Raw genomic sequence first — 72,089 nt, forward strand, 5'->3', positions numbered from 1 at the left:
AGTTTACAATTTCATGTAATTCATAACAACATTTTTCTTATTCGAGCTTACCCTAATTAGCCTCATTTCTTTGAGCAACCCTTGATCAAGAATGTCAGAACTCAAGTCCGATTGCATCCATCAGATCATGGTAAGAGTGTTTAGTAGAATCTTCTCATGATTCCTTAAGTATCACTGATAGTGCCTGCAAAGACCTTAAGTTATGGTTAATGTACAGTATGGTCCATTCGACTTATATATCCCGATCGATTCCTTGCATTATTAACTCATTAGATCACGTATGATATCTTCACCCACGGATAAGAAAAGAATCCTAGACTACAATGCATTGACTATTACGTATTTCGAAACTACATCCAATCTCGCCATCTGATAACCCTCAACGAAGTCGATAAACGAATCAAAGTGAATGCTAGTATGTAGAGCCTCTACATTGTCTCGGGTCAAAAGACTAATGTTGTATAATCATAACCGCGGACTATTCCACTCGATAAGTTATACAACTTGGAAAGTCCGAGGGAGAGTTGTTCGGTACATCATCAAATGATCACCCATCTATATGAATGTACATCTTCATTCTCTTACCAATGAAACATGGCGTTTACATCACAGATGTTAGTCTCAAGCTCGAACGACTTTTATTTTTATTTTAGGCGGCTGAATCGACTAAGAACCAGTTTATAATATACAATATGTTTCTTAATTAGTGTCATGATTTTACGTTGAGATGCGGACCTCATGATATATATTGTATATTGAAGAACTTTTTCTACGCAGCTTGGATGAGTATACAGATAAATTAAATGTCATAATTGGATAAACCGTAAAATATTATTAAAATTAAAATTATTTTTACACAAGAGTCAATAAAATTCAAACCATGGTTCGTTGAACACTTACTCTAGACATGTCCACTTGATATACTGGAAAATATCTAGGCCGGCCATCACTGATTGGGTGGCGGAAAAATGTGATTTTCAACTATCTTAAGGAGATAATTTGGTCGTGGATTCAATCTTGGAGTAGCAAATCACTATCGAAAGCAGGTCGTGAAATACTTATTAAGGCAGTGGCACAATCAATACCATCGTATTGTATGAGTGTTTTTCTTTTGCCTGTGTCCATAACAGAGGAATTCCAGATAATGTTAAAATCTTTCTGAAGGGGTTCGAAGAAAAATAACCAACGGTTCATCCACTGGCTTTCATGGGACAAATTGAGTGTAACAAAAGAGAATGGTGTTCTTGGATTCAGAAATTTCCAAGGCTTCAATCTTGCAATCTTAGGGAGACAAGGCTGGTCCTTTATTTCTAGCCCAGATACTCACGCAAGCATGATCTTCAAAGCTAGCTACTTCCCTCCAGAGGACTCTCTCAGCCCAATTGGGCCATAATCCAAGTTTTGTCTGGAAAAGTATCCGGAGTTCTCAATCATTGTTGAGAATTGGTTGTCGCTGGAAGATAGGAAATGGAACCAACATTAATGTTTGGCATGATCCTTGGCTACGAGATGATGACGATTTCAGAATCCAAACGTCTATGATATTCTGAAATGGAATCACTGAAAGTGTCTAACTCGATGATTTCAGGGCTTAAACAAAGGGACATTAGCTTGTTAAATGGTTTGTTTAACAAAAGTACGCGAAATATTGAAAATCTCTCTGCATGAAACTTCTTTTCCAGATACTTGGTATGACATTACAGCAAAAATGAGAAGTATATTGTAAAATCGGGATATCGGGTTACTTATGAGGAGACCATGTCTTCAAGTATGGAAGTTTAGTTGTGTTCTACGTGATGAAGATGGAGAGTTTATAGCCTGCGAAATGCAACATTGTGCTGGAAATCCTATTGTTAAGGAATGTGAAGTTCTTGCCTCACTCAAACCTATTATCTAGATTCATGAATTGAATCTTGCAAATGTGATTTTAGAGCTCGATGCAAAAAACTGTTGTAAATCTCCGACCGAATCATCTATTGTACACCAATGCGAACATCCTCGCTCTCGGTTTATTTTGTTTATTATCAAACACATGTAACAACTCGTTTCTATGCTAGTCCTACTTATTTTGAGATTCCTCGTTATTTGATTGAACATTTGGATTTCTTCGCATGATTTATTAACGTAGCAAACCTCTCACCTTCTGTTTCTTCAACGTTTTTATCTCATTCCACCTTCAACAAAAATTGCTTCTCTTACCCTTTTTTAAAATGGTTTTATCCAAAAAATTTATAATTTCCTGTGTTGTAAGATGAGAGAGAGATTGCTGAGGCTACAATTTAAAAGGGTAAAAATTGATATTTTGAAGTATCATCCTAAGTAATCGAACCGATACCATATCTCCATACATTGTTTTGCAATTCGTTTATTGTCGTTGGTTTGGTAAGTAAAAATCCAAATAAACAAGAGAATATCGTCGTGAATCCGAGAAAATCCACACATGGGTAAGAATACATGCGAATATTGAATCAAGCTAAATCATCCGACTCCTTTATACTGCTGGAAAGTTGATCGATAAACAAATTCTGTTCTCGTAACTATTTACAGATAACTCAGAAGAAAACGGAAAGAAACATGAAAAACTCAACTAGGAAATGGAAAGCTAGAGAAGAGTCACATAAACCATATCAAAATCGCGATAGTTGTCTGATCGACGATCACAAATTACTTATTTGACATCGGACAATTGTTATACCTATTATAGCAAGAAGCAGTAACATTACGAGCACTGAAGACTATATTCCATGTCCCCTGAGACACTCCCAATCAACATATCTATTGCAAATTTGAAAGTCACATACAATGTTACTGATAAAGCATAAAAAAGGAGTGTTTTTAGTTTTTACCAGTAAACATCCAAGAATCTTTTGTGATGGCTAACCATGGATTTCTTCCAAATGAAGAATAAACTCTCCCAATTAAAATTTTCAATATTTGGAAAAATGAAGTAATATCAACTATAATTTAAGTTACCCTTGATAGTAGAATGTTCCCATCCGTGGAGTTCACTTCAATTTCTTCCCACCCTTAGCTTTTCATCTTCGGCGAGCTTAGTTCCCATCCATTACAACAGATTTCTTCGATGCTAGAAAAGGGAAAAAATGCCTATGAACAACTCCATGTATTGCGTAAAACAAAGTGAAATTTACAATTAGAAAACATGAAACAAAGACTAGGAGCATGACATCAATCTACAAAATTAGTAATAAATTTGGAGTGACTCAGAACTATAAAAAGGTCCAGGACTTCTTTTAAGAAACATTAGGGGGATAAACAACAGGTAAGAAAAACAAAAATGGAAATTAATAAGACTTTCTTTTCCAAATTTTGAACTATCTAAAAATAATAAAATTAAACGTTTAACATATAGATATATAGGTTTAAAACCAACACAAATGTAATCACAACAAAAGAATCAGTTATCCAGCGAGATACTATATAAATTTTAGGACAATTAACAAATAAAAGTGAAAACAACCACAGATGATTGACCGACGATTTCGGTTGGGATTAATTCTAGCAAGCGGACTAGGTCAAGTTATAGTAATTGGACAGACGTCCAAGTATCGATCCCACAGAGACTATTATTTAATTACTAAGATTCGATTATTTTATTTAATCTAGGCAAACAATAAAGAGTGATTTGATTTTTAATTCAACTACGTAAATTTTAAACTAAGTTATGCAAATTTAATGGCTAAATCGAATATCAGAGAGGCTTAGAACTTGGGATTTTCAAATTTAAATAGGATGACCGGGAACACACGACGGTAACAAACTTTGATTAAAATCATGCACTGGAATTATTTAACCACAAATTATTCAACATCACGATGCAATTCCCTGATTTAATCATAAATCTATTTCTAGAATTTATAATCCTATTTTTATTTAACAGTTCAATTATTTCTAATTGAATTTAATTAAACAAAAACGCATTTAACAATGAATGAATTACAGCTGTCGCCTAAAATCGCACACTGAAACCGAATACTATTTCTAGTCGGTTTAACCGTGTGTTGATCAATATTTTCGAAGCTAAACTCAATCTGTTCTCTTTCGAGTCAAGATTGAACGACAAACATGCAAATAATTGGCCAGATTAAAAGCACGAAATTTATACGAATATTAATCAATAACAGGGAACAAGTTTATAAATCAAATACTTCAATGAATAAATAGAAATCAAACGTTTGTCCCGTATCGTGGTCCCGATCACAAAAGAAAACTACTCCATAAATTCAAGACTAAAATCAAATTTAAATGTTGAATTCATGTCTGAAAATAAGAAATTAAAAAGAAGAGAGATTCTCAATGATGGCGCGCGGATCTTGCGTGTAAATTGCGTTGTCTTTCGCCCACGTTGTCGCCGTCTTTTCCGGGTCGCAAATCTTCCCTTCTTCTCCAAAAGTCGGCCGCCTCTTCGAATATTCAACCCCCCTTTTGTTTTGTCTTTTTCCTTTTTATTCTTCTTCCAAATCTCGAGCAAATCTTCGCCAAATTCATCATCCGATATCATGGACACGGACCCCGTGCTTGCATCCGGGCAAGGGTCCGTGTAGACTCTGCCTCAAAATTCTTCCGGAATGGTGGACACGGACCCCGTGCCTGGGTCCGTCCAGGGGTCCGTGTAGACTCTGGATTTTTCTTCTCTGGATGATGACAAGCACGGACCCCGGATATAGGTCTGGCAAGGGGTCCGTGTAGACTCTGTTATTTGTCTTCCTTTGGCGTATGAGGCACGGACCCCGTGCAGGGGTCCGTTTACAGGTCCGTCTACACTCTGCTTTTCTCTTCTTTGGAGATTGCTGCACACTGACCCTTACACGGGGTCCGTGTAAGGGTCTGTGTCTGGACTTCATATCTTCTTCCTATTTTTCCGGGTATTTCTGATGTGGCATTGCGGAGTTTGACTTTTCTCTCATTTCGTTGGCTTTCGCCCTCTCTTGGTCAAACCTACAAATAGCCAAAATTAATCGAATTAAGCGCGAAACTCGGAATAAAATTGCCAGATAAGCACGAATGCGACAAAATATAATCCCAAAAACGCTATATAATTCGTGCTTATCAACTCCCCCACACTTAACCTTTGTTCGTCCTCGAACAAATCAGAGAAAAATAAAGATGAGAAATATTTCAGATTCAGAACTCTAGAGACACAATCAAAACTTCTCAATTTGTCAAATTCTTTCACCCCCGGTCAGAAGATCATGCTTCGCATATCACAAGACTCGCTTTCGTTGCAATTTAAGATTCAAACATTTACCCAGTAAGGATCAACAGAACAAGATGTGTGTAGTGTGTAGGTCAGACTCGTACTCATCTTCAGCTACTTGGTTTCATGATCACTTATTTTTTTTTATTTGTTATCGAAACGCCCCATATGCTTGACTTTCATACCCCTCTCTACTAAATGTTGAACGACAGTGACTTGGTTAATAGGTCTTTTTAAGCTTATAACGTAAGGCCAAGGCTCACGGCTACAATAAAAGATAGGGAATCAAAAGTGAGATACAATAAACATTATTCCTGTATCACATTCATTCAACTTTCGACTCGTCAACAGTTATTGTCTTTTCATCAATTCCAGAGCTCTAGCGTCTCCTTTTCTTTCTCATTGTCCATCAACTTTCACCCATAGAATTTTGTTTCGGGTGCTTTCAACACTATACATTTTCCTCCTCTTTTTTTTTTTTTTTTTTTTTTTTTTTTCATGAATAAAAATTCATCGATTCCTTCACACATAATTTTTCAATCCATTGGAGTAAAACATTTCAATGTGCACAGGAGTTTTATTTTTCTCACATGTAGGTAGGAAAAAGTGTATAGGCTATGATTCAGGTAGTTGATGTGGGATATTGAATAACCGACGAATGGGGGCTAACTGTGTGTCATACCATTCGATTTTTTCAGGCTCAAAAAGGGGTTACTAGGGGCAATGAATGATGTATCGGTCAGGCTTGAAAGGCTCAAACGGTTCAAAGATCGCCTAAATCATCCCTAAGTCACCATCGTTCGTATTTTCGCTTCGAGGGCTAATCAGACAAGTTCTAGGGATCGTTGTTCGATTTCTCTTTTTCTTTTTTTTTTTTTTTTTTTTTTTTGATTTTTTTTTTTTTTTTTTTTTTTTTTTTTTTTTCATTTCACCAATTCACTATCAACGAGTAAAAGTTTGACCTCGTGCATTGAACAAAATGTTGATACAAAACTGGTTCATGTCTGGCCCTCTCCTTGAAACTACGACTCATCTCATTCAATACTAGGCACAAAACCATTTTCCGGGTGATCCAAAATCTAACAAATTAATCCGATTATTAAGTGAAACAAGAGTTCTTTGTCTAAAAATAGTCTCCTCCTACGTTAAAAGTGATGTTCAGTGTTGTGCAACGATGTGTAACAAGACTGACCCACCCCCACACTTTGAACTTGACACTGCCCTCAGTGTAAAACAATATAAAATGAACTATCTAATATGTGAAAACAGAAACACTTCCCTGGTCAGATGTCGAGTACGTGGTGAAAAGAGGTAGAGATCGGCAAGTCCTGGTCTGTTCGAGATTTTGAGATCGGTCGCCCTGCTAAATTTTCCCACACCTGATAAATTCCACCGCCAGTAGATAAATTACCTGCACCACCAATCACTGAGATTAACTCATCAACTAAATACATAAAACAAAAATAAAGAAAACGAAAATAAAACAGGAAACGAAAACTAAAAATAAACACTGGGTTGCCTCCCAGTAAGCGCTAAATTCATTGTCTATAGCTTGACTACGGAGAAGCATCCCTCAAATAGCGGCTTCCGCCCATAGTAAATATCATACAATATTACATATGGGTCTTGGTTATATGTGCCCTCAAGCTTGGCATGATATTGACATTGTAGGCTCGTCACTCCAACAACACTCATGTATGAGTTCAGCTCCTTCGACTTGAGTTCTTCTACATCCTCCAACTTCTCTTCTGCCTTATCATCGCATAGGAATTCCTCGAAGAATTTTTCTTTCGTCTTTGAGATCGGTCTGCCTGCTTCCAGGTACTGCATGTATTCCTTAACATCCTCAGTTTCCAACTTTCCTGGACATGAATTAGTCAAGCAAATTCCTAAAGGATCTTCACCTATCAATTCCTGCGAACCACACTCAACAAGTTCGTCAGTAGCATCAATTCTAAAACAGTTAGATGTATCATTAGGATATTTGATGGACTGAAAAACATTAAACACCACACTCTCATCATTCAATCTCAACACCAACTCACCCTTTTGTACATCTATCAGAGCTTTTCCCGTGGCTAAAAACGGTCTTCCTAAAATAAGAGGAATCTCACGATCCTCTTCCATATCTAACACCACAAAGTCCACTGGGAAAATAAACTTATCAACCTTCACCAACACATCCTCCACAACTCCCCTAGGATATTTAATTGACCTATCAGCTAACTGTAGGGAAATTGTAGTTGGTTTCACCTCACCTATTTTCAACTTCTCAAAACATGAATATGGCATCAAGTTAATGCTTGCGCCTAAGTCACACAACGCTTTATTAAAATTCGAAGTTCCAATAGTACAAGGGATAGAGAAACTACCTGGATCCTTAAGCTTCGGAGGGAGTTTATTTTGTAAAATTGCAGAACATTCCTCCGAAAGCTTAACTGTCTCAAAATCTACCAATTTCCTCTTGTTTGATAAAATTTCTTTAAGAAACTTTGCATAGGAAAGCATTTGAGCTAAAGCTTCTGCAAACGGGATATTTATGTGCAGCTTTTTGAAAATCTCAAGAAATTTTGAAAATTGAGTATCCAGTTGCAGTTGCTTTGCTCTTTGGGGAAACGGGAGTGAATTAATATCAATATGAGAGTTCGAGTTTAGAGACTTACCTTTCTCCCTTGCGTTCTCGGACCTTTGCTTTGATGACTCCTTCTCCTTCGCATAGTTATCGACATCAACCACCTCTTGCTTTATGGGAGACGTCACCGTGACTGCATGGACACCTTTAGGATTCTTTTCCGTGTCACTAGGTAGTGAACCCGGAGCTCGTGTGGCCATCTGTGTCGCTAGCTGTCCTAGTTGAGTCTCCACTCTTTGCATCATGGCATCATGGTTTTGCCATCTCATCTCGTTCCCGGCTATGTATTTGGCAAGCATATCCTCGAGATTCGACTTGCTCTCTTGTGGCTTGAAACTGGGTGGCATTGAAGGTCCAGCACCTTGCGGTGGTTGAGGTGGCTGTTGAGGAGGTCTTTGCTGTGTAGGATGTTGTGGCGGATTAAAAACTAGTGGCTCAACAGCAGTTTCAGGTTGCCTCCATCCAAAATTCGGATGATTTCTCCAGCCCGGATTATACGAGAAACTGTATGGGTTATATTGTGGAGGACCTTGGTTTCCCACATAATTCACCGAGTCCCCCCCAAAGCACTGTATTCCCTCACAAGACATATCCGGCATGAATGGCATGTCACAAGATGGACCACCAACTAATTCAGCATTTCCTTGGATCTGATTCACTGACTTGACTGGTATTGACTTCTGCGCTTGTAACTGTGCCATCTGATGTGTCAATCCATCAAGTTTCGCTGTAATTGCTGCCAGAGCATCCATTTCCAAGAATCCTACTTTCTTCTCCCTGCGGTTTTCTTGCCAACCCACATTGCTCTCGGCCATATTGGATATGATTTCAAGTGCTGCAGTCGGCGTTTTTCGATATAAGCTCCCATTTGCTGCCGCATCGAGCATAGATCTCACAGAAGGATCCACCCCATAATAGAATGTCTCCACTTGCTGGCCAGTTGAAAAACCATGTCTCGGGCACATTCTCAACATCTTTTTAAATCTTGCCCATGCTGAATTCAGTGACTCCCCATCTCTCTGCCTGAAGGATGTGATCTCATTCCGCAATTGTGTAATTTTAGTTGGGGGAAAGTACCTATGCAAGAATACCTCAACCAATCCATCCCAAGTAGTGATGGAACCAGCTGGCAGATCACGAAGCCATTCCATAGCGTCTCCCTGCAGGGAGAATGGAAATAATCTGAGTCGAATGGCGTCGGTACTCACCCCATTGCACTTAATCGTATCACAAATCGACAGAAAATTCTCCAGATGTGCATTGGGATCTTCAGAAGGTGCTCCTCCAAATTTGACTTGAAGTTGGATCATCTGGATGATGCCTGGCTTAAGTTCGAATGTATTCGCCTGAATTGTAGGGCAGATGATACTAGAACCATAACCTCCAAATGCTGGTCGATGAAGCTCCATCAATGTACGGTTATCCTCTTCTCCGGCCATTTCCTCAACTTCTGGTTTACGGTCTATTTCGGATTCTGCTTCAGATTCGAATTCCAGAGTCAAGTTGTTGTTCCTTCGGGCTCTGCGGATACTGCGGAGAGTGCTTTCAATCTCAAGATCAAGTGGCACTAGATTCCTGACGTCTTGAGCACGGCTCATATAACACGAGCTAGCCCCTGAAATCAAAAGTTTAAGTGCACGATTTAAGCTCCAAGAGAGAATATAATAAGAAAAACTGAAACAAAATTAATTAAAATACTAAAGAATAGAATAACTGAAAAATTTAAAACTAAGAATAAAAGCCTAGTCTCAAACAAATAATTTATCCTAATATTAAATAAATAGTCCCCGGTAACGGCGCCAAAAACTTGACCGACGATTTCGGTTGGGATTAATTCTAGCAAGCGGACTAGGTCAAGTTATAGTAATTGGACAGACGTCCAAGTATCGATCCCACAGAGACTATTATTTAATTACTAAGATTCGATTATTTTATTTAATCTAGGCAAACAATAAAGAGTGATTTGATTTTTAATTCAACTACGTAAATTTTAAACTAAGTTATGCAAATTTAATGGCTAAATCGAATATCAGAGAGGCTTAGAACTTGGGATTTTCAAATTTAAATAGGATGACCGGGAACACACGACGGTAACAAACTTTGATTAAAATCATGCACTGGAATTATTTAACCACAAATTATTCAACATCACGATGCAATTCCCTGATTTAATCATAAATCTATTTCTAGAATTTATAATCCTATTTTTATTTAACAGTTCAATTATTTCTAATTGAATTTAATTAAACAAAAACGCATTTAACAATGAATGAATTACAGCTGTCGCCTAAAATCGCACACTGAAACCGAATACTATTTCTAGTCGGTTTAACCGTGTGTTGATCAATATTTTCGAAGCTAAACTCAATCTGTTCTCTTTCGAGTCAAGATTGAACGACAAACATGCAAATAATTGGCCAGATTAAAAGCACGAAATTTATACGAATATTAATCAATAACAGGGAACAAGTTTATAAATCAAATACTTCAATGAATAAATAGAAATCAAACGTTTGTCCCGTATCGTGGTCCCGATCACAAAAGAAAACTACTCCATAAATTCAAGACTAAAATCAAATTTAAATGTTGAATTCATGTCTGAAAATAAGAAATTAAAAAGAAGAGAGATTCTCAATGATGGCGCGCGGATCTTGCGTGTAAATTGCGTTGTCTTTCGCCCACGTTGTCGCCGTCTTTTCCGGGTCGCAAATCTTCCCTTCTTCTCCAAAAGTCGGCCGCCTCTTCGAATATTCAACCCCCCTTTTGTTTTGTCTTTTTCCTTTTTATTCTTCTTCCAAATCTCGAGCAAATCTTCGCCAAATTCATCATCCGATATCATGGACACGGACCCCGTGCTTGCATCCGGGCAAGGGTCCGTGTAGACTCTGCCTCAAAATTCTTCCGGAATGGTGGACACGGACCCCGTGCCTGGGTCCGTCCAGGGGTCCGTGTAGACTCTGGATTTTTCTTCTCTGGATGATGACAAGCACGGACCCCGGATATAGGTCTGGCAAGGGGTCCGTGTAGACTCTGTTATTTGTCTTCCTTTGGCGTATGAGGCACGGACCCCGTGCAGGGGTCCGTTTACAGGTCCGTCTACACTCTGCTTTTCTCTTCTTTGGAGATTGCTGCACACTGACCCTTACACGGGGTCCGTGTAAGGGTCTGTGTCTGGACTTCATATCTTCTTCCTATTTTTCCGGGTATTTCTGATGTGGCATTGCAGAGTTTGACTTTTCTCTCATTTCGTTGGCTTTCGCCCTCTCTTGGTCAAACCTACAAATAGCCAAAATTAATCGAATTAAGCGCGAAACTCGGAATAAAATTGCCAGATAAGCACGAATGCGACAAAATATAATCCCAAAAACGCTATATAATTCGTGCTTATCAATGATTCAGAAAAGCCCTCAGATCACAGAAGGTTATGGTAACATCTAATGATTTCAAGAAAGCCAATCCCACGTCATCAACACCACCCATATGGTGTAAATTGCTAACAACAACAACAACAACAACAACAATAATAATAATAACAAGCAGAGTGTTGCTGATAATGATGATGACGACGACGACGACTACTATTGGACTGGTTAAGATGAAGAGGGAGGCAATCAACCAAAATAAGAGCTACACTCAGAACCTTGTAACACACCATCATCGGGCATCACTGAAAGTTAAGTCTTCAGGATGTTTAGGAAAAATATAAAACCGGTAATCAAATACAATTCAAAACCATCACCATCAAAAAAAGAAAAGATTACACATTCACATAAATATGTTTTTCTCCTTAGCCAAATGTGAATAAAAATTATCAACTCCAAGGATTTAAGGGGTAGAAAAGATGCCAATCTAATGCCCTCTGTTCTAATAATTTACGATAAATATTGTGAATGGGAGATAACCGACTCTTCTTTTGGTCTGGATGTCTTGATTTCAAGCCGGATTAGACCCATTACAGCAAAAGGTCAGCTCAAAGTGGCAGATCCAGACATATTGAAAAAAAATTAATTCTATTTCATCTCCAAAACCTTTGAGTTGCCATCATCAGCCCCAACTTATGGGCAGCTGCCGGACTAATGATCAAATTTAAGAAAATAAATCTTGAACAAATTTAAAAATGTAATATTTGAAATATCTATGCAATAATGCTAAAAAGGACTATGTTTGTCAATAAAAACAATAAAATAGACAGTGATGTGAACCTAATGCACACATCCAGACATGTTAACAGCTAATATTTTCAATTCTCAGCAGTGAGGAATTAATTGTTGTGAAGAGAACAACTATGACAACACACAAGTCTTTATCGCAAGTGGGGTTGGCTGTGAAGAGAACTTTTAAGGCAAAATCAATCAAAGCTAAATTTTTACTTACCATAAGGAAAATAAAATTCAAAATAAAATTCAACCATAAAGCCCTCAGATCTCATAGCTTTTATAAGTCACAAGCGGCAAAAAATTGGAGGTTCATCCAACGCCCTGTGCACACCTCTACGAGCAAACAACCAACCATGACATGGAACAAAGAGTAGATTTATGATGGTGGTGGTGGTGGTGGTGGTGGTGGCGGCGGATTACTCAAGTGATGTGCAAAGGTCGCTGATGAATCAAAACCATCATACCACTTCAAGTCGTTAATTGTTTCCATCATTGGGCAAAATAATATGAAACATCGAAACGTGAATAATTTGACAAGAAAAGATCTACATGCACATGAATCTGGATTACAGATATCTATGACCGTGAGCCTCGAAAAAATTAATCTATAGGAGCTCAATTCACATAGGCAGACTCAGCGAAAGTAACCCAACGTACCATTGAAGGAACACAGGCATCAAAGCTCTAGCAATTTTCCTTAGGATGTCTTGGATCGAGTAGCAAAACCATCAATACAAAATTAGATCCTGGAAGCCTGATTATGTTTGACTTAAAGAACCGATCCAACGATTATATGGCAATCGCAAACGGAATATCACTAAGATTGTTATTTATTGAACAATATTATGTCCAGATTCTGAATGCTACAAGAATGAATCTTGATAAATTCGATTTGCTTGCATATCTAGAAAATTTTCACACAATTAGAAAAACTAACAGATTTTAGAATCAATCATTTTTCTTTTTCCATGATTTTGTGCCCTAGCATTTATAAATCCATAGGTAACAAGAGTATATGGGCTTAAAATTCTACCTGAACTGTCCAATAAAAATATTAATTACAAATAATTCGAAAATTACGATAATAACATAAACAGCGCATAGACATTAATTAAGCCCTAATTTATTCATAAATTAAACTTAGTGCTTCATTAAATAATTCACTCAGTTAGCATGATGCCATGATACATCTTGATCTTCGTCTTTCAATTGGATACTTGAAACAATCTTAGTTTAATCCATAATGAGTAGCACAGGATACTCAATTGAGCATATAAATTAAGCAAAACAACTATCTATGTTTGAGTAAATCTGATTCTAGCAAAGAGTAACAAATGCCCTTTTCTACTTAAACTTTCACCGAGATTAACTAGCTATGGCATAGATGCACAACTGCATTGCAGAAACTCAATGCAACACAATTATCAAGGGAATCTGCGTAAACTCTCTGCTCCATATCAGCACTTTTTTACGGTATATTCTAAGACCAAGCAAACAAGACAAAACTCCCCCACTAAGAACTCAAAAGTTGATTTTTGTAGTCATGTAATGATTTTTAACAAATTCAATACAAATAAATTAGTCTTATCAATCAATCTACCCAGTTACTCTCTATAGAATCAAACATGATAATCTTTAAAAAAAAAATTAAAAATGCAACCTTTGAACCATTTACCAAAAGAAATTCTAGAAAGGACTAAATTGTGATTTTTTAAAAAATTAGAAATCACGCTGAAACTTGAACACAAGCATACAGTTTCCAAATCTCAACAAAAGGGAAATAAATGCTTCAAGAGAACAATAAAATATAAAGCCCTCAGATCTCATAGCTTTTCACAAATCACAAGCGGCTAGAATACTGACGGAGAATCATCAAAGGCCTTCCGCGCACCTCCATGAGCAAACAGCCAACCATCACGCGCAAAAACAGTGGTGGAAATTTTTCAAAATAATTGAGGAAAAACCAGAGTTTACTGACGGAGGGGGAGGGGAGGGGAAGGGCACGCGACGGCGGCTGCTTACTCCGGAGATCCGCAAAGGCCAGTGATGAATCAGAACCGTCATACCACTTCAATGTGTTAATTTTCTCCATCATTGAGCTAATTTGTCACAAAAAACACAGTAAAAAGATCAAAAAAATTTTAAAAACAACCCACAAATGGGTAAATTTGGAGCACAGATATTGACCGAGAAGAGGAGGCAGCTAGGGTTCAGCTTTATACAGCGTTGTCGGGAGATGTACAATTTTGTTGGGCCAAACCATGGGCCAATAATCATTACGGTCTGGGCCTTATTTACCTTCTTATTTTTGTGGAGACCAATATTAAGGCCCAAATATGTGGTTAGATGATTGTGCTTCAATAATCTATATTTGCATTTTAATCCTCTAATTGATTAAAATTTGATCTTATTTGCAGTAACTTGGTTTTTCTTTTTTTTTTTTTTACCGAAACGATCATATATGTAATCGAACATGTCAAGAATTCAACAACAAACATCGCAAGCCGTCTAATCCGATGTCGCGTCAGTTTTCGACGAATATAATTACAATAAACAGATTGTATGATCATATGAGACCATATATTAAACTCATTTATTAATGATTTGCTCCAAGTAGCTTAAATTTCTGATCTTTACTAACTCAACATGATATGAAATCGATCCTAATATTTTGCAGCGGCACGCGAAAACGACTAACCGAGATGATCGAATTTAAGAACAAAGCAAGAACTATATAAACCAAGAACAGACAGCCAAGAACTAGTTCAGGTTCACAATTCAAGATGTCCCCTCTTCAACACTAGTGCCTGCTAAAATGTGTTCTAGGTGTAGACCACGGAGTGTCGTCGATATGATCACCACTCATGATCTCTTCACAGCCCTCTGGTAGAACAGATTGGATCCTCACAGTCGGCTTTCTTGATGGCAAAACCGGCAGGGCACTCTCCCCTCTAAGCATTCGGGCGGCTTCCCTCATCGTCGGCCTCCTGTCGCAGTTCGGATTCGCACATGCAAGCCCCACCACAAGTGTTCTTTCCATCTCCACTTTACTGAACTTATTCATCAGTTTAGGATCTGCTGCCTTACTAATCATCCCCTTTTCCCACAAATCCCACACGAAATCGGTAACCACGAGCCTCTCCTCATCCACCGGCCTCCTCCCTGTTGCGACTTCAAGAACCACCACTCCAAAGCTATAGACATCGGTTTTAACACTAGGGAGACCAGAGAAAACATATTCGGGAGCTAGATAACCCATTGTGCCAGCTGGGACAGTCGCATCCCGAGCTCGAAAACTATGCCTATACACCTCAGCTAAACCAAAATCGCCTAACTTGGCGTTAAACGCGGAATCCAGAAGTATGTTACAAGTCTTGATATCTCTGTGGATTATTTGGCTCTCACACTCTTCATGTAGGTATATGACAGCAGAAGCAACCCCAAGAATTATGTTTAAACGTCGTTCCCAAGTTAAGAACTTCGTCAAACTCATTCGATTGTGAAGAATTTTATCTAAGCTTCCATTCGCCATGTACTCGTAAACCAAGACTAGTTCATTCCTCTCACAACACCATCCTTGAAGCTGAACCAAGTTCTTGTGCCTTAAGCACCCCACCATTGTCGAAAATTCGGTGTTAAATGGAATACGAGACATCGAGGAGTCGAATTTATTTTCGTAATTGAATCTTTTCACCGCCACAGAACCATAAGATGGAATGGCGCCTTCATAGACAACAGCCGAGGCTCCTTCGCCGATAATCTTGTCTTGATTGAATCCATTGGTGGCTGATTTTATCTCATTGAGAGACAACATTTTTGGAACCATTCTACCCCCATGAAACCTATGCATATGGCGTTCGCTACGTGCTCGTCTATGTCGTCTCCTTCTCAGATAACACACCAAGAAAATCACAACAGCTGCGGCCACAATGATAGTTACCACCGCCAAACTACCAAAAAGAATTGCAAAATTTAGTACCCTTTTATTCGAAGGATGATATTCAAAGGAACCAATCTGTATATCCGAATCTACCGGAGAACACATCATGCAGTCCCCATCTTCAACTATGTCCATAGGCATTGTCGAAGGGAGAAACCCGAAAAACGTTTTGAATCGCCATCGACCAACTACGTGAGTAGATGACCCTCTTCCATTCGAGGCAGAGAATCCCACGTGCATGAACTCTTTAAACTGCTTGGATAAATCAATCTGCGCCACAAGAACAGGATCCGGAGGCCTAACCGGGCTCAAGTAGCCGAGCCACACTCTGATCACCTTCTCCGAATCCCTATACTCGATCCAAGCCGTCATTTCTCTCCCATTCTTGAGATCAATTCCTTTCGGAACCACATCAACAGAAGCCAATGACATAATATTATTCACATCAATGCCGAGATGGTTACCATTAATATCCTCAAGATATGGTTCGAAACTCGTGTCGAATTCGACTGCCAAATAAGAATCTTGAACTTCGGTTGAGGTCTCCAAGTCCTCGGGAAGCCCCATATAACCGTCAGAAACACTGAAAAGACCCGTGTTCGATGTGATTTGGAAAGCGAATCCATTCCCGAAGGAGCAGGAAGAGTTGCTGGTTATGGTGAAAGAGAAGCTGCAGGAGAAAGAAGCAGTGGCATTGGTCGAAAGATCAAGAAAGCGAACTGGGCTCACAGAGTATGCTCTTCCAACACCAGAAAGAGGAGTGAGAGGAGGCACCACCGCATTCTCCGGCGCCGGCGGAGAACAGTTGGTTTCTTGGGTTAGGACTATGGAGTCATTGCTCAAAAAAGCGCCACCGAAGAAAGTGAGATTGCTTGCAGGAGACGAGAAGGACGGTGTGAAGAAGAAAACCGAAAGTGCCCAGAAGAGATTGAGAGAGAATGGATGCATTCTTCGAATTTGATTCGCTTTTTTTTTAGTGATTTTGGCTCACGGAATTTCAAGAAAGTCGATATTTTTTTACGGATGTTTAACTAGAACTAAAAGAGTGATTTCGAGAGGTTGAGGGATAGGGACACAACTTTCTAAACGGGTTCGGGGTTGTGCCGATAAAATTCGAAACGGGGATATAGATTTTCGATCTTTTCAATTCGAAACTTTTTTAATAATTCGAGATCCATATAAGATTACTATTCTCATTTCTTAAATCGTTCCGAAAATAATATTAATAATAAAATAATAATATTATTAATATAAATAATATTATTATATTATTATTTTTAAAATATGAATATATCAAAATTAATATTATGATTAATAATAATAATTAATAATAAGTTTTGGTTCGAAAAATTGAACTCGTCCTAAAAAAATACAAGTGGTGTGATGTCTCGACCAAATATGTAACAATTTCATATAAAAAAACAACAAAATTGTGTGCTATTCAAACCTAACCCATGTAATTTCATTCGTATTCTTTGTGTATACATTTACAATGTTTAAATTTAAATTCATAATTTTTGTATCTATCTACCAAACTTTTCCACTTTAACCAATAATATATATATATATATATATATATATATATATATATATATATATTTTTAAAAAAAAAGAATAAATTGGTTAGTCAAATTAATAAGGCGTAATGTGAGTCGTTCGAGTCTCGTAGGGAGCCAAAGTCGACTTCCCTTGTTTTCCCATCAAAACTTTGACCAAGTCGCCACACATCTTCCTCGTGTTCAGGGTACAATCGCTCTGCATCACCAGTAGTACCTTAGTCAACCCGTTGACTTTAAGCACCGTCTCCGCCGAGGTGCAATCCCTAACCAAGCAGCACAGGCCCCAGAGCACCGTGACGCCGTGCTCCGTCGCCGCGCCGGAGCACTTCATCAGGCTCCGGACTATCCCCACCACACATCTCTCGTCAGCCCAGATCGCGACTCTCCCTTCGGTACACGTGGCGATCGTCTCTAATACCCCTAAAGCCTTCTCGGTGACTGCACGAACCGCGTGTTCGTCGCCGGAGAGTATCTTCCCTACGGTTCCGACTATGCCCAGCCGGATCAGCTCCTTTTTCACCGGCCTGGTGGTGGAAATCGCGAGGAGAGACGATAGACCGGCTTCTACTGCGGGCACGTCCGTCTCCGCGCTGGAAAAATTGTACAATTCGTGAAGTAATCCCTGCTTTTCTTCGATTCTGCGGCGGGATTCGGGATACGCCGCGAGGAATTCCAAGATTTTCGCGGTTTTGATCTTCGATTCGACGGTTCCTTTCCGTAAAATCGAAATGAATGACGATAAGCAGTCTGTATCATCAACATTTTCGATAATCAGCTCATTCAACAGCTCCTTCACTGCATTCTCCTGAGAAATCGAATCCAAAACCTCGACAATCAGCTCAGAAATCCGGATATCGCTCGACTTCGCCAAAGCATCAACCATTCTCACAACAAAACCCCGCGATTGCGCGACGAGCTTGAGATTATCCTCGGAATCCTTCACACATTCGATAACCATCTCCAGTGAATCGGAGTCAAATTTATCGGCGCCGCTGATGATATCGGACGCCACCTGCTTCGAGACCTCGATCCGCGACTTGCGAGCGGCTTCAGCTTGAGATATCCAGAGTTGGATGAGGCGGCGGAGGGTGAGATTGGGGGTGGTGCTGGTGGAGGGGAGGGTCTGCATGGTGGCGGGGCACGTGTTGTGGCCGAGGGCCAGCCACCGCTCGATGGAGCTGCGGTCGTAGGTGACGCCGGTACAGAGGCTCACCGGCGACCTCATCACGTCCATGGAGATCGGGCAGCGGTACAAGCTGGGAACCGTAAGGTACAACTCGTTGGCCATTCTCCTCTGTTTCCCCATTTTTGATGGATTTCGAATTTCTTCTTTTTTTCTCCGTTGATTTTCGTGTGAAAATGAAAGGGCTTCGTAGCCTTATATACTAGTGGAGAGGTTTGGAGGGACATATCACGTCGTTTTTAGTCAATGGGTTGAACAATTTTAATTTATTTATTATCTATATTATATTAAATTATTTAAAAAATTATGTTTCTTTCTCCTATTAATACTAAATAATTCTCCTCAAAAATATATTTATTAAATCATTATAAAAAAAATCATATTTTATCGTCTTATATTAAATTTAATCAATCAAATCAAACATATTTTCTCTACGTCTTATTCAAATATTTTAATAATAATAACAACATTCTTTATCAACACGATACAACTAGACACAACTTATTTATTACTGAGTAGATCTACAGTCTCACGAATCTTTATATGTGAGACGGGTCAACCCTACCGATATTCATAATAAAAAATAATACTCTTAACATAGAAAGGTAATATTTTCTATTTGTGTCCCTACTGAAAAAATATTATTTTTTATAATATAGATATAATCGATCCCATCTCACGAATAAAAATATATCATACATCCTCAAGAGACAGATTAGATTGGAGTGTGAAAGGTTGAATTATGATTTATTTATTTTATATTTTAATAAAGTGGTTGCATTATTATGGTTTTGTTATGACAAATAGTCTAAACTTGTGGACGTGGGTCCCACGTTTTGCATGAAATTCTTGCATGAATTAGTGTAAAGTCAATGTTTGAGTTACCTAATTTTCTATGCGCATCCTATGGTTTCACAATATCTATTATTCAACAAAAGATGACGTTAGGAGACAAATTGGAGGAAGCATAGAAAAGTTCGATTTCGACAATTACGACAAATTTCATGATCGAATTATATATTATCATGATTTTGAGTCGCTAATACTATTTTATCGAGCCAAGCGTAAACGAATTTCGTGATGTTTACAAGCGGCTGGGGTAAAACTTGATTCAAGTTCAATCGAAAAAGAATTTGAGTAAGATCTCCATCAAGCTCGAGTTGTTACTCTTTTGTATTATTTTAAATGATAATTTTTGTTTGTGATTATTTTAAAAGTAAGCATAAGTGGTTTTTTTTTTTTTTGAACAAGTAAAAAACTAGCATAATTCATATGGATACAAATCTTTTGTAGTGGGAAGAAACACAGTGCCACATGTTGTGTAGGCGAAACGACGTTGTTTCGATTGGATCTTATATGTTTTTGGTTTGAAACGAGATGATCACATGATCATCTAGTCAAAACGGTGTCGTTTCGCCTATACAGTACCACATGTTTTTTTTCCTCCAACTGCAATGATCTGTCCAATCCATATATAATTCAAGTTCAAATTATGTAATGCTCGAATAATGAGTTTTGGCTCAAGATATTTCAAATGTAATCGAGATGAACTTGAGTTCGAATTGGAAAAGTGCTAGAAAAAATATATGCCATTAGATCAAATGTTATAATTATTAGTAGAAATATAAATTCAATTCCTTGTATTCTTTGAGGAAGCATAGGGCTTCACATTAAACAATGAATGTATACATAGGGTTACACCTAATTTGGTGCTTAGTCAGACTTGTTATGTTTTTATACAGTCAGTGACGGAGTTAGAAATATGACTCTACCCGGATTAGAATTTTTAACTCTAAAATATTTTAATATTTTAAATTGATTTACTCGAGCTAATATTATATTAATCAAAATGTACATATAATTTTTAAAAAAAAAAAAATTGGGTCACCCGGATTCTATCAATGTGACTCCGCCATTGTAGACAGTGCAAAACACACCATCTATTCTCTTTTTTTTTTTTAACAAAGCATCAAGCGTTCTATTCACTCTCCTTCTAAACTATTTGTCTATCGTCCCGATTCCATTAAAAAATTTGTGTTAAGTTGGTAAACACATACTTCATGAACGTTTGAAAACATTTAATATTTGGGATGCAACTAATCGTTCATTTGTTATTCTTATTTTCATCAATAGTCTCAATTCCTGAAATAAATTATCTAAATTTACTATATCCTTAAATGTAAAAAAATAAAAAGAAATACATGTTCAATATTGTTCATTGAATTAGTTGTTAATCTTAATTCTTCTTAATCTATGTGTTATTTTCATTTTTATTTTCTATATTTTATCGGTAAAACGACACGCACTCACAAGTAGGGGTGAGCATTAGGTCGGTAACCACCGACTGAACCGAATTAGCCATAACCGAACCGAAATATTTAGCCATAACCGAACCGACCGAATTATTTTTCATAGCCGATGAAAATCGAACTAAATTAAAATCAATTACTTCGGTTGGTTACCGAATTAACCGATTATTTTTTTTAAAAAAAAAATTGTTATTTAACTTTAATTATATATGTAATTTTTCTTGAATGTTACAATCTAAACAAATGCATAAAAACATAAAATCACACATATCACAAATGTATAAGTTTTATTTGAACACAATTAACAAATATTATATCGATTTTAAAATTAAAAATTAAAATATATATATAAATTGATAAATAATAAAAATGTATTAAATAACAGTATTTATTATATCGATTAATTCGATTAACAGATTTTAAAATTTTGAAAATCGTAACCGAACCGAATTAACCGATATTACCGAATTTTTTTAATTTGAAAACCGAATTTTCGAATTGACTCGGTTCGGTTAAATCGAATTAACCGACCGAATTTTCGAATTGACTCGGTTCGATCGGTTAACTCGATTTAACCGAAATATTGCTCACCCGTACACACAACAAACACTCGATCTTCCTATCATCATTTCTTTTGTCGTATTGGAAACCTATGAAATGGTGCTTGAAAAGTAAGCGTGTATGATGCGTGTGCAAAGTTGTTGTTAGTCCATAACTATTGTCGTGTTTGTTTTGAGATGGGAAAAACAAGCAAATCAAAACACGGTTTTTTTGGTCCACTCACTTTTCTAAGCTATCCGTCATTTGTTGACTTTTGTTTTTTTGAGGATTCATTTGTTGACTTTTTATTACATTAAGGCGTGTGGTTCACATTTTAATCACAAATCTCTCAAAACACAATTCATTTGAGTAAAAAACAATAAATCAATATTTCTTTATTTTTGTATTAAATTAAAAAAATGAAAATTATGGGAATAATGCATACTGCCCCTGTTAAAATCAATGTGTATTTTCACATTTTATTGTTTAAAAAATATTTCCCTTGGGCAATATTCATTTCACTACGTCAAATTACAGAAGTTAATTACATTTATGCTTAAAATATAATATAATAAATGATCTTATTTTTTTTTTGAAACGAATCGACGTCATATATTCAACTTCAACTTGAGCATTACATTCGTCCATAATAATAGAGCTAATAGAAAGAGGCATAACATCAAAAATACCAAAACAAGCTTGTTGAAGAGCCGTTTTAACCAATGTATGAGCGGCTCTATTAGCTTATCTCCTAACGTGTTCGACTGTTAACGAACTCTGATTCCTAATGATAGCCCGGCAAGCATTGATAGTGAGGCCAAATTCAGTGAGATCTGGTATGTCAGAGTGGATTGCATCTGCTGATATTTTTGAGTCTGTTTCCACTATGACTTTGTCGTAGCCCAACTCTTTGATCCAGCTTAGAGCTTCATGGATAGCGAGTGCCTCTGCTTCCTTCACCGAGGCTGTACCTTGATGGCGACTGGTTCTACAGGTTTTGAAAGAGCCGTTTGAGTCCCTTATTACCATGCCAACCGCAAATGTTTTTTTGTCGACATTAAAGCCCGCATCCACGTTGCACTTAAAGAAATCTGTTGTGGGTTTCCTCCAGGCCCCTTCGGTGTTGCTGATCGGCTGTTTATTTTGTTGCGGGTCTGCCGTTCTTACTGCGAGCCACTCATTTAGTGTGTCCATGGCATATGTGATCGTCCGATTTGCGGAGAGTGAATTGTTGTTCCAAACTCTTTGATTGCGTGATTGCCAGATGCTCCAAAGAATCATAACATAGATCCGCCTCCTCTCGACATCTAGATTCTCCAGGATGTTAAAAAACCATGCGTCATAAGACTCGATTTCGGGGGGAGTTGAGTTGACTTCGGTCTTCACGGGGGATATCTCCCAGCAATCTTGTGCAAATTGGCAAGTATAGAACAGGTGCCAGGTTTGCTCTATCATGGCATTGCAGTTTGCGCAGGTGGCCGGGACTGAGAGGCGCTTATTCTGAAGATTTATTCTTGTAGGGAGCCAGTTCCGCACCATACGCCACGCAAAGGTTTTAACCTTAGGTGGCATATTTAAGTCCCATAATTTATTCCAAGCACCAGAAGTAATGCTTCCCCTACCTGTGTAGATAACGTTCATGGCTAGATGATACCCCGACTTCACTGAATAATTCCCATCTTTGCTGTAGCGCCAAATTCGAACATCCGGAGCTTGAGTCATGAGGGGAATGCTTGTGATTTCTGAGATGTCTCGTGCACAGAAAATATCTTCAATGAACTCGGTGTCCCATTCTTGTGTGAAGGGTATTAATAAATCAGCAACCTTCAAAGATTCTAGACCTGGGATGATTTGAGATTCAATATGGGGCTTGTCGAGATTTCGAAGCCATGGTTCTGACCATACCGGTATATTGTTGCCCTCTCCCACTCTCCATCGATAACCTTCACGTATTAAGACCTGCGCGCTCCAAATACTCCTCCATATAAAGCTAGGACTAGATCTTAAAGCCGCTTTCAGGAAATCCTTGTCTGGATAATATTTTGCCTTGAGAACTTGAGAAACCAGAGTATTGGGGTTGGAAACTAAATTCCAGCCTTGCTTGCCCAACATCGCAAGGTTAAAGCCATGAAGATTTCGGAAGCCTAATCCACCATTCTTCTTATTCACACAAAGTTGATCCCAATTTGTCCAGCGAATGCCACACGAATTCCCTCTCTTACCCCACCAGTAAGAGTTCATCATCCTTTGGATTTCATCGGCTAGGGATGTTGGGAGGTGGAAGAGTTGCATGCAGTAAGCCGGGATGGCCTGTGAAACTGCTTTGATTAAGACTTCTCGTACGGCCCTTGAGATAGAACGCCCATTCCAATTATGGATACGCTTCCACAATCGGTCTTTGAGGTATGCGAAGATAGCCTTCTTCTTACTGCCTATGAGCGACGGCAAACCTAAGTACTTCCTTGTATTTAGGGGAGTTGTGACTCCCAAAGAAGATGAGATTTCAGTCTGGGTGGCTGTTGGGACGTTTCTACTGAACATTATTCCGGACTTGTGCAGATTAATCATCTGCCCCGAGGCAGCCTCAAAATCTTGGAGAATGTCTGTGATCTGGTGGCACTCCTCAATGGCAGCTCTGAAGAACAAGATGCAATCATCCGCGAACATTAAGTGGGATATAGAAGGCGCCCTTCTACAAACTTTGACTCCGTGAATCCCTCCCCTAGCTTCGGCTTTAGACATCAGTGATGAGAGCCCTTGTGTACAGATGATAAATAGGTACGGGGATAGTGGGCATCCCTGTCTTAACCCTCTTTCCGCGTTGATTGGCCCGACCTTGGTGTTGTTTACTTTGATAGTGTGGGAGACCGATGTGTAGTCCACCCAACGGTTGCAAAAGCCCATCTTTAGCATGACAGCTTTTAGGAATCCCCAATCGATACGATCATATGCTTTGCTAAAGTCGATTTTCAAGGCTACATCCCCTATCTTCCCTTTAGTTTTTCGGTTCATAGAATGAATTGATTCAAAAGCCAAGATCACATTATCAGTGATTGCCCTTCCTTTGGTAAACGCGGATTGTTGAGAGGATATAATGTCTGGTAAGAGTCCTTTCATCCGGTTAGCCAGAACTTTCGCTATTAGCTTGTATAGGACGTTGCAAAGTGATATGGGCCTCAAATCTTTCATAGATGAAGGGGATTCACACTTAGGTATCAGCACAACGTTCGTGTTGTTCAGCTTTGGTGGCAGTTGGAGCTGTGCTAGCCACGTTTTACAATCCCTCGTCACTGAGGAGCCCACCAACTTCCAGAATTTCTGAAAGAAGCATGGGTTGAAGCCGTCTGGCCCGGGTGATTTGTCAGCTTTCATTTGAAATATAGCTTGCTTGAATTCTTCATCGTTGAACGGCGCTGTTAACATGACATTTACCTCATCGGTAACCACTTTATCTATCGCTTGCATGACTGGGTCATAGTTTGCAGCAGCTCCCTCGAAGAGGTTCTCGAAGTATGTCGAGACAATCTTACTAATATATAATAAATGATCTTATTGAAAATCCATTTTACATATGTGACTTTTAGGTATATTTAGGATGATGAAATGAGAAATATACATTATCAGACTCTATTAGAGGGTGTGAATTTGCAACTACAAATCTGATGTCATAAGAACCGTAAGATCGAGTACTTGTCGTTTTATCAAAAGTTATAGTTGATGGTAATGATGCAACTCAAATCTTTTAAATTGTACAACAACACAGGTGCCGCTTTTCGATTTCTCTATCAGGATAGACATTTATTGCACTCAACAATTCACATCTCAATAATTGAACTTCTTACAGTCAATGATGATCGAACCCGTGAACTTGACTCTGATATTGTAAGATCAAAAACTTGCCAGTTTATCAAAATTTATAGCTGATGGTAATTGTGCAACTTAAATCTTGTAAATTGTACAACAGCACAAGCACAATGTCTCGATTGCTCTATCAACAGAGACAATTATTGCACTCAACATGAACTTTTATTTTAAAAACACTTGGAGTTAAACGCCTATTAATATTGTGGGGGGTTTTTACCAAAATTTGACATTCTCTAGGGGTTTGTGTGCAATTTTTCCTAAAACTTAGATTTTATTCAAATTATTTTACTAAAGATAAATTTACACAAATTTATAGAGAAACTACTCCCTCAAAAATAATTTTTTTTAATGGTTAGATATTGCTTCTTCAATTGATATATGCCTATTTTTATATTTTTATAATGTCATAAATGATAAATATACTTTTAATTATATATTTATATTAATATAGCAAGCTATACCATTTACTTAGCTAAAGATTTAACAAATATATTAACGTGTCCTATAATGGTTATCGATTTGAAAGAACTTCAAATAGAATGTGTTGACTAATTAATTTGATCGAATTGATTTTGTAAAAAAAAAAAAAAAAATTAACTTGTAACTGTTTTGTTTATTGTTTTTTATGATTTCATTAATAAAATTAGATATGCTAAAATATAATTGTTTGACAGGTCTCACGAGTCTTACTAGTCTAACCCGCTAAACTTTGAGTACGAGTTTATTCACATTTATCTCGATAATGAGATTCCTTAAATAATAAATTATAAATTATATATATATATATATATATATATATATATATATATATATAGATATATATATATAAAGTTCAATTTCATTTCATTTTGGTTCAAGTTTAAATTTAGAGTTTGAAGGGGAGTTGGAAAATAAGTCTCCAGTTTTAATGATAACTAGTTATTCTACACGCAGTGCGTTTGTATATAATCTTTTTTATAATTATCGAGAAATTAAAATGAAATATGACAACTTCTCGAGAGACTAAAGTGATATTTGAATTGTTAAAATTTAAAAAAATAAAAATAAAAGAGTTTTTTAAAATTTCAAAAAACATAAAAACAAAATTGTATCTCTATTATATAGTATAGAGATATAGACACATATTTGGATTTTCTTTAATTTATATAATTTACGCACATAATACATAAATGAGCCACGACGTAACACGAAAAGATCGATCGACCTCCGAGCCGAAACACGGCTAAAGTGTTATAGCATATATATACACCTAACACCATATTGTAACATCAAAAGCCGGCAATGGTGAAATAGGGAGGAGAATACAAGTACAAAGTAAGAAGAAGCTAAAAAAATGGATAACAGACATATCAAAAAATGGGTGTTTGTTTCATCACAATACTCGGGAAGCTACTAGTGTAGCTCAGAAGGATGATTTTAGCCTAAATTTGTGAAGATGGCGAAAGGGGCCGTTCTGATGTTCGGGCAGCTGACTTGTCGGTTCCACGAACGTTGTACCTATCGTAAACTTTTTCTCGGTTCTCTGACCACCAGGTCTCCGCCTGGTGCTCCCCGAATCTTCTCCGACTACATGGAAAAAGCAATAAAGTTGAGTCTTATGTTTCATAGTATTTTTTGAAAATAGATTGTTCGGCAGACGAAACGTGACGTGTTTCGACTACAAGTCACGGCCGAGTGGAGGGGGCGAGGGCTCCACCACCATACTAGGCCTTCCCACATCACATTCAAGGGGTGGGGAAATATGGAGTGTTACTCTCATGTAGCATAGGGTTGGCTGACTGAATTCTAGAATCTCAATGTTCAGCACCATTGCTCAATAAGATTCTAAGGACCGTCTTCAAGAATTCAGTATCACGAAATGACTACATACTTGTTACAGAGAGAAATGGAACAACTTAAATACCTGAATCGCACACGCTTGAGATCTCTAGTCCCGTCACGAAAGGCTACAAGTGTTATGTACACACCAGGTTCATATTGCTCAATCCATTCAGCCTCGATTTGACTGGCACTGCCAAGAACATCCGAGTTCCCAGATCTTGAGCCATTTCCACAGTCTGGGTTAGGCCCAGATTCTTTAGTGTCAGCACCCTCGGATACACTGCTCCTGTTAGCTTGGACACTTCCACCACCATTAGGAATTCTGATGTTTGAGCCATCATTTGTCCTGTTGGCAGTGGAAAGTCCAATTCCCTCAGCCTGGGAATTGCTTTCATTGCTTCTAACAGCATCTCCTGAAAGCACTTCTGAAGGCATTTGCCTACCGTTTGTTGGAGCAGAATCAATTCTAGGATGGGAAGCCAAGTAGGAGCTGCTGATTTGGTCGGTACTTGAATTTGTTTCTCCATTTGCACCAGGGTAGAGTACACCATTTGGTTCCAATCCGTTTGGCAGGTACACAAGTTTGAGACTTTCAGGGTCATACGCCCCAGGAGGTAATTTCTCAGCCATATCTTTGAGCTGGAATGAGAGAATATCAGTAAAAAAACATATTCGTTGCGGTCTTTCAATCAATATGTATGTGTGTGTAGTTAAACAGACCTGTGCAGCAAGAGACTTGATCACTTCTTTTGCTGCTTTACATTTAGCAGATTCCTCAGCAGCTAATGACATTGCTTCTTGGACCTTCTTTGCTGATTTCTGAAGCTCCTGCTCTTGCATTTCACATCGATTTCTCAGACTCTCCACCTATATCAAATTCATGATAACCAATATAAAAATGATGAAAAGTTTCAGAAATATAGCCAAAAAAGGAAATAATTAAAGAAATAGAACTTGAGGGTGTACCTGAACACGCAACTTGCTCACTTCATGATTCAGAACTTCATTGGTCTTCTTTATGCTATCACCAATGTTTTTATTAAAAGAAAGTCCTGATGTTGTAGGAACCGGTGTTGCTGATCTAGGAGGGCTTGCTTTTCTAGAGAAAGGTGAAACGGAGCGAGAACTAGCATTCGAGGGTGCAATTATTGGTTTTGGAACTGTTCGACGCACATCAGTATATGTAGGCATGACAGCATCTCTCAGTTGAAATACAGAAGGCTGAAATAGAGAAGGAACCTGGGATGACCGACCTAACGAGAATGTTTCAGCTTTCTTCCCTTGTTTGGCTAGTTTTATATCGAACTGCTTGATCAAATCAAAGTTAGATGACATGGCCGACTTGGCCAACTTTAAATCCGCCTTGTCTAGCCTATCTTTATTTTCACCTGAAAGGCGTGGAATAACATTTTTTCGATTGTAGCTACTGGCTTCTGCTACCTTACTCAGTTTCACATAACAAGAATCACACACCCGATATGGCTTGCCAGGATTAGGTGCCAAAGCTGCCCGTAAAGCTTTTTTAGAGCTGCAAGCGTGGCAGTGTACTAGTCCACAGTTGTAGCAATTATGCCTCTTTCTCGTAAAGCCAAACGCCTGTCTACAAGCAGAGCACTGGGACTGCTCCGCACCAGAAACCCATTTGTGAAGACATATTGCGGTAGTGTAATTCGAACCACAAGCAAGAAATTTAACGTGTCTATCCTTCAATGCTTCAACCAGAACCGGCGTTTTCCTATCTTCTACATCTCCAAGGCCCAATCTCCCATTAGCACCCTTACCCCATGTATATACCTCGTTTTTGGAAGTTAATACAGCCACGTGATAGGCACCACAAGCAATTTCTTCAACAGATTCGCCAATAAGCTTGTCATCAACCAAACAAGGTAACCTTCCATCTGACTGAGGATTTCCGAGCTGACCATAGACTGAACTTCCCATTGTGAAAATACGACCAGACGTTGTTAGGCCGATTGTCAAACTATGCCCACAAGCAATTTTCTGAAAATTATGATCTATTAGAGCAGGCACACAAGTAGGCTTCAGCCGAGATTCTTTATCACCATGACCAAGACGATTTTTATCACCATCGCCCCAAGTAAACAGTTTCCCAGACGAAACACTTGCACTGGACTGAGTTACAATAACCTCAACCACAGCAGCAGTATGCCACACTCCACATGCAACAGTGATTGTCCTCAATCCTGAGAGAGACTCGACCTCCCTCGGATACGAAACACTTTCTCTATTTCCATGTCCCAAAACACCAAAAGTACCATCTCCAAATGTAAAGAGCTGTCCAGTTGAGGTTACTAAAGCTGTATGCCATGGGCCGCAAGTAACCAGTGCAACTTGAAGTCCCTCGAGAGGCCCCGAAATTCGCTTCGGTATCCAATGACTGACATCCGTCCCATGACCCAAGAGCCCAGCTTTATGCGTACCGTCACCCCATGTGTAAAGTTCACCACCCATTGTAACAGCACAAGAGTGAAACTCACCACATGCAACTAAATCAACACCGCAAAATGACAGAGATTCCACTAGACGAGGTTGAGTAACATCTTTACCAACTCCATGGCCGAGCCGTCCACCTGATTCTTCCCCCCAACTAAAGACCTCTCCTTGCCTGGTGACTAAAGCAGCATGCCGGACTCCACAAGCTATATGATGCACATCCAGAACAACATTACACTCCAACGGCCTGGGAAGCAGAACATCAGCTTTTGTGCTAACGGAACTAGCATTCTTTTCTGGACCAACCTTTATGACATTGTCGCATATAACCTCACCCCATATATACACATCACCTAAAGCATCACAATCATCTGGTGCAGAACCATGACTCGACGTACTAGGGGCACTAGAAACACTAACACGAAAAGCATCCGAACCAGATCCTTTCACTTGCATAATTGGTTGATCCAAAGCCACATGTGACCTTTCTGAATAGATCGAATTATCTATGCTACTGCTCTTTGGAGAACTGCTTATATTTGAACTAATGGAAACCTCGGACGAACTAACTTTTCGTGCAGCACTCACAGAACTGTTACTTGGACTGTTTGATGGCAAATCTCTGTTGTCCTAAAACATTTTACAAGAAAAATAACTATATTTACGATAGAAAATGCCACCATATCAATCAGCCAAACCTCAGACACGGGTATCTAAATATCAGCAAAACAAGGGTATCTAAATATCAGCAAAATCTACCCAGGTAAAAATGCCACGAACTTAAAAGATAGAGTTACCTTCCAGAACGCTGATTTATTTACCTTACTAGGTGATTGATTTATTTTGCGTAAAATTATATATCCGAATCAGTATATAAATAATCCAATTGCAAAGCATCTTTAAGTTTCATGCAGTGCACAATGAAGAACATGCAATAGAAGTTTGCCCTATTGGAGTCCTAAAGATGCGAAGAAAGTATCTGATTCACCTATCATTGATTCGAAGTAAAAGTTTTGACCCCCAAGTACTGCATTATACCAATTACTACGATATTCATATCCAAGTTTCCATAAGCATACTTTCCAGAAATTCATGTTTGCATCAAAATGGTTGCAAAACTTACATCAAAATAGAGGCCTCCATCATTCCATCCATCAATTTTTGAGCGTCCAGCTTGTCCAGAAGATATCAATGACTTGAGTCCAGCTATCCAGATCTCTGCCTCAACTTTGTCCTTGCAAATCTAGTAACAAAATAAGAAGAGAGCATAGCTAAATTTCTTACACTGAAGATATAAAAACAACCACTAAAAAGAAACTTTGACATTTAACTAACCAGGTCTAGGGATCTTTTCCCGTTGTTATAAATGAGCGAGAAGGATAAGTAGTCCTTGTCAGGGCGCAAATATCTTTGGAATACGGCCTGGAATCAAGTTGGTAAAATCCATTAAAATGACTTCACGTACAATACTTCTCATGAGCATGCAATTTTTTTTCTTTTTGGTGGCATAGATATAAAATATAACTAAATTAATTACGATAAAGACAATCAGAAACATGAAATTAGGTGCCAGTCTCACAGTTCTTTGTCCAGGAATAATTCTTGATACTGAAGCTAACTTCAAATTTCTTTCACCACTACTAGAAATCCAAATTAAAGATTTCTCATCCTGTAATGTTGAAATGAAAATACAGCTATTAACTTTCAAAGAAATGCATAAAAACTGAAAATATGAGAGGCTATCAAGATATGAAAACATCATATACTCAATGCAGTAAAGAACTATAGCAATCCAACCATAGACTAAACATACAACAATCAGCCTCACGTAAGTCGAGAAAATGTTCAAAAGCTGATCAATTCTGGAGCCACTGAGTTTAACTTAGAGCCAGTTTGGATACAGAAAGCACTTGAATTGAAACAAAGCTTCAACGTTTTCTGTATATATTTTAGAAAGAGCAGATTGCAGTTACGTGTTTAGATTAAATAGAGAAAGAAGTTTAATTTTTATTTTTAAAGGAAAAGCTGAAGTCCAAAAATCACATTTTCTGCATTTACCTTTTCGAGTGCTTGTCCAATTATCCTTTTTTAAACAAAAGTGCTCTCACAAACATTTTTACTCTAGAAGCTTTTGCATCCAAAAGAACTCTTATTCATATAATTGTTGCCATGCATTTTAATTGGCGACGAGCTAACTACGGAGGGTGACTCCTTCATGGACAATTTCAATTTATGAAATGGAACTTATAAGTAGTCAATAAAGCTATATGACAAACTGACAACAAATTTTAACCTAAGATGAATGGCATGCCAATTTTTATTCGCAATCCGACATTCTTCAATATTAAATAGAGATAGCATCAAACATCCTACAATTGTAAGAGCAAGAACTAAATGGAACAATATCTTAATTTAACAAAACAATTATGAGCCATAAGCAACATTTCTTTAGCGTCCTTGAATAGGGTTGATATGAAACAGAGGATGTCCTTTCCTACCAGAGTAACCACTTGAACACAAACGAATAAAGGTTTCAGATACAGTTTTTACCTGAACACATCAATGATGAGCATCTTAAAAGACCAACTCATCACAGGAGACCAGTATAAACAAGAAAACATGCCAGTATGCTGGCATTAATGTAATTGAGAACTTGAGAGACCGAGCACTTCCACCAATGTGAGCACATGTGAACGAGGACTCACAACATAAGATTTACAATTCCTTAATACATTAAACCCTTTCCCAAAGATCGTATATGCACAATTAAACAAGTGCTTATGTTGCATAAGTATAGTCAACTTACAGTAGAGAGTTTAAATGGATAAAATTTAGGCTTTCCCTTACGACCATATTTAAGTAGTTGAGCACCCTTCTTTAGAGCAATCAGCGCCTGCACAAGATAAAGGGATAGTTGAAAATGGAGGCACTTAGAGTAGAAAACAACATGATGTCCCGACAAGGACTAAAAAGAGAAGTAAATATTTGAAAGTTTGAACTTAAATAGTGACAAATGTAGTAAAGTCTCACATTCTAAGAAACATGAACCTTTCAAAATAATAAATGATGTTTCAGCTATGTAGATTAAATAAGCCTCCATTACAGATCCTGTACTCAACCAACCACAACCATATTCCATACTCACAATTTCAGGTCAATTATGGTTACAAGTAAAAGCATCAACAAAATAAAACACTAGCTTAACAAGTTACAAGTTTGAGAGGCTGGATGAATTATTTGAATAAGAGAAGTAGGCATCGACTATGACACGTCACTACCAGCAAATGAAAATTATAGTAACTAAAACAGATTTTATGAAACTTGTAGACATATGAGTGGATATACTTTATTAATGGAAAGATTTGAAACTAGTATGAACTATCAACTATTTGATATATACAGACACCTATAACATCATTTGTTTTCTTGTCACTCATCGTTTTCCTTCGTTGCTAACATTACTAACGGTTATTCCTTATATAAGTTACTTTTAAGGAAAATAACACAGCACTCTACAAGTTTTTGAAGAGATTTTTCAAAGCAAGTCGAATCTTTGTTCATTAATTTATTTGGCAGGATCTTAAGAAGCTGAGAGCAACTACTCCTTTTAAAAATGATAACTTTCAGAATAGTTATTATGTGCCACAGATTATACAGCTAATTGTGGCATAACACATTAAATACAGAAAAACCATAATAACCTATCGACTTTAATTAGTTTTCCCGAAGGAAAGTGAAACGATGATCAAATTAAATAAAATTACAAAGATAAGATTTCTCATTTTCCTTCTATTGAGAACACAGGTTAATTCCAATGCACCGACAACCTACTGAAATAACTGTTAGATTTAAAAATCTTTTCCAAAATTAATTCCTAGAAACTTTCCTTCTATGCTTTGTTTACATATTCCTCAATCATAATCCAAACAGAGTAAGATTACTGTTTATATAAATGCACTCGATACACAAACAAAATTTACACTGCAATTTAAATTTTCAACACTTGAATTTAATGTCTTCACATTTTCTATGTAATCATTTCATTATTTTCTCTATGTGTCTCCATGCTTTTACCGTGATTACTTCATTAAAACACTAAAAAAGAAAAGTATAGCATATTCATTGAGTTAAATATTGGCAAAGAATGCAGCTAAGCGGCAAAGGAGATGCCCATCACTTAGTTCTAACGAGGACAGTGCAATATTTTTTCCTGTCATTTTTCCGATTTTTAGTTTCGTACAAGAATCTGCAGAGCTCCCAAACTTCAAATGTTTCAGCCAACAAAATATTTTCCACTTTTAGCGTCGGTCCAGCTTTAACTTATTTAACCTAGTATTCTTATCTTACTAACCAAAACTACAAGCCGACAAAATACAGTTTAACAATTAATTATTTGAACATCTCTACCAGACCCTTAAAAACCAGTCAGCGGAAAAAATGTAAATGACATAAACTTCCCGAAGTATTACAGCCAAAAAATAGAATCCCATTGAAACCTTCAAGCCTTAAGTATTAACATTCAATGGATTTTGTTGTATATGAACCATGGAACAAAAAATTAAAATATAGTGGTGAAGGAAAATAATTAATTCTTACGCTTTGAGCCACAAAGGTTACCAGAGCCTGAAACTAGACTCCAATAAGAATTCATAGTTACAAGCTAGAATATGTCAAATTACCATCATTGATAAAAAAAAAAATATGACAAGTAAACGTTCACATCAAACTGAGCTGCACAAAAGAGACATTTTTTTTTTAAAAAAAGGATACATTTCCTCAGACCACCCAATTTATAATCCTTGATCTTTACTGATTTTTATAAATAACTATATAGGGGCATGGTATTGACCGATCCAACACGAGCAGGGAAATAGATGCAAATCTGATATTTAAATTTTTGAAAATGAAAGTTTTCTAACAAAATAAACAAGTCACCCCAGAGTCGAATATATATAATTTTTTACCCCGGCTCCACAATTAAACGTAAACTCACTGATACACTCTAAGGGCTCTCTCACACAGAGGTCTAATATTTTGGGTCTGGGCTCTCCTCTTCGATTACAGTCCAATATTAGTGCTCTCCAAAGGAGACGAGGCTGTGGAAGATGCAACCTTAAAATGCCTAATATCGGGTTATGTCAGCAACGAAGGCTGGCTTAATGCATATATTTATAACCGAAAGCGGGCAGCCGCATGCATCAGCTTTTGGTAGGCACTAGGCACTATTACATATTGACAGCGGCTCCACAATAAAATGTAGAGTGGCCAGTGAACTCTCTAAATAAGTGAAAAGACTTGGTTTTGGATTTGGGCTCTCATTATGTCCTACCACTCTCCCTCCCACCTCTCCTCCTCACCCACAAGGGAAAAAGCCAAAAAAAGAAAAAGTAACATCGAATGGAAAGCTGTAGATATCTTCACTATCAGCAATCAAACAATAGAAAAAGACAGAATCTGCCCACAAAATCACATCTTCAATCCAAGAACATGCAGCAATAAAACAGGTAAAACAAGAGGAATAGGTACGATACCTGCTCGATGTCACGGTCTGCATTACCATAGCTACCAAGATCTGCCATTCAATGCCAAACGTAAAATCACCACCACACCACCGCCACCACCATACTCTCCGCTCATTATCTTGCCACTCCACCGCCGCCGCCACCGCACACTACCATCCAAACGACACCGGCAAAGTACCCAAATAAGAACAACCTCGTGAAAATACCGCCAAAAAAGAACAACCTTCACTCCCTCTTGGATCTGAAGAAACCCAGAGGAAAAAAATACCAAATCTTGACGCTCCAACTCCTTTCAATCAAAGTTTAAAAGTCAAAAGAATAGCCCCTCTTCTAGTATCTTTTGACCAAGTCCAGCAGCATAGGGGTAGGTGGTGGACGGCGGAGGAGTAAATGGGCCACCGTCGGAGCATAAATACGATGAAAGAAATGCAGTATAGACAAGAAGGGGAAGTGGTGTTGGTGTAAGAAGAAGACAGACAACGGAGTCAAAGATTGGGAAAAAGAAAAAGGAAGAAAGCTGCAGTTTCGATGTTTTGCCTGAAAAGAGAAAACCCCCTCAAAATACAAATACTTGGGTGTGATTCGGTGCAAGCAGGTGCACCTCTGGTTAACGATCTTAAAAAAATTAATTAATTATTTAATAAAAATATTTTCTATAAATTAAAATTTAATTAGACAAATTTTGGGAGAATTTTTTTTAAAGTTTGAATTAATATTAATTATTGACTTAGTTGATTAATATTATTTTTTGTAAATTGGATTAAGTGTGAAAAATACAATTATGATTTTTAAAAAAATCGGGACATTTTTATACAGATAATAAGTCATTTGTTATTTTTATATTTTTATTTATCGAGTATTTGGTTCGAATTCGAATTCTATATATATATATATATATATATATATATATATATATATATATATATATATATATATATATTCTTATGTTATGTGTATCATACGTTTATTATCTACATATTATTATTTCTTCTCATATTTTTTAGAATGTAATCGTAGTTAATTATTTTATATAAATTATACAATTAAATGATAAATTGTATTCCGAATAAATAAAAATATATTCGAGGTCTCGACACCATTATCATTCTTTTATGGATTTACATGACTTGAATGAAAATATGATATTGTAAAATTTAATATCATCGTTTTTTTAATTATTTAAAAATTATTTATCGTTGGACTAAATTATATATGTGTTTGAATTTATGTATGTTAATTAATCAAGTCTTGGAAAACATGTGATATTTTATGAAGGACTTAAAATAGAATTTTTAAAAAAAAATTACATTTTTAATTATTTTCTTAATATTTGTCAAAAATCAAATAAATCTATTTGATATCAAATAAACAAAAATCTCGTTTTTTATTTGTCAAATTTCTTAATATTTGTCAAAAAATCAAATAAATCTATTTGATAAGCCACCTAACTATAATTAATATACATAATAAATGACTTCTTAATTGAGCTCTAAATACATTTATGGAGCATAGATTTTAGTGTATGACAATCAAATACTAATTGAATTAAGGTCGGTGGCCTTATTATTTGAGTTCTTATATACACAAAAAAATTGTATTAAAATTTGGTAAATGTATTATACATTTATCGTTATTTTAATACGTGATAGAACAACATATATAAATATATCACTTTAAAATTAGTAAATCATAGGAAGACATCATATCTTAACTGGTAATGCTGTATCTGCTGTGAACAAGACCGACGGTAGGAAAATGGTAAAAATGGTCTCTAAGGGATATGAGTTCTCACCAGCAAATAAACACGCACCTCCCCGAACTCTTGGGCCTAACAGCCGACTCGTTAGCACATGTATTCGCGATGCTAAACTCCTTCTATCGTTATTTTAATACGTGAGAAAACGACACTGATAAATAATACGTAATTTTCTCCCATAAATAAAGTGAATAAAATGATTTTATAAAATATAAATTCTTCAATTTGGTTTTCATAAAAAATCCCAAATCAAATCATAAAATGTTGGGTTAAGCGTGTATGAATGTGAGTAGTAATGAGATAGATGACATCCTGAGAAGTTCTCATGTGTCAAGCTGCTGAAGCTGCGACGTTTGATCTGGTTGGCGTGGGCCGTAAAAGAATTATACCAAATTTTAATGGGTTATACTCTCTCTTGGGAACAAGACCGATTGTAGGAAAATGGTAAGAATGGTCTCTAAGGGATATGAAACATCACCAACAGATAAACACGCAGCTCCCCGGACTCATGGGCCTAATAACCCGACTCTTTAGCACACGTACCCTGCCCTGCCAAGCTCCTTCTATCGTTATTATAATACGTGAGAGAACGACACAAATAAATAATACATAATTTTCTCTAATAAACAAAGTGAATAAAATGATTTTATAAAATATAAATTCGTCAATTTGATTTTCATAAAAATTCCCAAATCAAATCATAAAATGTTGGATTAAGTGTGTATGAAAAAGAGTAGTAATTAGTAAGGTGACCTCCTCAGAAGTTCTCATGCGTCAAGCTGCTGACGTTGCGCCGCTTGATCTGGTTGGCTAAATGGACAATAAAAAAGTGACTTCAGATCTTAACGAGTATATTGTCTCTACTGGGAACAAAACCAACGGTAGAAAAATGATAATAATAGATTGTAAGGGATATGATACATTCAAAGCTGATAAAGACGCACTTCCCTGGGTTCATAAAAATTCCCAAATCAAATCATAAAATGTCGGGTTAAGCGTGTATGAATGAGAATAGTAATGAGATATGTGACATTCTGGGAAATTCTCATGCGTCAAGCTGCTGACGTTACGCTTTTTGATCTGGTTGGCTAAGTGGGCCATAAAAGATTGACAACAAATCTTAACTGGTAATACTGTCTTTACTAGGAACAAGATCGACGGTAGGAAAATGGTAAGAATGGTCTCTGAGGGATATGCGACAACCCCAACATATAAACGCGTACCTCTCCGGACTCATGGGCCTAACAACCCGACTAATTAACACATTTACTCTGCGCTGTCAAACTCCTTCTATCGTTATTTTAATACGTGAGAGAACGACATAGATAAATAATACATAATTTTCTCCCATAAACAAAATGAATGAAATGATTTTATAAAATATAAAGTCATCAATTTGGTTTTCATAAAAATTCTCAAATCAAATGATAAAAACCTATGTCGATCTCTATTAAGATGAAATGACGAATTTTTTTAAAAAAATTAAATAAAAATAAATATTTATTTTGCATAATTATTTACTCTATATACAAAAAAACAGGCACTATATTCCAGATTACTTGTCATATATAGGGAAAGAAATCAATAGGGCATTCTAAGAAGATTCGGTTAATTTAAATTTGATTTACTATGAAATTTGAAATTTTAGACAATGAATTTTTTTTTTTTATCTATATCCAAATTTTATATTTTGTTTCTCAAATTTAAAATTAAAAATAGTATGAGATTTAGTTACATGATTTTTTAATAACTACGAAAATTAACACTTTATAATATGAAATGAAAATATGTGCAAATAATAATTTAATATATAAAACACGATCATTTTTATTTTAAAATAGTTAAATTGAAGAAAAAAATTATATGCATTATCATCAAATGTGTGAGGGGTAATTTTGGAATAAAAAATTTCATCAACTAAAGTTCCAATCAAGTTCGATTTCAATAAAATCCAATCAAGTTCGAATAGCCTAGAAATTTGATTGATTTGAGCTTTATTAGTATTTACTTAAACTCGAAGTATATAAGCGTGACAAATTTTTTAAATATTTTTTAATTTGTGCTATTTTATGATAATTATTTAATTTTTTTTAGATCATGAAGAATTTACAAATAACGTGGTGATCGACTATTGTATAAAAGATAGCTAGTGTAGTTTGCTGACTACTGAGTCAATCTAGAGATTTAACCATACTTCAAAACAACAATTTCTTGATCTGTGAAATCTCCAGGATAAAACTTCTTCGCAAGCTTGCAAATATCATCACTGTTAAATGAGTCAAATGAATTTTTAGGATCTAAAGCTATACTAAGAGAAAGAAGTTTCACCGATTACTCATTGAACCGAGTATTTAACTCCATCAAAATGAAATCTATTGCTGCATTAAAAACATCAAAGTGGTAATGATGTTCTATTGAATAAACCGTCGCTAATTAAAACCGCCGATCCACTTTTTTTTTATTTTTTAATAATTTAGCGACGGTTTTAGCAATAACCGTCGCTAATATTTGCGACGGTTTTTGATAAAACTGTTGCCGATCCCCATCGGCGACAGGTTTACTAAAACCGTCGCAAAAGTAGCGACGGTTTTCACAAGTGTACATCGAAGAATAGCGTATGTCGGGTTCACATATTATAAGGTATGAAACAAACTAAAATATTTGAAGAAATTATACATATATAAATTATTGATAATTCTAATCACAAAATTATCATCATTGTGATCTTATGTCTTTTTATAATTATAATTATTCGAGTAGACGAATATAGTTGCTATGTGTTCAAAGATTGAAAGATAAAAGTCTTTATTTTCTAAATTGATATATAGAAAATGTATTGTATTTAGAGTGAGAGTAGATCTCTTGTGAGACGGTCTCACGAATCTTTATCTGTGTGACATGTCAATCCTACCGATATTCACCATAAAAAATAATACTCTTAGCATAAAAAGTAATATTTTTTCATGTATGACCCAAATAAGAGATCTGACTCACAAAATACGATTCGTGAGACTGTCTCGCACAAGTTTTTGCTTTAAAGTGACGGGGCTTCATGGACAAAATAAGAGAATGGAAACAATTTGTTTAGGCTGAATTTCCTAATCAAGTTGTGCTTTTCGAGACATAAAGGAAACATAATGATATGCACTTTTACTAGTAGATGGTCATTATTTTCTTGTCTCTTATAACCTGAATACCTAATTAATTGACAAATCATAACATTTCAATTTTTTTTTCAAAAAAAATTTAAAAGAAGAAATCAGAACTTCAAAAATTAAGACTTTTTTTTTTGGAGTAGGTGTTTAATCCTTGGTGGATTTCATATACACCTATATAAAAACTTTAAGATTGCTGTAATCCATGCGAATGCAGTTGGCACCAATTAGTCTTTATCAACATTGTTATTTATACACGTACATGTATAAATAAAAGTGCCTATAAAATATAAGTTCAATTAAATCTTACACGTTAGATTTTCTAAGTAGTCGATATTTGCTGGTTAGGTAATGTTAAGATCGAAAAAGAGCTTAGAGGATATGTGAATGAACATATAGTAATTGCGGAATAAAATAAATAACACATATTTTTTATGAATATTAGCTAATGATAATGTGAATAGATAACATACATGCGCATGTCCGTTGGTGTCATTTCGTTAGTTTAGAGCATACATGTTGTTGACTTGTGAAAATCTTAATTGGAAATTGAAAATATTTTGTATGTATGTTGGTCATAGAAGGTTGTATGACGTAGTTGTTGCTCCACGTGCGGAATTTGAGATAATAAAACCCGAAAATAAAGAATAAACTGGACACCGAGATTTATGTGGAAAACCCCTAAAAATTATTAAGGTAAAAACCACGGGCAAGATGAAAAGAATTCCACTATAATATTTTGTGGTGTACAACTCACTCACTGTGTTTCCAAAGAGAACACACACTCTCTTAATACAGGAGAACAAACACCTCACAAATATTATAGAACTAAGCACTCAAATGCTTATAAGATGAGAGAAAACTCGAAGAAGGAATAATTTCAGAATGAAGGGGGGAGCTCTATTTATAGAGCCTCCTGACCGTGTGAAGACGCGTATAAAACGCGTCTTCCATCTTTCCACGAAACCTTTGAGCAGCCCACTTTTTTTTTTCTTTTGCTGCCACTTGTGCATTTAATGCACCTACCGACATTTCTCCCACTTGTAGATTTGATTGAGAATCAAACACATCTCCACACATCCTTTCAATCTTGTCATTACCTGCTACGTACGTCTCTGCTAGGCCACTTGAGAATCTACACCACTCAAACTTATCAGTATTCACTGGTTTGGTCAGAAAATCAGCTTTGTTATCCTTCGTATGGATCTTCTGCATATCCACGCTTCCTTCTTCTACTACTTCTCGCACAAAGTGAAATTGTACTCCAATGTGTTTCGTCTTGGAATGAAAGGCTGGATTCCTTGCGATGTGCAAGACACTCTGACTGTCACAAAACAAAGGAACATTCTCTTGTTTGTACTCGATCTCCTCCAATAACCTTTTAATCCATATTGCCTCCTTGCAAGCTTGAGTAGCTGTCCATGTATTCTGCCTCTTCTGTAGATAATGCCACTACTGTCTGCAGTTTTGAAACCCAGCTTACTGCTCCTCCAGCAAGCGTAAACACATAACCAGTAGTAGATTTCCTCTTATCAGGATCACCTGCATAATCTGAATCGACATAGCCCCTGAGTGTAAAATCTGATCCTCCATAACATAATGCAGCATTCGAGGTACCCTTAATGTATCTAAGGATCCTCTTAACAGTGCTCCAATGCTCTCGTCCAGGATTCGCCATATACCGACTAACTGCTCCCACTGCTTGAGCAATTTCCGGTCTTGTACAGATCATAGCGAACACCAAACTTCCCACTGCTGATGCATACGGTACTCGAGACATCTCCATCCTCTCTGCTTCACTGCTAGGACACATCTCGGAGGATAACTTGAAGTTAACAGGAAGAGGGGTCGAGATTGGCTTACTATCTTGCATGTTGAAGCGTTGCAAGATTTTCTTCAAATAATTTTTCTGGGAAAGCCAAATCTTTCTGTTACTTCTGTCTCGGTGAACTTGCATCCCTAGAATCTTGTTTGCTGGTCCCAAGTCCTTCATATCAAATTCCCTAGCCAACTGTGCCTTCAATCCTTGGACATGATCTTTGTTGGGGCCTGCTACCAACATGTCATCCACATACAACAGCAGAATGATATAATCATCACCAGACCTCTTGAAATACGTACAAGGGTCTGCACTTAGTCTGTTGTATCCAAGCTCATGATATAGGAATCAAATCTCTTGTACCAACACCTCGGCACCTGTTTGAGACTGTACAGAGATTTGTTCAACCTGCAAACCAAGTTCTCTTTGCCTTTTTCCGCAAAACCTTCTTGCTGGAGCATATAGATTTCTTCTTCAAGATTTCCATGAAGAAACGCCGTTTTTACATCTAGCTGTTCTAGATGTAGGTCAAACACCGCACACAATGCCAACACTACTCTGACTGTTGTAAGCCGAACCACAGGAGAAAATATCTCATTGAAGTCAATGCCTTCTTTCTGAGCATACCCTTTTACCACCAACCTAGCACGATACCTGCTCCACTTGGTTATTGCCATCACGCTTGATCTTATAGACCCATCTGTTACCGATGGCTTTCCTCCCTCGTGGTAGTGTAACAAGATCCAAAGTTTTATTTCTGTCTAATGCCTCCAATTCTTCTTGCATTGCTATCATCACAAGGATATTATCCGAGCTTGTGAGTAGCCTCGTGGAACTCGATGGCTCAACCTCCTCTATAAAGCCAATAGCCCAATGTTGCTTCAGTGACATTAATCTGAAAACCAACCTCGTTGACTGCTATTGGAACCTCAACAGTTTTTTATAACCACCGTTAATCGACGTCAGCTTAAAAATTTCACTGTCTCACCGGACGTCAACGGATCTAAATTAATATTTTATTTATTTTATATAAAATAAATGTAAATTTGATATTTATGTTTTTATATTTTATTTAATTTTAGATAAAATACAAAATTCAAATAAAATCATTTTCAATTCAAAATCAATTACACCACATTAACCAAATAGCCAAGTTTAAGTGCCAGTAACATCAGATTAATTATAAAAAGTAGCAAACTCAAGTTTCTGTAAAAAGTTTCTAGTTGCAAAAACCGTCGCTATTTAGCGACGGTTTGAAAAAAACCGTCGCTAAATAGCGACGGTTATTCTTTAACTGTCGCTATATAGCGACGGTTTTTGAAATAACCGTCGCCGATCTCTGGGCAATTTTTTTTATAATTTCACAGACCCGGCCGGTTCCTGAAGACCGGCCGGTTTCCGGTTTTTCCGGTTGAACCGGGTTTTAACCGGTTTTTTCCGGTTAAACCTGTTTTCCGGGTTTTTATTTATGTCTGGACCGGTCTGGAGGCCGGTTCGCGGTTGAACCGGTCCAACCGGCCGGTCCGGTCCGGTTTTGAAAACATTGCCTCAGACTCAACATGTTCTTGTTCTTCGTGCTCTGGTACTGCTTCACAAGAAACTCGACCTTCGTCTGTCTTATTCTCCACCTGAAATATAGTTGTTTCTGAATTCAGTGTGCATTTGTCTCCCTTTACTTTATCTTCCTCGAAGATAATATCCCTGCTGATGACAAGCTTGTGAACAGTAGGATCCCACAAGCGAAACCCCTTTACTCCATCAACATAACCTAAGAAGATACATTTTCTGGATTTCGAATCCAACTTCCATCTCTCTTGCTCATTGTACAGAACGTACACAGGACTTCCAAATGTATGCAAATGATAATAATCTGTCGGCTTCCTGGTCCACATCTCCATGGGAGTCTTTAGATCAATCACCACTGAAGGAGAAAGATTGATAATATAACAAGCGGTTTTGACTGCTTCCGCCCAAAATGACTTTTCTAGACCCGCAGTCCTCAACATAGCTCTTGTTCTGTCCAACAAGGTCCTGTTCATCCGCTCCGCCACTCCGTTCTGTTGAGGTGTGTAAGCCGCCGTGAACTGTCTCTTGATGCCCTCATGTTGACAAAATGTATCAAATTCGTCACTGGTATATTCTCCTCCATTGTCAGTCCTCAGATACTTGATTTTCTTTTCTGAATCAAGTTCAACCCGCGCTTTGAAATCTTTGAAGATCTGGAAAACATCTGATTTCTTCTTGATTGGATACACCCAACATCTCCTATAGAAATCATCAAGAAACGAGACAAAGTATCTCGCTTCTCCTAGGGATACAACCGGTGCTTGCCAAACATCCGAATGAATCAGCTCCAATATGCTTTTGCTCCTGGCAGTAGAAGTGCCAAACTTTAATCTGTGTTGTTTACTGGTAACAAAGTGCTCACAAAAGGGTAGTGACACTTTTGTAAGTCCCGGCAGCAGCTTCCGTTCTGAGAGAATTTTCAACCCCCGTTCTGACATATACCCGAGCTTTCTATGCCATAACACTGTTAATTCTTCTCCTGAACCAATTGATGCAACAGCTAGTTCTGCCTCTTTGTGTGTTTCTCCCAAAAGTACATACAGATTTGCAGCAACCTTTTCCGCCTTCATAACCACAAGCGCTCCCTTCACAATTTTCATGATCCCGTTCTCGATCCGAGTTTTGCACCCGATGTCATCCAATTGCCCCAAGGACAAAAGATTTTTCGTTAGTCCTTTCACATGTCGTACCTCCTGTATGGTGCGAATGGTGCCATCAAACATTTTAATTTTGATAGTACCGAACCCAGCGATTTCCAAGGCATGATCATTTCCCATGAATACAGATCCACCTGAGATTGGTTCATAATGATCAAACCATTCTCTCCGAGACGTCATATGCCACGTCGCTCCTGAATCCATTATCCATGTGTCACAAAATTTGTGTCTGCCTTTTGCAACTGTTGCCACTTCGCTGAATAATATTTCACCACTGCCTGAAGTACTAGCCACATTTCCTTGAGAACTTTTATCGATACTCGTACACTCTTTCTTGAAGTGCCCTTTACCGCCACATTTAAAGCAGTAGATATTTTTCTTCTTACTTCTTTACTTTGATCTACCTCGTCTTTGACTCCCACTGGAGTCACGGTCCATAAATCTCCCTCTTATCATCGGTAAAGCCTCTGCTTGCTTTGAGATTACCAACCTATCTTCCTTATTCTTGCGCCGGCTTTCTTCTCCGAGAACCGCAGTTAAGACATCGTCGAATCTTAGAAAGCCCATAAGAATATTGTTGGTAATGTTGATGATAAGTTGATCATATGAATCTGATAGACTTTGAAGTAGAAGCTCCGCACGTTCATTTTCCCCTATTTTATGCCCCATGGAAGTGAGTTGGGCAAATAGAGTATTTAGTGTGTTGATATGGTCGGTCATCGATGAGGATTCCGCCATCCGAAGAGTATAAAGCCTTCTCTTTAGGAAAATCATGTTGTGTAGCGACTTGACCTCGTACATCTTTGTAAGAGTATCCCAGATAATTTTGGCTGTTTTTATCTCAGAGATACTTGACAAAACTTCTTCTGCTATAGCCAAGTGTAAATTGGCAACATCATTATCATTCATCTCATTCCACTTTCCATCATCCGTAATCTCCACTGGTCTATCTCCAATAGCCGCCAAGCAAATCTCCTTTCTCAAAACTGCTTGTATCTTTATTTTCCACAGCATAAAATTGCTTCCATTGAACTTTGCTATCTCGTACCTTCCCGCCATTATGTCTACAACAATTTTAGTAGACCGGACAAAATAATCCCGCCTTAAAAAAAAATCTCAAAAAATCTTTTTTGATATGGAAGATCAGTCTAGGCTGCAACCACATAGCATACTCAGAATTTTAAGAAATTTTAAACCAAGGCTCTGATACCACTTGTTGGTCCCATGTGCGGAATTTGAGATAATAAAACCCGAAAATAAAGAATAAACTGGACACCGAGATTTACGTGGAAAACCCCTAAAAATTATTAGGGTAAAAACCACGTGCAAGATGAAAAGAATTCCACTATAATATTTTGTGGTATACAACTCACTCACTGTGTTTCCAAAGAGAACACATACTCTCTTAATACAGGAGAACAAACACCTCACAAATATTATAGAACTAAGCACTCAAATGCTTATAAGATGAGAGAAAACTCGAAGAAGGAATAATTTCAGAATGAATGGGGGAGCTCTATTTATAGAGCCCATGACCGTGTGAAGACGCGTATAAAACGCGTCTTCCATCTTTCCACGAAACCTTTGAGCAGCCCACATTTTTTTTTCTTTTGCTGCCACTTGTGCATTTAATGCACCTACCGACAGTAGCAAAATTTAAAATTGCTTGTAGGGAAATTGAGATTTATTATGTGTGAATTGGAATTAAACACGTTCCTTGACACAAACACTTGACCAGTAGCATGAGGGCGAGTTAGACAAATTTCTTTTGAACCAATGCATCGTACTGAGCCTACTGAGATATATGGTGTTCGATGCATGTTAACTTTACATCAAGCCTTATATATCAATATATGCACCCCTGAGATTGAATTGCATATATCTTGTTCATATACAACAAAGTACAAAAAAACAAACGAATTGTGCTCCACTTGCGAAAATAACAAAGTTCCTGCAAAAAAAACCTTGGGAAAAAAAGGAGATGTAAAGTGCGGGGAGCCCAATAAAAGAATGAAATTCTATTCTTAAACTAAAGAGATAGAAATGTATGAAGTCGAAGAAAATCATATGCAAAATCTAAATGTGCACGAATTGATATATCATTGTATTATTTTTGCTTTTGTTTTTTTTTACCTATTTCATCACGTACAAGGTAATATAATCATTGGATTTACAATTTGCATAGATATATGATATTGAAAATATACGTTGATAGTTATCGTCCAATATGTCGAAAGCTAGGATATTCCATAGATCATTCATGTAATTCACCGTTGATAAATAATTAAAGGCATTTAACTTTTTATCATGTCGAATTAGTTTAATATAGTTTGAGAAAATGTGTTAATTATTTGGAGAGTCTTGTCAAAAGAAACAAAAAATAGTCGAGATTAATTATTGAAAATAACGAGAGGTAGGCGAACCAAAATTCCCAACAACTTAATTTTCTGTTTGATTTTTAATATGAGTAGGTCTCTTGTGAGATGGTCTCACGAATTTTTATCTGTGAGACGAGTCAATCCTACCGATATTCACAATAAAAAGTAATACTCTTAGCATAAAAAGTAATACTTTTTCATGGATGACCCAAATAAGAGATCTGTCTCACAAAATACGATTCGTGAGACCGTCTCACACAAGTTTTTGCCTTTTAATATTCATTCTGCATCGTTTATTTGATATTTGAGCATTTCTAGTGTTTAACGAATCCACTCAAATTATCGTTTGCTAAAAAATACATAACTGAAATAATATTCGTGTAATACAGTCTCGGTAGAACGATATCTATATTTTATACACTATACTATAACTTACATCGTGTACTTTCGATCCTTTTGAGGTGGGACCTTTCAAAAAATTTACTGGAAATTTATAGTACAAAAAAAACTCGATCAAAAAGGTCACATAAGAGATGAAGCATATATACATACATATATATATATATATATATATATATATATATATATATATATATATATATGTATGTATGTGTAATGATGGTATTAACGTAATATTAATAGTTTTTGTGATGATCAATATAAAATATAATGTGAAAGCCGCCTTTCAGTCTAAGGTTTAAGCCTTTGATCATTGTGCCTTCTAATAAACACAAACCGGTGGTACGACTCCATATACCTTGGTCGGCTCTAGTTTTTTTAATGGAAACTTAAATTTAATTTAATTCCAAATATAATTGAAAATTCGTTTTTTCCCCCTAAACATGCTAGAATTATTTATTTATTTCATCGAAAGTCGACGAATAAATGATTATAGTTTTTATGGTCTTTTTAATTTTATTTTTTTTAAAATCATATATTAAATTATTAATTTTTATATTAAATTATTTTTCACTATAAATATGGACTTTTTGACATATCATGCCGATAAATTAGTTATCTCAGCATGTTTGATATGTGATATCATATTTTATTAAATAAAAATTAATTCCAAATATAACTGAAAATTCGTTTATTTTAGAAAAAATATTTTTAATGCTCGCACTCAAATTATTTATTTTCTTCTTCTCGAAGGCTGGAGAATGAAAAATGAAGAACTCGATTCTGAATCATATTAAGTTTTGAATTCGAGTTCGATTCATTTTTGTTTATATTTAATTATCCAGCTCATTAATCAAATGGCTGAATTCGGGTTTGAGTTCGTCAACTAATTTAATTTTGAATATATTTAAAAATAATTAATAGATGTAATAAACTTCCAAGTTTATTTTTTCGATTTGTTTACATTCACAACTATAATCATGGTAATGATCTAAGTTTTCAATCGATTCAACTCAAATTAAGAAATATGTTAAACTTTATGAAAAATCAAATAAAATAATTAAGCTTGACTTCTGCTCGAAAAATATTTGAACATGTTTGAGCTATATTCAAGTTGGATTCCTAAACACAAATTGAGTAGTACTATTTATATCGACTCAAAAAAACTCACTGTCAGACTGTATTTGTCTGCAATGCTAACTAAACAACCGCGTTTACAATCTAAATTCCAGTTATTCTCAAGAACTGATACTTGATTTTGACTTTTATTTTTTCAAATGGTAAATATCTTAGTAAATTAAATTAATCCATTAAATAAAATTTAAATTCAATATTATATGGACACATATCAATTATCGTGTGTATATATATTATTAATTTGAGTTGATTGTTAATTAATTGATTAAAGTTGATTTTGTTTACATTAATTGCGGGAATACCGTAAAGATTACCTGCAAAAGCAAGGCATTAATAATAATGCATAAATATATTTAAAAAGTGGTTTAATTGGATGCATGTACACATACACAATATGGAACACCACAAGCTTATATTAATTAATATATATTAGGGAAAATATAGTGAATGTTGAATCCTTCTACGTTTCCATTTATTCTGTTTTCAAAAGGTATTCACTAAAAATCTTTGATATTTACAATTCTGTAAACATCCATTTTAGTGAGACTTAAATATTACTTACTGAAACTCTTGGTATCTATCTACGCACAACTTTTCATAAGATTCTGAATAGAAAGAATTTTAATAGTTAGTTTAAAATACTTTACTCGTATGATAAAAAAAAATATAAACTCATTAATGAGTCTAAATCAACACAAAATGATCTCTGAAAAAGTAGTAAGGCAATAACTCAATTCTGAACAGAAAAGACTTTTTCTGTTAGTTTAAAATACTTTACTCGTATGATAAAAAAAATATAAACTCATTAATGAGTATAAATCAACACAAAATGATCTCTGAAAAAGTAGTAAGACAACAACTCAATTCGTATGATATGTCACATGTCATTTGTTGTTACGAAGATCTAAGGTAATTAATTTTTATGACACTTTTTGATTTTGATCATTTATGTTATCAGATTTTAGCTTTAGTTCACTAACTTTGTTTTATTTATAATTTAAGTCTTTTTTCCAAATTCGCGTTTACGTGGCACCAATGCAGTGCTGACGTGTATATTGTCACTTAGCACTCTCGATAAAAAAGACTAAAATCGCCTAAAATAAAAAAAACACAGGACTAAAATTTAAATTTGATAATATAAATGACCAAAACGACAAAATTACTAGATCAAAAATACAGTTTTGCCAAATTTATATTCTCCGATTTGCCAAACATATTCTGTATTATTACTTAATAACCACGCGTAGCAATAAATTTACAATTTTATTTTTTGTGGGAATAATAAATTTATAATTTTGTATTATGCGAAATTTATCCATAATACACTCTCTAGATTTGGGCCAAGAATTGTGGTTGCCATAAAAATTTTCTCTGGGCTGTTTTTTCGGTGAAGAACACTTGAATATTAAGAATTACCGAAACCAAATCAAATAAATTGAAAATGACTCCAACATGTTCAAACTTTGTTCGAGTCCAAATTATTTTATTTGATAGTTTGCGAGACTTACTATTTTATTAATATAATATAATTATATAATTAACAAATAAATTTCGAGTCTTTCAAAAACTTATTTTCGATCAATAGTTTGAATAGCTAGTGAACATGTTCGAATCTTTCGAGCCGAACTCGAACTCAAACTTTAATTCAAATCGAATTCAAGCGAAAATTTTTAAAAGTGCTAAGTTCCAGCTCCCACTCCTTATATAAAACACAAAAGAATCAAGATTTAACAAACGCTTTAAATATTATTTTTAAGACATAAAACATAAAGAGAACCAGGGTTAGAAACCACGACCCCAGGGGGCAGGGACGGAGCCACCCCAAAGGCTGGATGGGCTCCAACCCTATATAAAAAAAATATTATTAGTAATTATAGTATATGTGTAATTTTAGCCTACATTAAAATTTTATCCAGTCCATAAAATAATTATATTTACTAACTCAATTAGCCCACTAAAATTATTTTCAACCCGTTTAATCATAAGAGAAATTAATCTATTAACAACTGTACTTTTGTAAGCAAGAGCCCCGAGTTAAAAAAAGTTGTGAGGGCGAGGATTTGAAAGGAATTTCAGGTAAGAGATTTGAAAAAGCTTGTGCGGGAGAGGGCCTCGATTGAGTTTGCACGAGGTGAAATGATTGTTTTTTGCTACTTAATTAGTTTATTCCATTTATTATGCAGAAAGATTCAAACTATGGCTTGGTTGATTTTGTAGTTATTTTTCAGCTTATGTATTGATGAAGTCATAGAAGATTAAATTTTTGGTATGTATAGAGCTTGAGATTAACTTCCGTATGATGTATATTTTTAGTGGACTTTCTGTTTTTCCGCTCCAATGCGAGTTTCGAGCAGAAAATTTCACCCGGGGCACTATGACGAGGAAAATCTTCCGCCTTAACATGCCTGCCTCGAGGCTCCAGTGCATTTTCTTAAAGATTTGATTTGTCTTGTTTTAACGCTTCATGTTTTACGGTAACAACTGAACGATCATTCTCAGTTATGAAATTTTTTAAGACCTCACTCTGAAATAAGATGAAAGAAGAGTTATTGACAGATTATATGATTATTTACATTGAAAGAAAGTTTAGTGGAATGATAGATACTGATTCAATAATCGATGAGTTTTATTCGATAAAAAACCGCAGAGCAATATATTATATATAGTTAATGTCACTATTATTTATCGAGTCATTCAACCCTAGGTCAAAAAAATTTCTGGCTACGTCCTCTGCACGACACCTCATATATTATATTTCAAAATATAGAACACATAAAACCTTATATATTATAGTTTAAACACATAAAATAGACTTGTGTTTAGCAAACATGACCCCTTATATATTATAGTTTAAAACATAAAATTAGCATTAGCCTGATTATTTATTTAAAGATAATTTAGGTATTTGACATATATTTACGTAGCCCTGATATTATTTATGTATGAAAAGAATTGTATGAAACCAAAGAAGGATAAAAACAAGAGCAACATTGTGAACACGAAAACTGATGAGATCCAGGATGCGCAACTTTTTTATGTTGACAGTCTTGTCGATTTTTTTTTGGATTCGGGTGCATCCCTTCGTACAATTCCTGACCATGAAATGATGGAAAATTATGTTGCTGAAAATTTTAAGAAAGCGTATGATATAGTAACTTTGGATATGGTATGTATTAAAGATATTCGTTTCAAGATGTCAAACATGGTCGTGTGCAAAAATACAAAAGGTGAGACATGCAACAAATTTGATGAAAAAATTTAATTTATGTGGACTGCTTGACGATGAATAACATAATGTCACCCTTTGTGTTGGTTCATGGAAGATTACAGAAGGTTCTATGGTTGTTGCATGTGGAAGTTGAACTAGAACTCTTTACATGACTTCCCATCGTAGAGATATGATTGTTGTTTCTGATAGCAGTGCCAAGTCAGATTTATGACTTTGTAGGCTCAGAAATATGAGTGAACAATGTATGAATATTCTTCTCTCGAATGATAAAATACCAGAATTGAAACCGGTTGACATCCAATCAGTGTTCTAAAAGGCACCGCCTAGGCGCTAGGCGGTCATCCACCACCTCGATTTTTAGGAAGAAGCTGCCTCTATGCGTGGTTAAAAAATCGACTGCATAGACTACCTAGTCATCGCCTAAAAGGCTCAAAGTACATCTATGCAGCCCCCTAATGTAATATATAGATTTTTTTTGCTATTTTAATTTTTTTTAAAAAGATTATCCGACATATTTTTCCATTAGTTTGTATCGGATAAAGATGAGAAAAACTCCATTGATTTCGAGTTTGAATCAGATATAGAGTAATTACTAGATAAATTTGGAGATGAATCAGAAGGATTAGATATTTTTAGGTAAAAAAGAAAAACCGCTTAGGCACCTAGTCTCTAGACTGTGGGTGGTTTCCCACCTACAACTTTTTAAAACATTGCATCCAGTTATGTGAAAATTGTGTTTTTCACATTTGTTTGAGGATGAGTGATCTTACAAGGACAAGATACCACATCCTTATGTTATTGCTTGTCTTGTGTATGTAATAATGTCTAGAAAAGACATAGTACATGGAACTTGATTTGTAAAACGGTTTACAAGTAATCCAGGAAAATAATATTGGGGATATGTGAAGGATTCTCAGACATTTGAGAGGTACTGAAAATTATTTTTTTGCTCCAGAAAATCAGATTTTGGCTTGCATGGATATGTTGATGCTGACATGGCCGGTGATGTATATGGTAGAAAGAGTATTATTGGATATATATTCACTCTAGGTGGTATTACGGTGAGTTAGGTTTCCAAATTGCAAAAAATAGTTTCACTTTCTACAGCTGAGGCTAGGTATATTGTAGTAACAAAGACTATTAAAGAAATGATTTGGTTGTAGTTTTTTCTGAAAAATTTGGGTTATAGACATGAAATGGTAATATTGTGATAGTGTGATTGCTATTCATTTGAAAAAAAATCGTGTTTATCATGCTAAGACATGGAAGAAACATGTTCGATTTCACTTCATAAGATCAACAGTGAAGGATGAAATTATGGATCTTGAGAAGATTGTTAATGTAATGTGTGAAGCTTAATTATTTATTTAAGCATATTTTAGCTATTTAACATGTATAAATGTAGCCATGATACTATTTAAGTATGTTGGTAGCCGTCATTGTATTATTATTTATATATATAGAGAGTGACAAAGAGCGATAAGAAAATAGTTCTGAGAGTAGACATATTGTAAAAAAATCTCTTTATATACTTGGTTTCATTGGCGTGGAAATTCGCAACGATAGCAAATGAATGTATCTCTGACATCGAGAGTGAATCACTATAAATCTTGTGTTCATCTTTCATGACCTCATATATATTATTATTATTAAACACATAAATGGAGTCAGGATTGGCAACAAGGGGATTATATTTAATATATTATTTTTTAGAACTAATAAATATAACATAATAAATAATATCAATATTCCATTAAATCGAAGTGGTGGAGCCGATATCAGATTCTGGATTGGGAGCAAAAATTGGGAAATATACTGTGAAAGAGGGCTATTTAAGTTAAGGAATAAACAGCTTGGAACCCACCTTTTGAGTCTCACATCCGCATCTTTCTTGATATCAGGGGTCCATCGATTATCCCGTATCTTCTAATAGCTGGTTGGCCGTCTTGCAACTATCACCAAAACCAGAAACAAAATAATATTATGTGTTAGGATAAAACGAGCCTCAGACGAAATAGATTTTGGCTTCTCCAAATACGCAGTAAACCAAAGCGAAGACCAAAATAGGTTTCTCAACGGAAAACTGATTAACGCCCTCAACTCCCGCTCTAGCTATCTCACTTCCAAGACGGCCAACAGGTTGGCACACACACAGATTCAGCCTCTTTCTGTAATGTGAACAAACGAGAGAGAAACACACAGAATAACACAAAGCAAAGTGAACACCGAAGACACTCAGTCACCGAAGGAAGAAGCACACGACACAACCTTTATTTTCTCTCAAGTCTCAGGCTCTCTTTTCTCTCAAGTCGGCGGCTCCAACAATCTAGGAGAGGAGAAACGTTCTAAGGCGGCTTTTTTTAAAATGAAAGGGAGAGGGGCTTATTTAAACCCTATAGCCCAGACTGAAAAAGGGTTGGAAAGAGAAGGGCTATGGTAATGGGCCGGAAGAAAGTTGGGCCAATCCCAACATTTCTCCATCTTTTGGCCCAACACCGGTTCAACTGGTCAGGAGAACACCTACAGCCATCATCATTGCCCCACTTGCAGAAAACACAACGTTAGTACAAGTTCCAATGTGTAGCAAACACTAATTAAGCTACACTACAGATCAGAAACAGAACACATCAATCAGAAGTATCAAAGTTTAAAATTTTTAGACAAGATATAAATTTTTCAGCTGATAAGTACTTAGTTCCCATATCAGCATGATTAAATTGAGAAGGAATTTTTTCAAGATACACTATGCATTTTGAAACCACATCACGAATGTAGTGGAATCTAACATCAATATGTTTAGTTCTATCATGAAACAAGATCCTTACACAGTTGTATACCAGACTGACTATCAAAAATACTATAACTTCACCTTCAAGAAAACCAATTTCAGAAATAAGACCTTTCAACCAAATAGCTTATTTTAAAGCATCAATGACAGCAACATACTCAAATTCAGAGGTTGAAAGAGCAACAATGTGTTGTAGTTGAGATTTCCAGCTAATACAAGCACCACACAATGTAAATACATAATAAGTTGTTGATTTTCTATTGTTCCTATCATTTGCATAGTCAGAATCCACATGTCCAACCAATTTAACACCATCATCAGATTTTGAAAATTTTAAACCATGCTTAACAAAACCATTCAGGTATCTCAAAAGTCATCTGACAGCTTGCCAATGGTAAACACTAGAATTAGACATATAACGACTCAAACAACTCACAGAATAAGCAATATCAGGCCTCGTGCTAATCATTAAATACATGAAACAACCTATAGCATTTGAATATGGCACATTCTTCATGTTTTTAACATCAAAATCAATTTTAGGAGATTGATCTTTACTTAGAAGTTAGAACAAAATGACCAGCTAAAGGTACATTTGTAATGCCCAAGATTTTAGATCGTGTTAAATTACGATTATTAATTTTTAATAGAGACGATTATGAAAGGGCTGATCGAGACACGAATTAAAAGTGCATGTGAAATTGTTGGTGTGAGAACCGAAGGTCTCGCGCATATGCGCGAAGAGTAGGCGCGCATATGCGCGAGTAGGGCAGAAACCCATGGTGCGGAACAGTAGCATCGGCGCACATGCGCGAGAGGTCCAGAAAGGTTGGCGCACATGCGCGACTTGGATTCGCGCACATGCGCGAGGGTACCCGAGAGTTGTGAAGAATTCCTCGCGCATATGCGCGGAAGAGGTGCGCGCATATGCGCGAGCTGCCAAGGCCGAGACCAGTAGGTCTCGCGCATATGCGCCAGTAATGTCGCGCATATGCGCGAGACATGCAAAAGGAAAAATTGACGGGTGGCTTATTGCATGTTACGAATGTGTATATATATATATATATATACATGCGAATCTTCCTCAGAAAAAGGAAAAGCAAAGCTCCGAAGAAAATTGAGTTTTGATTTCAAAATTTGATTTCGAGGAATCCGTCCGTTAGATTTTAAATCCGACTTCGGTACTGTGTTCATATCAACGCAGGCTACTACATGACGTAAGTTTTATTACGTTGTGACATGTTTTGAAATTATGATGTTGTTGGAATTGAATACACGTCATATATGTTGTTCTTGACATGTTAGACAGTGTAGAATCGAAGTCAGATTAAGAAACGAACTGAATATGGAATTATTATGAATTTCAGAATGAAATTGACTAGAATTGATATCAGATTTGTACGGTGGTTGATTGTAAATTATGGGAATTAGTAGATACTGGTTTGGTATTACAGATATCGCAAGATTGTACTGTTGTACCGTCAGAATTTGATAAAACAGAGATGTCGTGATTTGATTAGAATATTGATACAGTATATTGATATTGTCATTGCCAGATTGAACAGTGACAGACTTTGAATCAAGACTGTGATTGTATCAGATCGACAGCAAGAAAGGTATAGATAAATGTTGATTCGGGATTGCATAACTCGAGTTAGGTTTGACTTGAGTTTCCTTAAATCACATACTTTATTTTATTGCATTGATATTTGCAGATTATAAGATTGATATGTTAATCTATTGACTTAGAGCAGAGTCAGAGTTTGAGTCTAGGGCAGATCAGCCTAGCTAGGGCAGAACCGCCGAGTCTTTGTCAGAACCGCGAAGACTCTAGACTTACGGTGTATCGATGAGCTTAGATGTAGATCGACGTCTATTGTAGACATTCGATACAACATACCAAAGTCTAAATTAGATTGGGATCCCTAGGTTAGAGATAAGATAAGAAGTCATTGACTTAAATACAGATTCGTATTTGTTCATGTAGTCATATTGGATACATGTTTTAATGATTGTTTATGCTTTATTTTAATGATTGTTTATGCTTTTATATGATTGCATTGATACATTGTTTATACTGGGATATTTATATCTCACCGGAGTTATCCGGCTGTTGTCTTGTCTGTATGTGTGCATGGCAACAAGTGGGACATGTTCAGGGTCACAGAGGTGAAGAAAAATCGAGTTAGAGTGGAGACTACGGACTTGGACTAGAGATAAGATTTAAACACTTGATAGTTAGTTGTTGAACCTGAGATGTGTATGATTGTATATTTTATCGGATTTATACTTTTATACTGATATGTATAGGAGTTTGATTCCACTACCTTCCGCATTTTTAAAAAAAAATGTAGACCCTGTTTATTATATTGATTAATTAGTCCCAATCACGATTAAGAAGATGATTAACGTCCGGTTCCCCACAACATTGATTGGTTTTGCATTCGACATGGAAAATTTAATCAAAACTTTCTTAACATACGTATCCTGATTCAAAAAAATTACAGAACATTTTCTATCCCTATAAATGTTCGTGCCAAGAATTTGTTTATCAACTCCTAAGAATTTCATATAAAATTTAGCACTCAAGCAATTTTTGACATGATCAACAGTTTTCATACAAAAACTAATCAATAGCATATCATCCACATAGATAAGCAAGAAAACATGAACTTATTAATTGTGTTTGAAATACAAGCAATGATCATAATTACTTCTAGTAAAATCCATAGAGAGCATACATTCATCAAAACTTTTGTTCCATTGCCTAGGAGATTGCCTCAATCCATACAAAGATCTCTTTAGCAAACAAACATGATCAGGATATTTAGAATCAACAAAACCATCAGGTTGCCTCATAAATTTTTTTTCATCAAGTTCACCATGTAAAAAAGCAGTTTTAACATCTAATTTTTTCAACTCCCAGTCAAACTGAGCAACAAGGGTAAGCATAATTCTCACAATAGTAAAATTTACAACATGAGCAAATATTTCAATATAGTCTATCCCTTTCTTTTGAGTAAAGCCCTTAGCCACTAACCTAGGTTTAAATCTAAAAGATTCACATTCATTCTTGACCTTAAATAACCATTTACAGTCCACAACAGAGCAATTTTCAAGTTTAGGTAAGTGTTGTTAACATGCAACGAATTAATTTCTTCATTCATCACATTTAGCCAATGCACAGAGTTTTCAGATTTAAAGCTTCTTCATATGACTTAGTTCAACATTATCAATTGACTCAAACACACTAAGTGCATGAGAAGTCATGAAAATCATCAAAGCGTTGTGGCTGTCTATTATTTCTTTTTAGATCTATCCCTAGCCAGTTGATAATCATTCAAATCACTAAGATCAGTTTCAGGCATATATTCAGCAATTTCTTCATGCACATCAGCATCAACTTGATTTTCAAAAACAATTTCAAACAGATTTTCAAGTAAATCATTCACATGAGGAACATTTTGCACATTTTCAGAATCATTACTTGGACCAAGTAAATGCTCCACTTTGTTTGGAGTAGTGGCAGGTCCAGGAATAGGTTAAAGAACAGATAAACAGGGGAATTCAAACTCATTGAAAACAACATCCCTACTGATTAACACTTTAAAACCAAGTTGGCCCCTTAACCACAATATATAACCCTTAAGCCCACCAGGATAGCCAAGAAAAACACATTTCATGGACCTAGGTTCAAGTTTGTCATTTTTCTGATGCACAAAAATAGAACAACCAAAAACTTTCAAGTTTGAAAAAGTAATTTTTGTACCAGACTACACAGATTCTGGACACTTACCATTCAAAAGCACAGAAGGAGACCTATTTATCCAACAAGCATCAGTACAAAAAGCTTCACCTCAGAACATTTTTGAAAGACCAGAACTTGCAAGCATTCACCTTACCCTTTAAAGTAAAGTTTTATTCATACGTTCATCGACACTATTTTGCTGAGTTGAATATCAGATTCAACACATAAATTGTCAAACAATAGATTACAAAATTCAAGACCATTATCAGTTCTTAGAATTTTAATTTTCTTACCTGTTTGATTTTCAATCAAGTTTTTCAGTTTTTAAACTTCTCAAACACATCATATTTGTTTTTCATTAAAAACACCCAAACTTTTCTTGAAAAATCATCAATAACATATAGAAAATACTGATTTCCACCATGTGTTGGCACACTAGCAGGACCCACACACATTAGCATGCAAATACTCAAGTATTTCAGAAGTGACAGAGTGTTTGAGAATAGGGGAATTTGGAAGCTAAACTCTGTACTGTTTACCAAGAACACAAGAATCACAAAATTGCATACACGACAATTTATCACTACCAAACTAACCATCTTTGTGCAAAATTTCAAGACCTTTAGAACTCATGTGACCCAATATTTTGTGTTAAAAATCTGTTTTGTCACTTAAGACAACATTCACAGAATTTTGCACACAAGATTCAGATTTAGCATGAGAAACATACAAGTTTCTCTTTTTGGCAGCTTTGAAAACCACTAAAGATCATTTAATAATTTTCATAACCTCATTTTCACACCTACCCTTTAAACCATCATCTTCTAATGCATCACATGAAATCAAATTATGACAAATCAGGAACATGCCTCACATTTTTCAAAGTTAACACATAACCATAATCAAATTTCAACGATACATCACCAAGACAAGCAACTTGGCACAATTTTTCATTTGCCATAGAAACAGACCCATGCTTCACTTCTTGATAATTAGAAAATAGATTTTTAAATGGAGACATGTGGAAAGTGCACGCAGAATCAACTAGCCATTCATTCTCACACAAATAACTTGAATGCACATAATTCACCAGAGACACATCACATAACTCCGTCATAATAAAAACATCACCCATGTTTTCACTACCAGAAGCCATATTAGTATGGTCATTATGTTGATATTTGAAATCTTGGTTTTGGTTTTGCTTGGGCATAGAACACTCTCTAGTGTAATGACCGGTTTCACCACAATTATAGCATTTTCTATTCTCGAGACTCGACTTGGACCTTGCCTTACTCTTATCTCTATTTTTAACAGAAGATTGGTTGTGGTTGTTAGAAGGTTTTTGATTATGAAATCTGTTTTTAGACCTTCCTCTAACAACTATAACCTCACCAGAATTATTACCACCCTTATTGATTTTTAAATCTATCTCTTTTCTTTCAGGAAGTTCACGATATTTTCTAAACTTACCTGATCTCTACCATACTTAATAGCAGATTTAACATCACTGTAAGAATCAGGTATGTCATTTAAAAGAACAGTAGGGGTGTAATCATCAATATTCTTATCTCCTGTTTCCTTAATATCTTGAACTAATTTGGTAAACACATCAAAGTTTTCATCAATGTCCTTGTTTAAATCAAGTTTGAACGAGAAAAATTTCTCAAGCAAAAACAATTTAGTGGGCAACGAAGTTTCAGTGTAAAGTTCTTCTAATTTTTCCCAAAGTTCCTTAGCCGATTTCAGTTTACTAACTTTTATTAACACATTGTTAGAAAAGTTCAGAATTATAGACGAATAAGCAAACTCATCCATTTCAGCCCTTTTTTTAGGAGTTTCAATAGCAAAATATGACAATTCTATCGTTTTGAAAACTCTTTGTTGTACACCTTTCATTTTCTGCTACCATAATGAAAAATCTGTTTTTCCATTAAAGGCTTCAAGATTATATCCAGTCATAGCCATTTTAAAAAACACAATAGTTTAAATAAAAAAAAAATTCGCACATAAAAAATGTAAATCACAGAAGATCAAAACTAACACAGCGGAAGCAACTTTTAGCCACGGAAATGGAGACAAAACAATAACCAACAAGCACATAAACCCTAGAGTTCTACTAGAAGAAAATCCCAGTACATAAATCTGGGGCAAGCGGTTACGCTAAAAAAACAGTAAAAAAAGTTCCAGCTAATTTACCAGAGCGAAACCCTAAGTAAGGATTTCAGATTCCAATGAACCAAAAAATGAAGACATGACAGATATGGCTCTGATACCACTGTTAGGGGTCAGTGGATCATCTCATATCTTCTAATAGCTGGTTGGATGTCCTGCAACTATCACCAAAACCAGAAACAGTACAATATTATGTGTTAGGATAAAACGAAGCTCAGACGAACTGATTTTGGCCTATCCAAATACACATTAAACCAAGGCGAAGACCACAAAAGGTTTCCCAATAGAAAAACTGATTAATGCCCTCAACTCCCGCTCTATCTATCTCGCTTCCAAGACGGCCAGCAGGTTGGCACACACACAGATCCAGCCCCTCTCTGTAACGTGAACAAACGATAGAGAAACACACAGAATATGACAAAGCAAAGAGAACACCGAAGACACTCAGTCATCGTAGGAAGATGCACACGACGCAACCTTTTTATTTTCTCTCAGGTCTAAAGCTCTCGCTTCTCTCAAGTCGGCAGCTCCAGCAATCTTGGAGAGGAAGAAACGTTCTAAGGCGGCCTCTTTTAAAATGAAAGGGAGAGAGGCTTATTTAAACCCTATAGCCCATACTGACAAAAAGGTTGGAAGGGGAAGGGCTATAGTAATGGGCCAGAGGAAAGTTGGGCCAAACCCAACACTTGGTGAATTCTCTCATGGCTACGGTCTTGACATCTCATTCTCTTAGTAAGACTTTCATCACTTCAAGTGCAACCTCCCTGTTAATATAATCTTTCCCAAGAGCTTAATGTTCGATTATTATACTGCTAAACCTTTAATCAAATTCGTTCATCTTTTCTCAGGTCTTCGTATTGATATTTTCAAACTTCTGAATTGCCACTATCAGCTTGTTCTTTTTTGTTTAATCATTTTATTCGCAAAGTTTGGTTAGTTTTTCCAAGATTTCTTTTGCAGTTGAACATGTTTTAATTTTACCGAATATATTTTTATCTAATGTCTTGTAAATGATTTATTTTGCAACTTTGTCCAGAATTGATTTTTTTTTTATATATAGTTCATTCCGTCTTGGGTTTCTCTACCATTTGAGGAGCACTATCTGTTACAACAATGACTGTATTTTCTCTAATAATCTTCATTGGTTTATCCGTGATAAATACCACATGTCACCGTTTTGAGCTGATAGATGTTCCCGTATTCAGAATTTCCAATCGTCGTATATATATATTTTTTGAAAACATGGGGATTTTTTAAAAGAGGTCATTTGATAAATCAAATATTCAGATATTGAAATATAAACTGCTCTGATACCACTTGTTAGGATCGAAGATAATAGTTTAAAGAGGGGTAAATGAATTGTTATGCATAGTTAAATAATGCTAAGCTTAAGCCGTGTTAACAATTCAAGTCAATATTTCAATCGAAATGAGTAATTTGAGCTACTAGAAACAAATCTTAGTTTTTGTCAACTGACTTATCAACACAAAAAATAGTTTTAGCAGCACAAGTAAATAATAGTAAATAAAGAGGTAAGAAGTTGTGTATGGAAGTTCGAAGGCTAAGCTTCTGCGTTTCTCCTTCTTCTGTTTCCAAAATGACTCCACTATAAGATTTGATCAGTATAACAACTTGCACAAACTCACTTCAGCTTGATTCCACAACCCTGATGAGCTGAAACTCCTAGCACTCTTTTCTTCAATGTGATCTGTTCAGAAACAAGTTTCTGATACTTACAACTGATTCTCACAATACAACAGCGCTCGTGTAAAGATAAGTGATAATACTAAGTGCACAATATTGATCCTTAATCGATCTGATTGCAAATCGAGCGTGTGCAAAAATAGCTTAAAGATGTGTCTTTTGTGGGATGTTGTGTGGCTGGAATGATTGATGAATATTGAAAAATCAATAGCAGTTTTTTTAGAGAGATCTTCGGTCTTGATGCATTTTTTATTTATAATTGTTGGTCCCAAAAGTTAATAAATATATATGGTACTCTGAGATGTATTGGGTAGCCGATATTTATCCAGTTATTGTCACGTGTCCTTGTTATTTTCTCAAATATAGTACATGCTCGTTCAAATTCTTTGGACACTAGCTGAAAGGGGTAACAATTGGTCTTTTTTCTATTGTCCTTGCTGAAAACTTTCTTGTAAACTCAGAGATATATGTTTGTCTTCAGAGAATGTTGACAGATTAGTCTCCGAGTTGACCTGTTCTATTCAAGCATCTTGGTTTAAGTCGTGCTGATGAAGAGACTCAATTAGATCGAAATAGTTGAACAACTCGATCTGTCTATTTATTTTAGCTGGTAACAACGTATGTTGATCATCGTATTTGTAGTCTTGTTTAGTTCAGTTTAATAATGTGTATTGATATAAGCATGGGTTAGGCCAGTTTAGTTTGTGATCACCATGACTTAGATGTAAAATTTGCCTTAACAAGTTTATCCACCCTCATCTAGACTCTTTCAGATCGTAATAAAATTCTATTCAAAGTGGGTGTGTATAAGGATTGACAAATGAGTTTTTTTATTATCTTCGAATATCCATAAAAATATTTTCTATTTTATTTACGCACTTTATTATGTTTTCTTGTTTATCTCTAGTCGCGTAGTTAATTGATAGCTTGCATTGAATATATACAATATTACTAGTCTAGTCAGACCATTTTCGCATTATAATTCTTTTTAGTGGTGCAGACAAGTCTAGCCATTCAAGAATAGTTGTAAAAGCAAAAAACCGTTTAAACAACTCATTTTTAACAATATTTTAAAATGTTTATTCACCCACCTTTAAACATATTTCGATCCCGACATACTTTCTATGACAGAACAGAGCACCATACTAAATGATAAACAGACATGAAGAACTGCACCCATTTGGATGTCAATTTGTTAGACTTGTTATGTATCAGGTAGCAGAACACTTGGTCTACGAGTGTACGTAAGGTTTGTTGGGTGTTTTGCGCACACACTAGAACATTTTCCTCCCAAGCGCCTTAGAAATTGATTTTTGGGCGGTTCGAAAACTCGATCTTGCTCTGATATCAAGTTTTAGAATTCGAGTATTTGTCATCATGCTAAAAGCTATAGTTATTGAGCATGTATACAACTTATTTCCTTATACTTTATGTGACAACTAAGTGACAATAGATTAGGCTTTGTTATGCCTTGGACATCGTAGAACACTTCACTCACGAGTGCCTAGAAGAATTGTTGGGTGCTTTGCACAAACACTTGAGCAATTTTTATTAGGATAATAACTTAGAAAATCTTATATTTTAACCAAAATAAAACTTTTTTTAAAAGGAAATTATTATTTATATTTACAAAACATATGCGAAGAGTATTTTGGAAATAATATATATATATATATATATATATATATATATATATTTATATATATATATATATATTAAGAAATTGGGTTTCTTATATGAAGTTATTAATTTACGTTTGAGTAGTTTTCAATTTTCTCGACAAGAAATTCTCCCTTCTACTTTTAGAAAGTAGTATCTTTTGTCTTTTGATAATTTTATTTATATATATATATTCAATATAGAAATTATATGCAAAGTTAAAAGAAAAGCTTGTCCAATCTACCAATAAATAAACCAAAAGAAAAAGAATAGTGTCACAAGTGGATCATATTTTACATGAAGAAAAATTTTGAAAAGGAAAAGCATATTTCAAGTTTTGCCACTTTGCATGTTTTTTTTTTCTTTCTTTCATATTGTTCCAACAATTATAATTTTGATTCACTAATTTAACCTTTTCCAACTTTAGTCACTTCTCAAAAAGATTACTAATGTGATGTCAGAAAACTATGACGTGACATGAAAAATTATTGACGTGGAATTATTTTCGATTCCACTTTTTTTTAAATATTTGAATTAGTTAAAAAAAACACTAATATGCCAAAATTTGAACTTATTATACATAATTTGAGTCGTATACTTTCAAAATTGGAAAACTTACATTTTTTGTCTTGTAATTCACACGTTTTTCATTTTTGTGATGTTATCGGTCAATTCATAATTTTTTAGTCTACTAATTTTCAACTTTTTTTTTATTTTAGTCATTGTCACTTGAATTGCGTTGGCTGAATATTGCTGACATGTCCAATTTCATGTCAACACGATTCAAGTGAAAATGACTAATTTTTTTTAAAAATAAAGTAACATATATTATTTAAATAATAAAATAAAAATACCGCAACATTTTGGTAAAATCGATATACTGATTATACACACTGAAAATTTTTATATCGTAATTTCCAGTATGGTATGGTATGATATACCACCTATACACATAATCAATCTTTATTAGTGAAATTTTGATTCAACCTTTCACCAAAGTTTGGTTGTTTAATTAGATATGATAGATTAATTAATCATTAGGTAATATAAATTATTTTTTTACAGCTAACTTCATGATCAATAATTAAGTCCATTAGGTCAAAAAGTAGATTTTGTGAATCAAGATTCTATGCAAAGCCATTTGGAAACTTTAACATATAAAATTTTATTTCTCACTGTTAGGACCAATGGAATCTGGATATCTCCACACTGATATGATATTGTCTACTTTGGGTTTTAACCCTCATGGTTTTGCTTTTGGAACCACCCAAAAGACCTCATACCAATGGAGATATCATTCCATCTTTATTAACACACGATCTTTCTCTAGATCTTCCAATGTGGGACTTTGGTTGCATCCCAACACCCACGTATCTTTATTTGATCTGTTGCTTATTTAAATTTTCATATCAATAATTTTTAGAAAGCAATTAATAATCATCAATTATTGTCGATCAAGTGCACGTACACTGTGTGTGTCACACACGTACGTTTGGTAATTTTAATGGTGATATCAAAATAAATAGGCAAAAACTTCTATGAGACGATCTCACGGGTCTTGTGATACATGTCTCTTATTTATGTCATCCATGAAAAAGTATTACTTTTTATGTTAAGAGTTTTACTTTTTATTGTGAATATCGGTAAGGTTGACCCATTTCATATATTCATATATATTATAATAATAATAATAATAAAAATAAAGCAAACAACAGGCAATAATTGAAAATCAACCAATCAATTATTAAAAAAAAAGTTACTTTTTTTTTTCAAAAAAAAATTTACTTGGGTAAAAATGAATTTACGTAGGTAAAAATCAAATCTTTATATAGACATTAGGGGATTCAATGAAACACAAGACCCCAAAGATGGGAACAAGAACTAAGGGTTCTACAATGTCTTCATTCATTGCCATTATGGCAGTAATGACCCTTTCTCTCCCTTTGGAAACCAATGCAAATTACTACCACTACTCGTCGCCTCCTCCGCCTCCGTCGCCGCCACCTCCCGAGAAACCCTATCTCTACAATTCCCCACCTCCACCACCCCCTCCTCCAAAGAAACATTACATACACAAGTCTCCACCACTACATCCACCAAAGAATCCTTACGTCCACAAATCTCCGCCACCACCACCTCCCAAGGAGCCACACAAACACAAAGCTCCTCCACCACCACCACCACCTCCTCACAAGAGGCATTATTTCTACAAGTCTCCGCCGCCGCCGCCGAAAAAACATCATGTCTACAAGTCTCCGCCACATCCTCCAAAAGAGGCGCCATATATACACAAGGTTCCACCACCGCCGCCACCGAAAAAACATTATGTATATAAGTTTCCACCACCTCCTCCAAAAGAGGCGCCATATATATACAAGTCTCCTCCACCGCCGCCACCGAAAAAACATTATGTATATAAGTTTCCACCACATCCTCCTATATACAAGTCTCCTCCACCGCCACATAAAAAACCTCATGTGCACAAGCCACCACATAAAATTCCTTGTGAGCACAAATCTCCACCACCTCCCACCAATCCATATATACACAAATCGTCTCCTCCACCTCCCATAAAGCCGTATGTACACAAACCGCCTCCTCCTCCACCGTCGCCAGTATACATATACAAGTCTCCACCTACACCGCATCCCACAAAGCCATATGTACACAAATCGCCGCCTCCGTCGCCACACCCAACATACAAATATAATTCTCCGCCTCCGCCTCCTCCTCCTCACCACAACTAAGTATGCAATTTAAACTCCACGTATGAAGTAAGATTTTCATGCAGGAAAAAGGAGATTTAAAATATATATATATATATATATATATATATATATATGTGAAAACAATAAGAAATAAATCAATGAGACGTCAAGCAAGTCAATCTATCGAGTTCTATATTATGTTTTCAGCTTTGTGTTATTTCTATATCTTAAAATAATGTTTCCAAAGCATTAATTATGTATTTTCTATGATGTTTAATTAATGAAATTAATATCAAAATTTTCCCCATATTTCGATTGCATGCATTTACGTAAATACAAAACATTATATTATTTCCATTATTATCGACGATTAAATCTTAATTGGATATGCTAAAAAGAAATTTCATACTTGGATATCAATTTTTGTAAGGCCCGAGAAATTAATCCGGTTAATCTGAAAAGATTTGAAAATGATTATTATAGTCATGGATGATAATTGTTATGATTATAAACGGAACGGATCAGATCTCGAGAGCCGAAAGAAGAAATCACATTATGTGTGAAGAATAGGATTGGCGCACATGCGCGACATGTATCGGCGCACATGCGCGAAAATTACAGAAGCATCGGCGCACATGCGCGAGATAAAGCGCGCATATGCGCGACCCATCCAGAATGATCGGCGCATATGCGCGACATAAATGGCGCACATGCGCGGGCTGGACAGAATGATTGGCGCATATGCACGACGAATATGGCGCATATGCGCGAGAAGACTAAGGCTAGTTTTTATAACTGGCGCATATGCGCGACTTTGTTCGCGCATATGCGCGAAACGTGCAGAACATGCACAACGCCACTTGCCCTTGTATCATGCAACATATATATATATATATATATATATATATATATATATATACACACAACCGATTTCTTCTTCAGAAAGAAGGAAGAGAAAGAAAAAGAAAAAGGAAACCGAGGGAAGATTTGGAAATTGAGAACGATTCGTTCGTCTGATTTTGAATCCGACTTCGGTATCGTGTTTCTAACAACGATAGCTACAATTGGACGTAAGTTTTGTTACGTTTAGACAAGATTTTAATTTATGATATTGTCAGAATTGAATATGATTCAGATATGGTGTTTCTGCTACCGTAGACATTATAGAATTGAAGTCAGATTAAAGAACAGACCGTTTCTGTAATTGTTATGATTTGTGAAAGATATTAACTGAGATTCTATATCAGAATTGTGTTAGTATTCAGATTATGAGTTATATTGACACCGATTATGAGTTCCAGTATTATAGCTGTGATGTTTAGACTGACGGAGTTATCGAGACAGTATCGTTATGCCGTTGAAACACCAGTTAAATTAGATTGCTCAGATTCAAATTTGATTTCGATTGTATTACAATATCGTTGATATAAATCAGATTGTATTTTGTTCAGATATTGATCAGATTATGTACTGAGTTGAGTATTGATCAGAACAGATTGTGAATTGAGTTATTCACTGATACTATGTATTCGATATTGTCTTGTCAGATTGGATATGGACAGATTTGAAAACAGGTCATCGTCTTCGTCAGACAGGGAAGACAAAGGTATAATTCATGTGATATTCGGGAAGACATAACTCAAATCAGATCTCATTTGAGTTTCCCAATAAAATCACATACTAGATTAATGTTTATGTTTTGATATGATTATGCTTTGTTTATAGATTTATATGCATTGCATTTCATATAGGAGAGTCTTGACAGACAGTCATACCTCTAGACGTTCGGTGTATTGTTACATAGGAGCAGACACCCTCCGACTGTAGATTATTCGATACAGATATGACCGAAGTCTAGGAATAAGACGTACGTTACCCCGATTGGGAAAGTAGGTAGCAGACAGTGACGTCTTATTCACACCGGGATCCCTAGAGTCAGCATGGAGTCGAGTCTAGACATGATTTGACTAGAACTGCATGTGTTTATGAATGTGGTTTCATAGACTATGAAACCCATGTTTATTGCTTTCAGTTATGATAGCATGTTATATGATTTGATTTAAATTGCATGTTTATCTGAATTGAATTGCATGCTTATTTTGATTTGATTTCATAGATTATGAAATCTATTATCTTTGAATATGTTTATGATAGCATGTTTTACGATTTAGATTGTTTCTATACATGCTTACCATGTTTTATACTGGGATTTATTTTCACCGGAGTTATTCGGCTGTTGTCTTGTTTTGTATGTGTGCATGACAACAGGTGGGGCTGGATCGGGGTCAAGAGGATGAGGAGAGAAGAAGAGTTAGCGTGGTGATTCCGGACTTACTGTAGATTTGGTTTATTACTTGAACTTAGTAACCGAACCTTAGACTTAGATTGTACAGTATTGTACTTTTATACTGGAATGTATTTTATACTGAGATGTATATTATTTAGATTCCATTACCTTCCGCATTTACATTTTAAAAAGAAAAATTTTTAGACCCTGTTTATCAGAACTGATAATTAAATCCCAACGATGATTAAGAAGATGATTAGCGTCCGAGTCCCCACAATTTTCGACTAATTTGTCATATATAACATAAACGCATGGATGGAACCAGAAAGATTAGCGTGAGGGGACGGGAACGAATATTTCAAATATATAATTATAAAAAAAAAATATGGTTGGAATTTTTTTATTAAAAATATCTAAAAATTTAAATTAAATGAAAAATACATGTAAGTAATATATTGCTAAATAAAAGAAATATGAAAAATGTATAAGCATTCAATGCAACATATTAACAAACAAAATTCGCTTTTGATATATCAAATCAAAATATATGACATAATTCATGCATTGATAAAAATAATTAATTTCAACTAAGGAAATATTAATAAAATATAAATATTAATAACAATAAAAAAATTAATATATAAAAATATATAATTTTTACAATTACATCTTTCAATCTAATAATAATCAACCTATTAAAAATTTATTATTAATAGTAATATTAACAAAAAATAATTTTACATTGAGTAATAAAAAACATAGGCTCTGTTAAGACAAGTTCTTATAATTTCTTTTTACAAGTGTTTTTTACAAAATATTTTAAAATTTGTTTTAATAATAAATATTTATTTGGATAACTATTTTATAAAAAAATCTAGAGTTGAAAAGACGTTTGGACAAATATTTAAAAACCAATTTTATAATTAAAAAAATAAGAAGATGTTTGGACAATTATTCTATAACAACTTTTTAATTCTAGTTTAACCTGCGTTTTTTATTCAAAAAATACATCTCAATTGTTATTTGAAAACTATACTTAGAGAACGATTTAAAAAAAAAAATCAGTTGGGATCGATATGGAGTTTAGAGAGGGGTGAATAAACTTTTTCTTTGACGGTCGTTTTTGCAAAAGGGTGCTAGAATCCTGTTAGAGATTATAACAAATCTTGTTCAAGTGTATAACCAGTAGACCACAATATAGTGCGGAAACGATATGATGGTTCAAGGGTGTATAATGATAAAACAGTAAGCAGCAGTAGACAATGGTTATTTATGGAAGTTCGAAGATGAAATCTTCTACGTCTCTCATTCTTCTGTTTCCAGAAGGTATCACTAAAAGACTTTGATTTTATAGCACAACACTTGTACACACCCACTTTAGCAGGACTTATCCTTTGCCTACTGAAATTCTTAGTTTCTCAACAATAAAACCGATACAACAAGGTTCTGGAAAAGACTCTTTTCCAGTTTACAAACTCTTCTAAATATGTAATAACGAGATAATGATTGTAGAGAGAGTAAGAAACAGTCCACAATAATATCTCAAAAGATCAAATAACTATTATGAAACGTGTGCTGCTTTTCTGTATATTGAGCTTGAAGATGATAAGAAAATCTGAGTTCTCAAATCAACTTTCGTATGTTAGAGAATAAGCTCGTAGTTTTGGTAACCTATGAACGTCGTTGATCTCGTGTATTTATAGGCGTCTTGAATCCAACATCTATAAACAAAAACGACTTTTTTGACTTCTGATAAAATCAGCTTTATTGCATAAAAGAGTTCTTGCAAAAAAGCTTCAAAACAATCAGTCTTGTTTTATACCAAAATAGGTAAGGCGTTTTAAATGACTTTGTTCAACATTAATGATGTCTTTAATACTCGTACTTGGTAAAGTAACAATAACATTTAATATAAGATCGATTGGTTCTGATTAAGTAAAAGTCACGTTCTGCTTCTGTTTCTCTAAGCGGATCGAGTACTGCTTTCGTAAAAGCGATAAGGGAACTACTGGTTTTAAAATAACTACTGTTTTATACTATCTTCTGGTTTTATTCATGTGATCTACTGGTTTTGACTATCATCACCACAATTATATTAAGTTTATCAAAATCACAAAAAATTTTCCAAACACATGCTTTAAGTTTTTTAATTATAAAACATAAAACTTATTTTTCAAATATTTTTCCAAATGGATCTTGTTTATGTTATTTTGTAATTTTATGTCTTGGTGAAATAAACAGTATCGAGCTGTTTTGAAGTCCATGTGTTATTTTATTGTATTTACATGTTTCGAGCTGGATGTCCTGAACTGAAGCTGGATCCCTTTATTTCGAGATTCTAGCTGGAATGCCTTCCAGGCTGTTGGGGATCGATATAGAGTTTAGAGGGGTGAATAAACTCTTTCCTTTGTTGGTTGATTTTGCAAAGGTTGCTAGAATCCTGTGAGAGATTATAGCTTATCTTGTTCAAGAGCTAGTCCAGCATATCACAATAAAAAGTGTAAACGATCCGATGGAGTACGGTGAAATACAATAAAACAGTAACCATAGACAATGGTTGTTTATGGAAGTTCGAAGATGAAATCTTCTACGTCTCATCTTCTTCTGTTTCCAGAAGGTATCACATAAAGACTTTGGTTTTTACAGTACAATACTTGTACACACCCACTTCAGCATGACTTATCATTTGCCTATTGAAACTCTTAGTTTCTCAACACAATAAGACAAATACGACAAAGTTCTGGAAAAGACTCTTTCCATATCACAAACTCTTCTCAAAGATATAGTAATGTGAATATGATTGTAGAGAGAGTAAGAAACAGCTAGCACAATATGATCTCAAAAGATCAGATAACTATTCTTTTCTGTATATTGAGCTTGAAGATGATAAGTAGTTCTAAGTACTCAAAACGACGTTCGTATATGCGAGAATGTGATTGTTGTTTGGTAAACTATAAATGTCGTTGATCTTGTGTATTTATATAAGTCTTGAATCCAACGTCTATAAACAAAACAGCTTCTTTGACTTCTGATATAATCAACTTTATTGCCGAAAAAGGTTCCTGCAAAAAGCTCCAAAACAATCAATCTTGTTTCATACCACATTTGGTAAAATGTATTAAATGACTTTATTCAGCATTAATGATGCATTTAATACTCGTACTTGGTAAAGTAACGGTAACATTTAATATATGATCGATAAGTTCTGATTTAGCAAAAGTCAAGTTC

General features: G+C 35.6%; 4 protein-coding genes and 1 long non-coding RNA gene across 7 annotated transcripts; 1 reads left to right on the forward strand and 4 right to left on the reverse strand.

The window, feature by feature from the left end:
* Positions 1–2,752: 2,752 nt before the first annotated feature.
* LOC140819022 (uncharacterized) lies at positions 2,753–14,214 on the reverse strand. 2 transcript variants are annotated; one of them, XR_012115189.1, is made up of 2 exons: positions 12,222–14,214; positions 2,753–3,085 (listed from the first exon to the last, which is right to left on the reverse strand). It is a non-coding gene; the product is annotated as an uncharacterized lncRNA (long non-coding RNA). The 2 variants fall into 2 exon arrangements; XR_012115188.1 differs by having other exon boundaries at positions 11,754–14,214.
* A 474-nt stretch (positions 14,215–14,688) lies between these two features.
* On the reverse strand, positions 14,689–16,968 carry LOC140819820 (L-type lectin-domain containing receptor kinase S.6). The gene has a single exon (XM_073180058.1). It carries the CDS (start codon positions 16,890–16,892, stop codon positions 14,805–14,807), a length of 2,088 nt encoding a protein of 695 aa, XP_073036159.1. The 5' UTR covers positions 16,893–16,968; the 3' UTR covers positions 14,689–14,804.
* A 414-nt stretch (positions 16,969–17,382) lies between these two features.
* LOC140820111 (U-box domain-containing protein 29-like) lies at positions 17,383–18,920 on the reverse strand. Its single transcript, XM_073180429.1, has one exon. The coding sequence runs from the start codon at positions 18,807–18,809 to the stop codon at positions 17,577–17,579; it is 1,233 nt and encodes a 410-aa protein (XP_073036530.1). The 5' UTR covers positions 18,810–18,920; the 3' UTR covers positions 17,383–17,576.
* A 7,664-nt stretch (positions 18,921–26,584) lies between these two features.
* Positions 26,585–35,749, reverse strand: LOC140820287 (PH, RCC1 and FYVE domains-containing protein 1-like). The gene is made up of 9 exons (XM_073180628.1): positions 35,206–35,749; positions 32,481–32,567; positions 31,254–31,343; positions 31,010–31,096; positions 30,798–30,917; positions 28,187–30,304; positions 27,941–28,087; positions 27,303–27,859; positions 26,585–26,965 (listed from the first exon to the last, which is right to left on the reverse strand). The coding sequence occupies exons 1-9, from the start codon at positions 35,251–35,253 to the stop codon at positions 26,821–26,823; spliced, it is 3,399 nt and encodes a 1,132-aa protein (XP_073036729.1). The 5' UTR covers positions 35,254–35,749; the 3' UTR covers positions 26,585–26,820.
* Positions 35,750–65,725: 29,976 nt separating this feature from the next.
* LOC140819606 (uncharacterized) lies at positions 65,726–66,862 on the forward strand. 2 transcript variants are annotated; one of them, XM_073179769.1, is made up of 2 exons: positions 65,726–66,160; positions 66,314–66,862. In XM_073179769.1, the coding sequence occupies exons 1-2, from the start codon at positions 65,735–65,737 to the stop codon at positions 66,611–66,613; spliced, it is 726 nt and encodes a 241-aa protein (XP_073035870.1). In that variant the 5' UTR covers positions 65,726–65,734; the 3' UTR covers positions 66,614–66,862. The 2 variants fall into 2 exon arrangements, with proteins under 2 accessions (XP_073035870.1, XP_073035868.1); XM_073179767.1 differs by having other exon boundaries at positions 65,726–66,862.
* The last annotated feature ends 5,227 nt before the right edge of the window (positions 66,863–72,089 follow it).

This window comes from Primulina eburnea, chromosome 18 (assembly GCF_022965805.1).
Source record: "Primulina eburnea isolate SZY01 chromosome 18, ASM2296580v1, whole genome shotgun sequence".
In the NCBI taxonomy this organism is placed as follows: domain Eukaryota; kingdom Viridiplantae; phylum Streptophyta; class Magnoliopsida; order Lamiales; family Gesneriaceae; genus Primulina; species Primulina eburnea.

What these genes read in the sequence shown, in the direction of transcription:
- LOC140819820 (XM_073180058.1), bottom strand. Translation starts at nt 16,892, where the DNA reads ATGCATCCATTCTCTCTCAATCTCTTCTGGGCACTTTCGGTTTTCTTC.
- LOC140820111 (XM_073180429.1), bottom strand. Translation starts at nt 18,809, where the DNA reads ATGGGGAAACAGAGGAGAATGGCCAACGAGTTGTACCTTACGGTTCCC.
- LOC140820287 (XM_073180628.1), bottom strand. Translation starts at nt 35,253, where the DNA reads ATGGCAGATCTTGGTAGCTATGGTAATGCAGACCGTGACATCGAGCAG. An exon ending in CAGACCGTGACATCGAGCAG is followed by an intron (nt 32,568 to 35,205) that starts GTATCGTACCTA and finishes TATCTTGTGCAG; the next exon opens with GCGCTGATTGCTCTAAAGAA. An exon ending in TGAGCAAGTTGCGTGTTCAG is followed by an intron (nt 28,088 to 28,186) that starts GTACACCCTCAA and finishes AATTTGATATAG; the next exon opens with GTGGAGAGTCTGAGAAATCG.
- LOC140819606 (XM_073179767.1), top strand. Translation starts at nt 65,735, where the DNA reads ATGGGAACAAGAACTAAGGGTTCTACAATGTCTTCATTCATTGCCATT.